At 39.7% G+C, this 60,948-nt stretch overlaps 1 protein-coding gene across 1 annotated transcript; it reads right to left on the bottom strand.

Moving 5' to 3' along the window:
- Nucleotides 1–1,896: 1,896 nt before the first annotated feature.
- On the bottom strand, nt 1,897–32,695 carry LOC126267962 (40S ribosomal protein S25). The gene is made up of 4 exons (XM_049973296.1): nt 32,593–32,695; nt 32,072–32,167; nt 31,218–31,401; nt 1,897–2,031 (listed from the first exon to the last, which is right to left on the bottom strand). The coding sequence occupies exons 1-4, from the start codon at nt 32,593–32,595 to the stop codon at nt 1,952–1,954; spliced, it is 363 nt and encodes a 120-aa protein (XP_049829253.1). The 5' UTR covers nt 32,596–32,695; the 3' UTR covers nt 1,897–1,951.
- Nucleotides 32,696–60,948: the final 28,253 nt, after the last annotated feature.

Raw genomic sequence — 60,948 nt, 5'->3', positions numbered from 1 at the left:
AACAAAATGTCAGCTTGGTTTCCAGAAGGGTTTATAATGGAAAATGCTATATATACTTCCACTAATGAAATATTGAATGCTCTGCATAACCGGAAGTCACCCGTTGGGATTTTTTGTGATTTATCACAGGCTTTTGATTGTGTAAATCATGGAATACTTTTAGATAAGCTCAAGTACTGTTGTATGAATGGGACAGTGCTCAAATGGTTTAAATCATACCTAACTGGAAGAGTGCAGAAAGTTGAAATAACCAGTTAACATAATATACAAAAAACTGGTGATTTCTCAAACTGGGGAACAATAAAGAATGGGGTACCACAAGGTTCAGTCTTGGGTCCTCTGCTGTTCTTAACACCATGCGGTTGAAGTAATATTACGTCCCGCCGCATTCCACACTGTTTTAGTGTTTCATACACATTGTTAGTGTTCCCGCTACAACCTGTAGGTCCTGTAATGCTTGCAGTTCATCATATTAGCGCTAGATCGCAGCACCTAGTGAGGTTGTGCGATATATCCGTATACATTTCCGAACGAATTCAGATGTGTTTTTCACGCATATGTTATGTGTTCTGTGGTGTCCTGTCATTTGTTTACTGTTTATTTTGGCGCTAGGATTTTGGTTTTAGCTTGTTTATCTTTTTTTACTCTCTACAGCGGGTGACGAGGACACAAAACTTCGAAAAATGGTTGAAGAAGCACTTGCTGAACCTACTGATAATTTTTCGGATTCGGTAGTGACAGTGATTACAAAATGCCAGAAAATAATGATAGTCCAGGTAAGTCTAACATCTTACTAAATCGATGCAGAACAAGACAGTTCAGTCACAGATTTGTCGTCAGATGAAGGTGAGCCATCACCTGTGGTCATTGCAAATTTTGGCGATATACATTCCAGTAAATTAGCTTACCATGCCTATTATTCTCTGCTTTCGTGTGGCGGCATTTTCTGGGATAACTCATCATTGAGTCCAAGAGTGTTCATTGCACAGAAGCGTGTAATCAGAATAATTGCTGGAGCTCATCCAAGATCATCCTGCAGACACTTATTTAAAGAGCTAAAGATCTTCACTGTAGCCTCACAATATATATATTCACTTATGAAATTTGTTATTAACAATCCGAATGAATTCAAAAGTAATAGTGTACAAGGCTACAACACTAGGAGAAAAGATGATCTTCACTACTCGAAGTTAAATCTAACTTTGGCTCAGAAGGGGGTAAATTATGCTGCCACAATAGTCTGATCACTTAGCTAATAGCATCAAAAGTCTGACAGACAGCCATATAATATTTAAAAGGAAATTAAAAATTTCTTAATGGCAACTCCTCCTACCCATAAGATGAATTTTTGGATATAGTAAGAAGGTAATTTCCCCAACCCCCCAAAAAAATTATTTTTAAGAGTCATGTAATATTTTGTGTAATGTAATATCTTGTATACGCGCCTTTTATTAACCTGACACATTCCACATCATTACGAAGCGTCATACTCATGATCTATAGAACAAGTACTAATCTAATAGAAACTACAAAAACCCTACATACTTATCAATAGACAAATATTTGAGCTGTTCTATCCTGAATAAAGAGTTCAGTGTATCAGCTGATGCATCACCCGACAGTATTTCACAAATGGAATGCAATAGGGGTGCACACATTAAAAGTGTGTAATAGGCTTTTTTCAGATATAGCATCCAAGTACTCTATAATAATGACACTGAGAACACTTCTGAACTGTCAACCTGGATTAATCAACAATGAAACTTTTTGGTAACTTCAATCACAATAAGATTTCCAAGGTGATAATTAAATCACAACAAATGACAAAACTAGTAGGTCAAAAATAAAAGTTCCAACAAAAAATAAAAATTATGTAATTTTTGATGAAAACACCACTAAACAAATTATGAGTTTTTATTATCACTTGAATGTACACTTAAATGTATCAGGTTTATGCTGGAGGGTCATCTCCTTTGGTTGTCCTTGTGTAGATGACCTGGGCATGGTGCTTTATAACCTGCTTTATCAGACCTGGAAAAAAAAAATGACAAGATTGTTATCACAAAACAATTACAAAAGAGTGTATTTTTACTGCACACTGAAAGACAAATGAACATTTCCAGGTTAAGTTATTCATTGCCACTTGTGACATGAATATTAGAATCTACTAGCATCAAAACAATTTTCTATTTGTTTTTTTAAATATTATGACTGACTTTACTGATCACTGTCAGCTGCTATGAAAATTATTTGTATCAGTTTCAACTGTTAGAAATTAGAAATTTTCTTTCTAGATTTCTGCAAAAATTACTATGTACTACATGTGTCGTGTGATTCACATATTACTTGGTTATGTTCAGGAGAAGTTTTAATTTATAATCTATACTTTTAAAGTTTATGACTTTGCAACTAGACAAGTTATGCTAGTTTGTTTCTGTTGATATGCCTTAGACTAAAATCAATAGAGACAGATGAAGTCTCTGACTTTATAAACAAAACTGTTTAGGTGCTTTCAGTTGAGTTTCATGTATGCTACAGTTACATCTTAACAGCTGTAGTTCTAGACGTCTCACAGCATACTATTATTGGCACATTGGATCTTCCGTGCAATGTTTAAATTTTTGTGGGAAGGAAAATATATTCATATATATGTACCCGGCAAACTTCATGTAATTATAATAAGAATGAAGCTTCCCTGATCTACTAATTGTAGAAAATGATCTCGGGCAAAATAATGTCTGATGTGAAATACCCAACATTACAACATAACTGATACACATCTTTATGAGCGACAAACAATGCCGAGCTCGACTTCAGCCAGTCAAAATGAAAACATACAAGCATGAAGATACCAAACTCAATAATGAACAGTGAAGCATTACTGATAAGCTGAGGGGAAGAGTACTATGCAACATGTCCGATATGATAAACCAAGAGACCGGCACACAGACAAAGCCTATTGTTCCACTGGTCAGGTATCCATAACTTAACATAATGAATTAGTAACATATACATTGGTTGGTTTGAAGGGGGGGGGGGGGGGGGACTGTAAAGTCATCGGTTCCTTGTTCCTAAAAAAACTGCCACAAGTTTCAGAATAAAATGGACAAAACATAACAAAAAGGAAAGAAAGAAAACCACAAGAATGAAAGAAAGGCAACAAACACTAAAAGGAATAAAAGGACAAGAAAACACCAGAGACACCCCATAAACAGAAGAGAGTAAAACAAGAAAGGAGACTGCAGTGGATGGCCGACCACGAGAACAAAAACGAAAAGCCAGCCACTCTGCAACACATTAAAATTTCCACCCTAAAAGCACTAGGGTGGAGGACACACAGGACAAAGGACATTTGCTAAAACCTACATGGAAGTATAAAACCCACTCTAACGGATAAAATGTAAAACTAAAGCTGCTGCTGAGGCATCATTGCCCAACAGCGAAGGTAGGGAGCTGGGAAAATTAAAAGTCCGCCAAAGAGAGGCTAAAAGTGAACAGTCCAGCAAGAGGGATGACACAGAGGTGGGTCCTAACGACATTGTAGGTAATCATGTGTTAGCCATGTATGACCAATGCGCAGCCAGCAGTGGATAACAGATTCCCTGCGAGAGGACCGCATGGTAGACTTCCACACATTCGTCATTTCCTTACTAACACACAGCTTGTTGTGTGTACTGTTATGCCATTCTGTCTCCTAAAGTCTGAAAACTGTGGCGTAAGACAGAACACAAGTCAGCTCCAGAGATGTCAATCTCCAGAAGCGGTTTCCTTGTCACCTGTTCGGCCATCCTGTCACCAAGTTTGTTGACTGGGATTCAGATGTGTCCTGGGGTCCACAAAAACCACGGGAATCCTGGATGGATGCTACCAGAGCATGGCAAGGGTAGCACTGGTCAATAACTCAGTACACATCTGTGTAAACCACGTAAGAGCCCCAAACACATCAAGAATCGGGTGGAGGTGACTGGAGAGTGGGGCAAACACATCAAGAATCGGGTGGAGGTGACTGGAGAGTGGGGAAGTTAACGGAGCCCTTAGGGTCATGCAAAAGGTTCAGACGAAGCTGCAGCCGAGGCATACACCATGGACACATTTGTGAACGGACCACAAGTACATGTGGTAAAGGGAAGACTCCAGTTGGGAGAGAAGGGACCACACGCAAACCGCAATAATTAGCCTCGAACTGGGCCGCCGATGCGAGAGATGGACAGCCGCAGATGGGAAAAGAAGGCGGTAATTCAGATGCTCTGGAGAACTATGAATGTGTGCAACGTAACTGGCGAGCAGTTGTGCATGGCTGATCTACAATCGAGGGACCCAAGTCTTCACCAATACGCTGGTCACCAGACTCGTCTTAAAAGCTCCTGTCACTAGTCGAACCATGCAGTGGCGCACAGGGTCAAATGCAACACTGAGGGCTCTGTTGAACCATGAACCACACTCCGATAGTCAAATCAGAATTGGACAAGAGCTCTGTACAGCTGCAGCAGTGTAAAGTGATCTGCACCCCAATTAGTGTTGCTCAGGCGACAGAGGGCATTGAGGTGCTGCCAGCACTTGCTTAAGCTGACGAAGATGAGGGAGTCAAGTCAATCAATCATCAAAAACCAGTCCTAGGACTACAGTGAGTGGATCGTCATTAAGGTAAAGTTCTGGATCCGGATGATTGGTAAGACACCTACAGAAGTACATGACACATGACTTTGCAGCTGAAAACTGGAAGCTGTGGGCTAGTGCCCTTTACCACATCTTGTGGATACCTCCCTGTAGATGCCACTCAGCAACACCAGTACTGGAGTAGCAGTATGTAATGCAGAAGTCATCTGCTTACAGGGAAGGTGAGACCGAGGGCCTAACAGCTGCTGCTAGACAGTTAGCGACCACTAAAAATACACACACTCAATACAGATCCCTGCGGGACTCCTCCTCCTGGACATGGACGGAACTATGGGAGTCACCAACTTGGACACTGAAAGTACAGAGTGACAGTAAGTTTTGGATAAAAATCGAAAGCGGGCCCCAGAGACCCCACTCATACAATGTGGCAAGGATATGATGTCAGGTTGTGTCATATGCTTTACACAAGTCAAAAATGACAGCAACCAGATGTTGGCATCTGGAAAAGGCTTTTCAGATGGCAGACTCTAGGGACACAATATTATCAGTGATAGAGCGACCCTGGCAGAAGCCGCCCTGACATGGAGCCAGTAGGCCAAGTGACTCCAGGACCCAAACTCAACCACCGACATAGCCTCACCAACGATCTTGTAGCTGCTGGAACGTATGGGTGACAGGGCGATAGCTACCCACATCAAGCAGGCTTTTACTGGGTTTGGGCACTGGAATGGTGGTGCTCTTCCACCATTGCGATGGAAAGACGCCATCGCACCATATCCAGTTGAAGATGACAAGGATACGTCGCGTTTAGTCAGATGAGAGATGTTTAACCATCTGACCATGGATCCAATCTGACGCAGGAGCTGTGTCGGGGCAATGTGCAAGGGCAGTAAGGAGCTCCCACTCTGTATACGGGACGTTATATGATTCACTGTGGCATGTAGTGAATGAGAAGACTTTCCCTTCCTGACACCTTTTGATAGTGCAAAAGGCTGAGGGTAAATTCTCCGACACAGAGGCTTGAACATAGTACTCAGCAACTATGTTTCCGTCGGTAGATAGCACGCCATATATGGTAACACCGAGAATGTGGGTTCGGGTCTGGTACCTGAAAAGACGTTTGATGTTTGCCCAGACTTGGGAAGGTGATGTAGGACACCCAATGGTCGAGACATATCTCTCCCAACACTCCTGCTTCCATCGTTTGATAAGTTGGCGAACGCATGCACAGAGCCGTTTACAGGCTATGAGGAACTCCAGGGAGGGGGTGCCAGTTATGACACTGCAGAGCTTGCCGATGCTCCTTAATTGCTTCCGCGACTACCAGTGACCACCTTACGCTGGGGGCACCCTAAAGAGCGAGGGATCGCATTTTCTGCTGCAGAAACAATTGTGGTAGTCACCTGCTCAACCATGACATCTGACAAGGAGTTGGGGAAATGGTCACTACCACACAGGTCATCATGTGCTCTCCAGTGGGTAGATGGGAGATGTCCTGTGCTCCAAATTGATAAATCAATGGCTGAGTAACTACCATAAGCCACAATGAAATGTGTGGCAGCCCCACTATTTAAGAGGCAGGGGTAGAATTGCGACAGTAAAGTTTCGACGTCTCTACCTCTGCCAGTAAGCACAGTGCCACCCCACAAGGGGTTATGGGCATTAAAATATCCCAAAAGTAGGAAAGGTTTAGGGAGTTGATCAATCAGTGCAGCTACAGGGTGTCTACGTGGACAAGAAAAAAATTCCCAGATTTTTCCCAGATTTCCTGGTTGAAAAAACAATTTCTCCCGGATGAATTTACGTATAAAGCGGGTGAAAATACATCCGTGTTAAGTAACAGTATGCTTTCCCTCAGAGCTGTAAGACCTATCAGTCCTTTGAATCAAAAGGTCTTATACCAGAAGAGGACGTCCCAGCACTTTAGGAAATGAAATCCAGAAAAAACAATGCGTTTGGAAAGTTGTTTGATGCGAGACAATATGCAGAGTTTATTTTAGTATTGCGAAAGTATATACACAAACTCCAAAAATTACAGCACAGTAGCTTCCGAAACTCTAAAATTGAGATTGCGTTGAGCGATGCACTTTTGTCAGCCAGTCATAGCTCATGTCACGTGATCTCGCTAGCGAATGACGGCAGTTATTCAGAGCACGAGGCCTACGAGAAAGACGTTACGAAGGTAGGCCAAGCACGCTCAAATCAGAAAAGTGCATTTCTACAACGGTTAACTCTAAAGTAGATGTGTACGTACGAACGAGAATTGCATCGTCTATTGGCATCCACTGTTAGTCCTACAATGATAGGAAGTCTGTAGGACTACTAACAGGCTCTAATTTGGCAATTAAAATCGTGCCAAAATGATTATCAGTAGCGTAGAAAAATCAAGGTGTTCTGGCATGAAAAGACTTGACATTACTCAGTAACACATTATGCACACTTTTTTGAACGTCAATTACACTTTTTGCCATCAATCGCGTAGTTTTTTATCTATGTAAGAACAACATTAAATATGAAAACTAACTTGAAGCTCTGTCTTCTTTTAGCGTGTGTTACACGTAAAGTCATATCAAATACAAATGTGCCGGTAAAACTTTAAATAGTGGCATAAATGACTTATCTTCTGGGCCCGACATTTTTCAAATGCCTGATCCTCAAAGTGTTACGATTTGAATGAGAGTTATGACGCCCTGTGATTTAAGAAATTCACTGCACATTTTCACACGTGACAAATCATCTTGCATGGAAATTTCCTTTGAAAGAAACGCATCTGAAGCCACTATTTGTAATATTTTCCGATGATCTGTTAGAAATGTAAACAATTGTGACGTCACACACATCAAATGCACGTTAATTGTTAGGGACGTACTGCATAATCTTCGACCTAAAGCCTTTGACACTTTTCGGTGTCTGAAAACTGGTCTGTGCATTGTGTAAATTACCCATTTTCTATGCAACTAAACTTTTATTTTGGTGCTATTCTCTGATTTATGTTTCATTGGTGCAGTATTATTCAGTAGTAGTGGACTAAGTTCTTTGTCAGAGTATCAGATCTTACACGTCAAATCTACAAAAGATCTTACACGTCAAACCTACAAAACTAACGGAAATCTAAAACAATGAAAAATCCCGGAATACTAAGAAATTACCAGGTTTTTCCAGTATCTCCCAGGTTGTCCCGGGCCGTATACACCCTGATCTAATACATTCAGGGGCACTGCACAATCTGGATGAAGATAGAGTTATTTCCTGTGTCATCCTTATTCTGACAGCCACAGCTTCAAGAGGGTTTGAAGGGGCAGTGTCACTACAGACTGAGTTTAGGACTCTGCCTGACACTATTATAGTTGCTATGGTTCCTGTAATATCCCTTATACCCGTGGAGGGTAGGGGTCCGCATTGCCCTGAACCAGGTTTCCTGGAAGGCAATGTAAATAGCAGGTGTAAAGCCTTTAACAGTTGCCATAGCTCAGCCAGGCAGTGGAAAAAACCACCGCAATTACACTGGAGGATAACATCGTGAGACGGAGTGCATGGAACATACAATGAGACAGTTTATGCCTCAGTCACCTGCTGCCACAGACTTTTTGCTTGAGAAGTCTACATCCATTGTGTCAGATTCTGGCAAGATCTAGGTCCTCAGCAGACACCAGAATCTCCACCCCATCCTCAGACGCAGAGCTTGTAGGCAGCGATGGTGTGGGTTCCATTGCAATTTCCTTGATCTTAGGGGTCTTTTTGGATTTCTCTTGCTGCACCTTGGGTTTCCTGGCCGGGAGGACTTCACTGGCTCACACTCCGGGACTGAGGGTGAGAGTGAAGCCCTACGACCAGCTGCTTTTGAGGTTTTCAGACACTCGTGAGGATCATCTTTCCCACTAGTGTCATCTCTCCCACAAAGAGAAACGTGGGAATGGAGTGACCCAAGGGACCCCTTCCTAGCAAGAGACGAGGAAGACTTACGCATCTCTGGCTTAGAAGTGGGGACGGACCTCCCCGATAGTTGGAGGGGGGGAGGGGTGTTGCTCCTGAAGTGGGTGCGGGAGCAACAAGCAACAGGGAGGGAAATGACCCCCTCCCCACCCAACCACCAACAGGGCAGATGTAGTCTTCCAGCTCTGAGAGGCAACTGGGGTTGGCGGAGCGGACGGTGCCAAAATTTGTAGCGGCGGTGTAAGACAATGTCAAACAAACAGGATGCACATGTTCCAATTTCTCTTACCCTCAGTGTAGGTCAATTGTTTTTCAGGCTCTTGTACTCCCTAATTTTCTTTTCTTTCTGGAGAATCCTGCAGTCTGGCAAGCAAGGCGAATGGAGCCATCTGCAGTTGACAAAGATGGGAGGTGGGGCACATGGAATATTGGCATGTGATGGGCATTCACAATCTCAGAATGTGATACTGGAAGTGCTGTGGAAAGACATATTGCCAAACTTCCAGCACTTAAGGCACTGCATCGAGGGAGGGGTATAGGGCTTTACATCACACCGGTAGACAATCACCTTGACCTTCTCAAGCAATGTATCACCCTTTAAGGACACAATAAAAGCACGGGTGGCAACCTTATTATACCTCTGTAAAACACAACACAAATTGTACACCTTGCAACTCAAAATTGGCACGCAGCTCATTGTCTGACTGCAAAAGAAGTCCCCTGTGAAATATGATACCCTCTACTGCATTTAAGCCTCTTACGAGGTTTGGTGGTTACAGGAACATCCCCAGCTTGTCATAAGTGAGTAACATCTGTGACTGGGCCCCCAGCTTGTCGCAAGTAAAATGTGATTGGGCAGAGGATACTGCTTTGATCAACACTGACCAAGATCTTATTTTGGACAATCCCTCCACCTCCCCAAACTTGTCCTCTAAATGTTCAACAAAAAACTGAGGCTTCATCGTCATGAAAGATTCCCATCAGCTCTTGAACATACAAGGTACCGCAGTGAATACGATCCGCTGCCATCCTTAGCCTGACGTTCCTCCCATGGTGGGGCCAGGGAGGGGAATGATTTAGGGTTGTACTTCTATGCACTGAATTGAGCTCGTGATCACTTAGAGACTGCTTAGAGACTACTGATGCAGTAAACTTCATCGCGTGTTATCTGCCCTGATGCCAACCGCTCCAACCAGGGGCCCTCCCCACAGGCACCACCCAGCCACAGCAAAGGCCACATGGCAGGATGACCATTGCCGGGAGTCCACGATGCCCAAGGGAGATGGGCATCTACCCCTTGGCATACATGGAGAGTTAACGGCACAGGCATTAGCAGAGCAATCACAACAGGCTGGCTACCGTGCTGGATATCAGATGCAAATAAGTCCGTGGTCACTGCCAATGGAGAAAGATGTCAAACCCTAGAGGGGACCATCACATACAGGCCGAAATGTGAGAGACTCATTTTAGCTGCCTCTTACGACAGGCAGGAAAACCTCAGGCTTATTCATAACCCCAGACCTGCTTTGGGGGGGGGGGGGGGGGGGGAGAGATATGTTAGAACAGTATTGGAATAGCATTATTGGTTGAAACATTAAGACATGTAACGTTATAGCAGCAACAACGTTAATTCTCATACATAAAGAATGCAGTGTGTTAACACAAAAGGAATAACATTATTGGCCTCAATGTTACTATGCTGTGGAAAAGGGAGAATGGTAATGTAACCATAACTAATAACCACAGGCTCATAACTTAATGAAGCTTACTAACAACATTACTTGGGACCGGCAGCAAATTAATATTTTTTTATGGAATGTGATTTTTACTCTGCAGCAGACTGTGCGCTGATATGAAACTTCCTGGCAGATTAAAACTGTGTGCCCGACCAAGACTCGAACTCGGGACCTTTGCCTTTCGCGGGCAAGTGCTCTACCATCTGAGCTGCCAAAGCACGACTCACGCCCCGGTATTTTTTTTATGTTCCACCTGGGTTGAACACTGTCGAAAACCTGAACAATTTAAGGAAATTCCTCATCTTCTCTTAGTTACATTATAATGGGAGTGATTAGTAGCAAAATCTTTCTACTGTGTTCATATTTAGATAACTAGTATTGTAATGAACTTAAAATTGTTTTCATTTGATGTTAAGAACAATTTGTTGTAAATTTGGAGGATGTTGTGAAAAACTGAGCCTTTTCTACGAAATTGACTTAGAATATTGCTTTGAAAATATCAAATTTTGGAAACAGTAAATGTTTGAAAATTTTTATGTAAATAAAATATGCTATTTTATTAAACTGAATTACAAAAAAAAAAACTTCCACACAAGTCAATCAATATGGTACGAACACTGAAGAAGTTTTAAATTTTTAATTTCCTCAAGAACATTGCAATACAAACTGGATCATATCAACCATTATTGTAATCTCTTGCTACTAAAAAGAGAAAGGTTGTTCTGGTTTTGTCAACTTTACACAACCGAAACAAACTGGATGATGAAACTGGTAAGCAGATTCAAATTTATGGATTACAATGCCACAAAATGGGGTGTGGACACAGACGACCTTGTGGATTCATTGAAGCATTTCATCTTCTAGAAGATCTAAAAGATGGCCAATGACAATTTTCTTCAGATATCTGGATATTGTTGAAATAAACACCATGAGAATTTACCAGATGAACAAGCCCTTGGAATCCTAAGTGAGGCAGAAAAATCTTTCAGACCTGCCATGGAACTACTGTGAAGAAGAAAGATGATGAAATCAGCCTGAGTTGACCATTTTGCTATATTTGTAGTTCAAGAAAAACAACAGTGCAACTCTTTTAACAACAGTGTTTACCATAAACACTGAGTTACTACTTGTAGTAATTACCGTAATAATGTGACTGACACAGACGAAGTCCGATAATTTTGTTGAAAGTTTTATTTTTTCCTTTCATTGCTTGTAATTTTTAAATTGTGTTCCTTATCTACCTATTTTGTTCTAATCTACCAAATTCTTAGACTTTATTGTGGTGGGATATTTTATAGTATTTACAAATTTGATGTGAAAATCACTTTTTATGCATTTTGCTAAAGTTACAGTAAATTTTGTTCTGTTGTTCAAGGTTTTTTAAGGCCAATTATTCTGTATGTGAATATCTTTAAAATGAGAATATTACCAGTTCAGGTAATTTTAAATCAATAATTGAGTAAAACAGATGAAAAAACAGCAATGTGGAAAATAACCATCACATGCCCATCCATACCAAGGTAGGGGGTCACCCTGATAAAAGTTAAGGAACAATAGCAGCAGACCAACCAGATGTTAAATAAACAGCTGCTGACACTAGAAAACTGAACAACAGTTTACTGAGGTTTCAGCTAATTTTAATTTGTAGCTTACTTCCCAAGTAGTACATTTAGTTCTAATGAACTGATACACCCCTTTAACGGAATTTTCATTTTGACAATGATAACTGCACTTTATCTCTTAAATTATTTGAAACTGCATATTTATAAAGCAGATTCTTTCTTTGAAAGTTATAATTTGGCAATTAAAAACATTATATTACACCCACATGAAATACTCAATTTGAATTCAAACGATTCTGCAAAGGAGGGCAGCTGATTGCATCTGATATGCACCCTACATAATTGGAGTGTAAAATTAAAGGCTTCTCGCTATGCTCACTCAAACCAGCAGTTGGCCATTCACTCAAGTTATCTTCAAATAACATTTCCAAAATTGACACCGAAGTGAACATTTGACTCTTGTAAAGAAGCAGCCATTTCCTTCAGAGTATAGGAATGACAGGCCAACTACATTCATGAGTTTTTTTAACGAATGTTATGATGAAAGATTTATTTGTAGCAAACCTAAAGGTGTAAACTAGTCTGGAAGGTGATAGTTTGATTGAGAGATGGTATAGGCAACATACAGGGCGATCAATCCTCAATGCAACAGCTTTTGTGGCATGTGGCTGCTGTGCCTGCAGCATTAGTGACACGAGGTCCAGAACAAACATTTAAAAAGAAAAGTAAATTACTCAAGTATCTTTCTTCAAGCATTTCCGACATGCTTCGGAAATTGTTCATAACATTCTGCAGTTCCCTCAGAGTAATGGCAGCAATTTCTTGTCAATTTTAAGTGTGTGGATTTGATTTGTACACTTTCTCTTTTAATGCCACAAGAGGTAAAAATAGCTAAAGGAATGGAATAGAATGGAGGAGGCCATGGGTTGTGCATGGTAACCATTCTAAAACACACCATGAATTTCCAGTAATGGTCAGTTGGCTTCACATGCTGACACAGTTCTGCTGAAGTCACAAAAGCTTTTTCTCTCCCAGAAAAAATAAAGAGAGGCCACAAAATGTCCACATATGTCTAAACTGTTAACTGTTTCCTAGAGGGAAAAATAATTATTCCCTCGCCACTAATAGCACACCACTTTTTTTAGCATGTGAAAGTGATTCATTCTTATGTTAGGTTTCTCGTAACTACAATGACAGTTATTTTGTGAATTAACGTCTTCACTTACGTGGAACCATGATTTATCAAAAAAAAAATTAGGCTAGGGCCATTTCTGTCACACATACTATTCAAAATCCATTCGTTGAATTGCATCATTTTACAGAGTCGCCCAGTTTAAGTTACTGCACTGCTGTTATTATACATGTCTAACTTTAGTGACTTTGTAGCCATTTCAACAGAGCCACAGGAAATTTCCAGATGAGAAAGAAATCTAACATTTTCTAGGAAACCTTTCCAGAGCACGTCCAATGTTATCCAGAGTTTCTTCTCTGAGTACTGCATTTCCTGAGGACACTTCGTGGTTCACAAAATTTATTTAACAATCTATGTATTGTACCCCAATTAGGAACTTTAACATCATGAAATTCTATTGAAATACTCTCCTTACTGCATGCGCAGATTTTGTATGTACATATAAATCTTACATGAATACTCTTTGGTGAATAGAATATTTGTATTTCAGCATTCTACTTTTAAACACTTTCACTCAATACACAGTATTGTGTCACCTGACAAGTGCTAAACGTGCATACAAAGGTCTCAATGGAGGGGGAACACTCACTCCGCTGGGATTGATGACTTTCTATAATGGCATGAATTTTTTAGAAAACCTACTTTATAATCACTTATTTACACCCCAATGGAAAATCCAGTATGGAATGTAATATTTACATCCCCACTGAAAATACAGATTTTCCCACAATAGTCTGATATTTACAAGTTTTTAACCAGTTTGAACATGTTTGTAAGTGTATGTCACATACCACAAACATTACAGTTTCCTGATTAGTAGCATGGTTGACAGAATACTGATAAAAGCTTACTGGCTTCATCATATAGTTAAATACTCACAAAATCAATTCAATATTGATTTTGGTATCACACAGGCACTTAGGTCACAATTTCAGCCATAAATTTACAACTTATAGAGCTATACTATAACCATACAGTATCAGGCATGGAGGACCTTGAGTATCACCATCAGTTCACCCTTTCTTGTCCAGTTGCAAATTGCACACTGGAAGAATGACTGTTGGTATGTCCCTTGTGAGCTCTAAACAATAAGCTTACTTTCATTCACTTCTCATGAGATACAAGTGGAGGAAGCAATGTATTGGTTGACTGACTATTCTTAAAAAGTACACTGGACAAAAATTATTAAACCATGAACATAAACAATAAATGTATAATCAAAATATCCACAGGTGTACTGCCGGTCTATAGTGTCCAACGGGCACAATATTTCGGCGATCAAACATGTCGCCATCATCAGGTGAACTGACGGACTGAGCTCCTGTGAACGTGCCGGCACAGATCAGTACGCTATGGCTGCTCAGGGGGAACTGGGTTCGGTCGCGGCGCCGGCCGATTTAAATACCCTCCGCTGTCCGCGCTCCCGTAGCGCAGTGGAACAGATTGTGACGGCGTCTGAGATGAAGTCGGTGTGATGACTGTCCGCCGTGGTCGTGCACGTTTGACACTATAGACCGGCAGTACACAGAAACTGAAGAATCACAATAAATGTATAAATTACATTCCAAATTCCACCGTGTGTGTGTGTGTGTGTGTGTGTGTGTGTGTGTGTGTGTGTGTGTGTGTGTGTGTACTATTGTTGACAATAGCCTTAACCCTTTCAGGGCCAAATATGACCTGATCGTGATGCCCTACTCATTCATTTTTTTCCGCGCTTGAAGGCAAAGTTGTTAGTATTTCCCAACCAAGATGCAGAAGGAAGGTCAAAGGCACAGCATGTCGATCTTTTCAATTGTCTGTGCGATATTTTGAGTAAAATTAACTTCTCTGGTGGTGTTTATTTACAAAGTACTTTGCGGCAGCATGGCGTCGTCAAGGAAGAAGTTGCGGTTTGATGCAAGTGATTTAGACAATAATATGATAAGTAGTGGAAGTGAAGATGAATTTGCAGAAAGTGAATCTGATTATGAGATGTCCGGTGGAGAAGAGGACTTTTTTTCTTCTTCAAGTGACAATTGTGCGTCAGCAAACGACGACGACGTCCAAACACAACTGAATTGCAGTGCAAATACTTTTGCTGAAATAATGGATGAGGCATCAGATAATCTGCCCCCCTCCAAGCTTTGTGTATGCAGAAGTACCAGGCCCTAAACATACACCAGCAAACGCCACACCAATTGATTTTTTCAATTTTTTATTCTCGCAGCAGCTTCTTATGATTATGGTGACAGACTAACAGATACGCTTGCCAGGTGATTCAGTCAATGCCTTTATCGTCAAATTCGAGAATTAAACAGTGGTAACCAACAACTGTAGCAGAAATGAGGGCTTTTATAGCAGTGATTTTGAATATGGGACTGATAAAACCGAAGATTTTTAGTTATTGGTCAACTGATGCAAACCTGTTGACAGCGTGATTTTCGCAAATGTGTTCACGCAACAGGTTTCAATTGTTGCTGCGGTTCTTACATTTTGTAGACAATTCAAAACTTCACCCTCCTGGTCACCCATTATATGATCCAACAGCCAAATTTCAAGTGTTTGTGGATATTGACAACAATGTTTTCGGTCACTACAACACTCCACACCAGCAACTGAGTGTAGATGAAAGTCTTGTTGGGAAAAAGGCACACTCACAGCTAATCCAGTACCTTCCCAATAGACATCACAGATGGACAGTCAAATTTTGGATGCTGTGTGATTCAGCAGTACATTACTGCCTAGGGTTTTATGCATACCGCGGTGCAAAAAGTGATGATAAAATCGAAATAAAAGAATGGCCTGGGACATGTAGTCATGAAACTACATGCAAAAAGGTTACCATGTGTTTTGCGATAACGTTTTTTACATCTATTCCTCTGGCAGAAAAGCTGTATTCAGTCGGCACTTATCTAATGCGAACAATTAGAAGAAACAGAAAATTCCTGCAACGTGGTCTTCTGTCGAATTATGCTGTAGGTCAGCTAAATATTTTAAAGAACTCTTTTATACTTCTCTGTGGCTTCAGACAGAAGAAATCACAGAAATCCAGTCCTCCTCGTGAGTACATCAACCTTTGCTACATCATCAGAAAACAGAATTCGCAATAGACAGTCTGTTTTGGATATAATAAGTATATGGGTGGCATTGACTCATCTGGCATGATGGCATACTGCTATTTAGATGAGAGGAAGACTGACAAGATGTGGAGAAAGGTAGTGTTTAGCATACATGCCAGGATGTTGCTGAATGCATATGTTTTGTATAGGGAAAGCCTAAACCCCAGCGACAAACCAGACACGGCTGAAGTTTAACAGCATAGTCATATGCAAACTTTATCAAGAGTTGTTTCAGGCAAGGACTGCAACCACAAGTGCAATAGATATAAATGTACCTGCTCCAACAGTATATGGTGTAGAGACTCTTCCGCTACTGTAGTGTTTGTTCTACGAAGGATAAAAAGCGGCACTCACGAACAGTATATGTTTGTTGCAAAAAAGGACTGCATCCTTCATGTGTTGGTCAGCTCGTGTGCAAGTAGTTGTCATAACTCCAACCTCACATTTGTCAGTGATTTCTGACTGAAGAACTGAGAACATGTTCAGAGCAAAACAATTTTTTGTAATGTTATGTTGTTCTTGATTTTTTCCTTAGTGAAATAAAAAAAATTGTATTCCTTTATGATGTTTTTGTTAAGGACACTACAGAGATTCCATATATACCCGAAATTTTTGAGTATATAATCATTTGATGGGTCTCAGAGTAAACTGAAATCAAAGTTTTAATTTTTTCGATAAACCCCATCATGAAAATAATTTTTTTCTCTGAAAATGTGTTCTTTGACAATGTGTATTGCACATAGTACTGTAGCCAGCAGCATGCCCTAAAATTAAAAAATTACATTCCTTTATGCATTAGTTTAGATTTTATTGCAAGCATGGCAGAGGTCTGCACATTACTGTAAAATTGCACAGCACTTTTAACGTGATATTTTGAGAAAACGTCTGGCACTAAAAGGGTTAATGGCTGGAAGCTTTATTTGTGACAAGTCTTTGTTGTGTGTACCTACAACTCACCATGGTAAGTAACTTTCCTTTTCAATATTGTTGCATTCCATCCTGGATTTTCCATTGTTTGACATCACATCAATCAACACTCAACTGTGACTAAGCACATTCACAGTTTGCAAAATTATTTTATGTTAAACAGCTACTGCAGACAGTTTAGAAGATGTTTCAAACCCCCTGGGCATTGGAGAAGAACACTTAGGCCTAGGTGGCAGTGAGGCATCTTGCAGCTCCCCCATTTCAAGTTGCCATGGAACCACAAGCAGAAGACATCCTTTCAACTATGGATATTATATTCGTAGCAGAAAATTTGGCATTTATACACACCATACCTGTAATTAGTCCACATTAAAAAATAATAGTAACTATTTATGTGTGTGGCCATGCCAAACTAATATCAGCTGGCATCAGGTTCCAATAAATAAATTTGAATTACATGTAGACTACATGTTATTGCAATCTGGAACAAATTGCAAAAATAACGGCTTGCAACTGATTTTGGTTACTGTCAAAGTTGGCAACAAGAGGTACGCATGACAATTTGTTACAAGAGGTATGACATGCTGAGTTGTTAAGGGCTATGACAGGCAAACACGTCTGAAGTTCATTGGTGATATTTATTATACATTATCTCTCTCACAGAAGAACCTTCACACACTGCCTTTTTGTCATATTACTCTATTTCCTTATCAGTCTTATTTGGTAAGAGTTCCAGAGCAATAAGTAATCCACATACCCTACCGAAGTATGGCGGCTTGCATGTCTCTGATACGAATAACTGTACCACAGGTGGAACCACAGTGGAAGGCTATCTGTGGAGAGTCATGAGAAATCTGCAGTTCCTGATGATGGGCAACAGCCAGGATGACTAATTCCAGGGGCTAATCAAACTTATATTTCCCCGAGAATTCCACGTATGGGGAGCAAGATGGCAACAAGAAGTTCCTGACAAAGAGAAGGGAGGAGAGGGCAGGGGCAATCTCACAAATTTTCTTTCCTCTTGGTTGAGATAGTTTGACCACAGTTTTTAACAGTGGTAATTAATATGGAACAATATTCACATAATTAACATACTTCAAAATATTAAGTATTTTAAAATTTTGACATATAAAACTAAACATAGATAAATGCCAATGCTAGGTTAAAAAGAGAATTCCCAATATTCTCCTAATTTTTCCAATGTAAAATGTAATTCCCAGAAAATTCCAGATTTTTCAAAAGAATCATCAACCTGTATTTGTCATTTTAACATACAGCCAAAAAGGCCTTCCTACATTGGTACAGCACATGGCTGAAAGTAAAGAGAAGCTACAGCCACTATATTTCCCGAGAAAATGTAGCTTAATGATGATGGCCGCCTCACAGGTAAAATAATCCACAGGTAAAAATAGTTCCCCATTTATATCTCCAGACAGGGAAGATAACATTTGGAAAAACAAAAAGTGCTGGGTGCAAGGAATGTTAAATCCCTTTACCAGGTAGGTAGGTTGGAGAATTTAACAAGGAAAATGGACAGCCTGAAGTGAAATACAGAGAAATTAGCAGAGTCCAGTTACAAGAAGTGATCTACTTCTGATCAGGCCTACACGGTTTTAAACAATTTCAATCATGATAGAGTGCACACGACATAACTTGGTGGGTGACAGACTGCTGTGTAGACAGTAGTTAGTAATGTAGGGGAACCATCGGTTAGAATGTTGTCAGACTTCATTAGCTGCACTCCATTCGGTAGTCTGCTACTGACTGACAGTTATGTATGCGTACAGGAAAGTGGCAACAGCAATTTACACCTTTGTGAGGAACACTCAGCCATCGAACTGTGCACCTTAAAATACAGGGCTTTATGAAATATGTAACACGGAAAATTAATAACACAACATAAATGGAGGAAAAGTGACAACAATAATAGATCTGCGCTGTGTCATTTCCTCCATAAATGCAAGAGTAATTGACAGAAACTACGGTGCATTTATTTATCTTTCCCATTCAAACTCTGAAAATATGTTCATCTTGCAAAATAGAATTTAAAAAGAACACAAATACAGTGAAAAATATATATTTACTGACATCCTGCACCAGCAGTGCCTTTTGACCATCCTCAAATACAATAAATAAAGTATTGTGGCTATTATGCTGTGGTCAAATGGATTTCATATAAAAACTGTTTGAGGACATTTTCAAGGGGTGATCAGAGCTTTGTTGATTGTCTGATTCACACCCTGGCTCTAGTGCAACTGGCCATTGCCGATTGATGTTGTCCACTGTTGCTTCCATGATGGAAGACACTTGCACATCTTCATCACAGGGACCCAGATGTCATTCAATTTCATGCCCTCCTCCTTCCTATTAAAATTCCTAGGGTGGTTAACAAAATCTATGGCCTCTATGTATAGCATTTCACAGCTGCCAGTAGTTTAGTCTTATCAAAATGAATGTGTGTTCCCTCACATTTTTGTCTTGTTCCAAAGCAGTGTTATTCCAAAATTTTTGAGAAGTGCCTATGCAGCTCAGCTGAGGTGCAGTTGATTATCAATTGACAGAAGAGGTCTAATGAGAGCAGATTCAACTGACCTGCCATGGCATGGAAAGTGAGGATTGCAAATCAAAGTCTCTATATTACTATCAGTAAGAAATTCTGTAGTGGCAACTACAATAGAAGTGAGACTATTGCACAAGACTATTAGGAAGCATATGTTTACAGCGTCTAGCAGACATATGAAGAAATTAGATAATTTTCAGCCTAATCTGATTATCCATTTAGAAATTTCCCGCATAGTTATCAATTTATCCAGACATTTATCTGATGAGATATATGTGCTTGTTAGGGGTGGAAATTATGCTTCTTGTCGGCAAATTGTACTCAGAAGAAATAACAAGCAGTGCAGAAGCATGTATTCGTAGTGTGGACGCACAAATCCATATAAAAGCTTTAAGTGTATTGGTGGACACCAAACGTATAAAGAGAAATTTAAGTGTGGGTGAGAGGAATGCCTTATTCTCCTTACGTGACAGTCGTACTGAATGTGACCGACTATCATAGTAAGATTAATGACTTTCTAGACTCAGACCTGTAGAAAACTTAGTACAGACCACACTGACAAATTTCTTATGACTTCTATGAGGTTAGTAAAAAAGTCTTACAGAACATTGAGAAAAATCTGAACATTTTTATAGCTGTGTACCAATGTGACTCAAACATCAAAAATTTGGCACATTTTATCAGTAAATTAAACAGCACGGTGGTCCAGTCAGAGGACATATTAAGTTAGTTTGATGTATCACCATGTACTACAGTTGCACTCAATGAGGTGTTGCAACAGCTTAATCAGATTTTTCTTCCCGATATTGCGTAACTTTTTAAATATTGCCTCGCAACCATATATTTCAAGTGGAACAAGAGTTCTATGAACAGACTGGAAGCCCCTTAACCTCATTTATAGCTAATTTCTTCGTGGAAAAATTTCAGAAGCATGCACTGGAAACTGCAGTAATGTGGTACTAAGCAGTTCTGACACAGGCAAAAATAATAATCAATACTCTCACTGTCTAACTCACATGAATCAATCATGAAGATTAATTATGCGAGGTTCCATTACCGAGTCTTTACCTGTTTCCTTTTTAAAATCTTCTACCTGTAGTGTTTCTCTATGTCTATCGCAGATGGTTACTTTGTTCACTGCTTCATGTGTGGATCTTTCGGCACCAGCAATCCAGAAGGTGCTATTTCTTCATGTAATATGGCTTTAACTTGCACCCATACCAGCTCAATAGGATTGTAGTGGCAGCAATATGTTGGTATCCTGATTACTCGATGATGCTGTCCTAGATAATCATCTTGCAAGTGCAGTATTTTGGCTTGTATCCATTTACGAGCACAAGTAACTTGGCTCTTGTTTGTAATGCAGTGTGAAGAATTCCATACAACAACAGCCATGAAATAATTTCATCCTTTCTGGCATTTGAAGTAGGAGCCTTATTCATTTGCACGAAGTACAAGCTTTCACTGTTCATTACAATAATACAACTCTCCACTGGGTACGGAAGTAGCTGTAGTACAAACCACCACTTTGAGATAGCATTAAGTCACTTCAGAGTGGCAGTCATCTCAATGCTTTGACTTTGATGCTTTAAATATTAATTTACCTTTTGGTATTAAGCCTGTCTGCATGAACAGCATGTAGCACGGTAAGGCGTCTCCCTTTGCCCGCAGGAACCTTCAGGCCTCCAAGATCCTCATTTCTCTTCCAGCACATTCATCTACAACACTTTCAGTTCACAAGTTTCATTAGAGTAATAAATGTTATTTTCCAGCTTGTTTTATCTCTTGCATATTTGTCAAGAACACAGTTATTGTTTCTACAATGTCATTTCTCTTCAGTCACTGGTCCTTCTGTATTTGAATCCCATTTCTCTTAATGTTCTGAGCACAGCATATTTGCTGCCGTTGAAACTGTCGGCATCTTTGAAGTATGAACGTAATTTATCTGCGGTAGGATTTCATCTATTTTGCACCTTAATATATTCTCGCTGAAATCATTGAGCTCACTTGTAAATTTCTTTCTATTTCAGCACTTACATGGCAACTTAAAAATAGGTGACCCATTCTTCAGCGGAAGTGTTTGCTTCTCCTGCAATCTGACTAAACAGTTACCAACCTGATATTTGCAGCACTCAGCTGTTCATTCATGGCACTTGTCAAGACCGGGAGACAGTATGTTACCAGACTTGGAAGGCACTTCCAAATCTCGTCCAAAGAACTGACACATGAAAGACTATTTCCCCCTTTGTGTAATACAGGGTGAGATCAGCTTTTGCCACCCACTTATCAGACTGTTTCAAAATAACTTTCAAAATGACACCACATAGAGGGCTAAAGCCAAACACAAACTTCCTCCACACAGAACAAAGGAACTCTGTTGCATCAATGGCTGACTGGCTGCTATTGGGCAGCAGGTCACATGACATATCCAAACTTCTGCAAATCCAAATCTTACCCACCAAGTCAGGTAGCTAACACTAATGCAGGCATAGCTCCAATAAAGTAACAATGTGGGTGTAAGCTACTATAGGCAACAGTGAATATTTTAACTAAAGTGAAAATGAACCCAACACTCAACCACAGAACTATTTTATATGCAAACTATAACAGTAGGCAAAAAAGGTCCCTGGTAGATGCACTGGGCTTGGCATAATACTATTTTCTATACATCTCTGTTGTCACAGCTCTACTTATAACTACCCTTTTTGCTTGCTGGAGTCTGCTTCAAAGCTGAAAGCTTCAGGGATGAAGAAATTGAAACACTGCATTATGATTTAAAAAATTATTCATATGTTTAAGGGAAGCAAAAATTAATTGTGCTGAGAGACCATAAATCAATAGTGGGAAAAAGATGAGAAGGAAAAATAGCATGACATGAAATGGGGAAAAGGAAAGAGGAAGCTACTTGGTAGAATTTTGTACAGATTATAATTTAATCATTTGAAACAGTTTAAGAACCATGAAAGGATATTTTACACATAGATCAGACCTAGAGAAACCAAATGTTTCAGATGCATTATAAAATGGTACGAAGGATTTCAAAACAGATTTTACACTGCTAAACATTTCTAGAAGTCCTCAAATCAGATGGGAAGAGAATTTGGTTAGAAAGCAATACCAAAATTAGACAAGTTTTTCTATTTCAAGCAAAATAACCGAGAATGACAAATAAAGATGATATAACACACAGGCTTCAAATTGCAGCAAGAAAAATAGTCCTGAAAACACACACACATACACACACAGACACAGACACAGACACAGAGAGAGAGAGAGAGAGAGAGAGAGAGAGAGAGAGAGAGAGAGAGAGAGAGAGAACCATCACCTACTCCACCACTGAACCGATTTCAAGCAAACTTTGAATATATATCGCTTACTGTCAGGCAACAATTGCTCTGGGGGTAAGAAACACTTGTAATAGTTCAAGAGAGATGATGTAGTAAACAATGAGATGTGAAAAACTGCCTTATCGTGCATGATGTTTGAATGTAATACTTCTGTGCTACTAACTATGCTCATAAATTTCACAGGCTGTACCACCAAGTGCTGCTGAATGCTCCTACAAAACTGTTATCATGGTACCACATACTGTTCAGCATATATGAAAAATATTGATGTGTGAAAAACTGCTGCACTCTACACGACATTTAATGTATTACTTCTTTCCTACTAACTATTCACAATACAGGTTGCTTACAGTATCCAAGTATGCCACTGAACATACTTTCAAAATTATATCACTGCATGAAACATGCATCAGGAGATGTGACATCGAACACTCAGATCGTGAAAACCTGGCACATCATGCATGATGTTTAAATGTATTATTTCTTTGCTACTAACTCCATTTGCATCACATTTCACTGAAAGTCTCCACAGATGTCACTGAATGTACATACATAAATAGATCACTGTGTGACACACAGTTAAAGAGATGTAATATCCCCGATACCTGGCAGCATTTCACATTTCGACAGCTTTCAACTGCGGAGCACGAACTGTAGGCGAAAATGATAGTCAGCTATAGAGCTATGAAGGGATGTTGCCATAGAGATGTACAAAGTCATGTTGCAGACATCTAAGGCAGCTGCTTCCTGAGTGCAGAAACTCGTCTGGGATCAAATTTCTTAATTTGGATAATGAAAATCCAGAATGGAATGCAACAGTATTATGAAAAGGAAAATTGCTACTCACCATATAGCAGAGATGCTGAGTCACAGGACTGTCCCAAATAAAGCTTTCAGCCATTAAGGTCTTCGCCAACAACACACACAACTGCAGCCTCAGGCAACATGTGAGTCGCGTTGGTGTGTGTGTGTGTGTGTGTGTGTGTGTGTGTGTGTGTGTGTGTGTGTGTGTGTGTGTGTGTGTGCGCGCGCGCGCGCGCGCACGCGTGCATGCTCTATTGTTGAAGGCCTTAATGACAAAGCTTTATTTGTGACAGGTTTTATTCTCTCTACCTGCAACCCATCACATCCGTTATATGGTGAGTAGCAATTTTTTATTCCATGATTTCAAGGGTGTTCTCACAAACGCACATACATGAAATTTTTGATACTTCACTACAAAGTTTCTTTTGTTTTTGTTTAATAGAACTTCGGCAAAATGAATATGTGGACAATGCTAGGCTTGTCAGCTAACTGAATATAAAGTTTTACGAATACTTTCCTGAAAGTATTTGTCTGGAGTGTAGCCTTGTAGGGAGAAGTGAAACGTGAATGATGATAACTCAAAATGCAACATCACAGAAGAATGCTAAAAGATGAGTAAAATGAAAACTATTGAAAAGGATTGAAGTGAAAAGGAAAAAGGAAGAAGGAAGAAGGAAGAAGTGAAATTTAAGGCACAACCTAACCTATGTTTCAGTAGTTTTGCATATATCAAGAGGCTTGCACAGCACAATCTAGCATGGAGAGCTCCCTTTAACCAGTCTTAAGAATGAAAACCACAACTGGTCAAACAAGGGTTTCGTCTGCAATTTCCTCTGTGGGTGAACTATACTTTATGAGGACTGTTACAGAGTAACAGTCTCTAGCATCCACTTGAGCATTTGAGTCTATCGCAGTGTAATTGGCACAGTATTTCTCTACTAAATCTGGGACTGTAACAAGAATTTTACACGCACACACTGGGGCCAAAACTGAAAAGTTGACAGCTATACAGTTCGGCACTCAAGCAGTGAAAGTGATATTGTAAGGGACGATTCTCCCTAACACAAAGTGTGAATATAGTAACATAACCAAGAAACCAGCACTGACAAATGTTTATTAATGATCTTTCTTTCTACTGGCCAATAACCAATGAAAATTTTCTATCTTGTTAAATCAATCTTTTACTAGTTGGTGAATGACAAACCAGCTCCTTTGTTTCAGTGTCATAAGTTTCAGGCTAACATGGCGATCTTCATATTGCTAATATTTTCAATTACAAGGTGTTTTGAGCAACAGCTTATCATATGTCTCAATATTCAATTAATCTTTTTAAAATATTTTATTTGTAGCCACAAACATACTCTATGGTTTTTTTATTACTGTACTGCTCACCAAATTCTGCTACTAGTGCTTTGTGATAGAATTCAGGCCACACTGGAATACTTATTCCATTTTAAAAAACATTAAGTGAAAAATTAATTTTGCACATCTTACAGTCTGATATCTTCTATCCATAAACAACAGTTTATTTTCCTTATTCGTCATAGGTACTGCACCACACCAAATTAAATAAAACAATGTACCATATTCTAAAAAGTTTACAGAGGTAAAAACGCACAACAACTGCGCATATGGCTGATTTTAGCTCATTACCCTGCCGTATATGAAATGCATGTAGGAATCAAACTTTTGTTTTAATTTTTTTGTTGAAAATATCTCGTTTCAGTGTTCTGTTATTGGTTGTTATATACGACTAAAGGTCACTTGGGACACACTTATTTCCGCCTCTGTGCATTGCAAATCATGTCCTAACAAGTCGAACTTCATACATGGTTCAAGGTATCAGAATGAGGTTTTTTGTAAATGATAGCATGCAAAGAGGCACAAACATTGTATGACAAAACATCCACATTTTTTATTACCAGATATGAAAGTAACTTGCCTGCAGCTGTGAGAGGTTGGTGTAATAGGACACAAAGACATCAACAGTGCTTCAGTAAAAAAGGCAGTACATTAAAAAAGTCTTTAGCACCTGGGAAGCAGTAGAGGACGAGAACTCTTCCACCGCAGTTAAAGGGTTAAAAAGACCACTGCCCATGAAATTTTAGAAAAAGAAAAATTCACTACACATTCTGTAAAATGGCTCTTTTTTAAAGACAATACAGAAAAATCACACTAGTTCTGCCAAAAAAGCTTAAGCCTAAAACAGATGGCACTGGTCAAATTTACGAAAAGAAAAATCGGAACCAAGGTAAAAGCTTAGAAATACACTAACAAATTAAACAGCACGAATATTGCCAATACTGTACATAACCTGTAAATGTCTCAAACAAAACCAAAAACACTTTGCTTTTTTTTTAACCACCTCTTACTGAATCAGAACTGCCATCTGGCAGAGCATGAGCACAAGGACATCTTAAACAGAAAGAATGCCTACAGCAAGAAGCTGGTAGGAGACCCACCCAAACAAGTGAAGTGAAGCAGATTCTCATTCAGCAACTGATGGAAATATGCAATTAACTGCAAGTTTAAATACCATTAGAGTGGAGAGCAGTTACGAAGGTGGGTGAGAGTCAGATGCGCAGAAATGCGGAAGTGTACCATGTGACTCACAGCCTGTTTATTTCAGTCACTGTGCTCTGTGCTGACTGCATTCATAGTGTTCGCTATGAGTGACGGTATGCAACCATGCCAAGTGCTACACGAACAGGCAATAGGGATAGTGTTCCGTGTGTGAAAATACTTTAAAAGACAAACTTCCGTTGAATCCACACCAGCACAAGGTGCGGGTCGCACCGTTGTCAGATGCCAGGAGCAGAAAGCCTGTGGTGCTGCTTTGAAGATCGTTCAGAGAATATCCAGCGAAGCTAAGAAGTCAATGCAATTTTCAAAATACCAGGGAAGCAACACAACAGCAAAAAAAGTGAATGAACTAGGCAATTTTGCAAAAAACTTTTTTCAGCGGATAGCGTTCAGCAGGTATGCTGAAGGCGAGTATCCAACAGCACAGAAACTAGTTTCGTGTATGAAAGAAGCTGAAAATTCTAATGGAAGCAAATGGACCATGTTGAGGATACTTTTAAACATGGGGTTCGGCTATCAGAAAACAAACAAGAGTAGGAAATTATTAATGGAATGAAGTGATATTGTAGCTGCAAGGACTGTTTTTGAGAACAATGCAGAAGACCAGAGAATATGGCGCATCTCAAATTTATTACTTAGATGAAATTTTCGTTAATTAGAACCACACAAGAGCTGTGTGCTGGAAAATGAGTGATGGGTACAGTGGATTAGAAGTTCCTGTTGTAAAGGTAAGAATTATAGTACTTTATGTCTGATCAAGAAATACTGGCTTTATTCCCCAGAGTAAGCAGATTCTTAAGGCGTCTACAGCTAAGAATTCTGAAGATTACCACTCTGAAATGTACAGTGCCTTCAAAAGGTGGTTTACACAACTATTATTGCAAAATATTCCGGAGTCTTCAGTTATTGTCATGGACAATGCGAGCATCCACTCAGCACAAGTGAACAAAGCTCCAAATACGAACTCCAAAAAGGCACATATTATTGCATGGATGTCATCTAACAGAATACCTCATAACTCGTCGCATACCAGAGCAGAACTGCTGGTTGTTGTCAATCAACACAAGTCTGCATACAGAGTTTTTGAGACAGACGAAATTGTAAAGCAGTATAGACACCGTATCGTTAGATTATCCCGATACCATTGCCATTACAACCCTATCGAGCTGGTAGGGACTCAGGTGAACGCATATATTGTAGAAATTCAAAGCGGCAGATGTTGAGAGACTTACATATGAGTCAACTGACAGCATCTCAACATCTGTATGAGCAGCTTGCATAAGACATGCAGAAAAACTGCAAGATGAAGATTGCAACAGGGAAATTGGCAGGGACATTGTTATGGAACCATTCATCATAAATCCTGCCGAATCTGATTTATCTACTTCAGACAGCAAAGACAACGGCACGAATTTCTTGCTGTGAAGTATTTAATTATCAATTATTGTTACTTATGGCTGTGTGACTGCCTGCAGCAGCATAAAAAATTATTATTAGCTCAAGTTTCATCTTTGATCTCTTAACAATGCTGTTTTCTTCATAACACATTTCGTTCAATTAAGTACACATACTATAATGCCACAGCAGGTTGCAAATTAAAGAAAATTAGCTTTTAGTAACACACTACACTGTTTCTGATATCTTTATGCTCACAAATTATTAAAACATGAAGATGCTTTAAATGTCTTCGATCACTGTAGGTGCCTAATATAAGCAATGCAAAAATTGGTTTGTTTAACAAAACAAATTGCTGTCATTCAAAAGATGGAACACTAAACATTGACAGTATTTAAAGAAAGAATGAAGCTACATCACGATTACTGAGAAAGTAGTGTTTTGAGATTGAAGCTCTTCTGTCTTTGCTTTACAAACAAACTGTACTTTTGGAAGGGATCCGCCTTGACCAAACCACAATTGCGCTATCACCCAGAGACATTTCGTTGAGGTTTCAGCATCCCTGGGTTTCCATTTGCTTTATGTTATACAACAGGAAAAATATATATAGTTCTTAAAGTTTTTACAAATCTGCACATATACCCTGTTACCACATTAAGTGGTTTTCCTTTTTTTGTTTTTCTTTACAGCTGTTTTACTTCAGAGTGCCGTCTTGCATCACATAGAACTTAACGTACAGAAATTATTTATCTCAATATTTTATACGACTGGGAATGTTGCAGTTGAGTTAAACATTAATTCTATGTGGAAGGTTGCGTGTGCACGAGTGTAAGGATTCTCATTACTAAGAATTCAGTTCTTGAAGTTCACTGTGGAATGATGTTTACGTTAGTGCACCGTCAGTTGCCTCATTGGGTGAGCTGACGGAAGGGAATTGGCAGCGCTGCAACATATCTTCCCCCTTTCTCTGTGCAGAACAAGCGACACACCCGCCTTTGTAGCTGCTCTCCATTCTAGTTGGCTTTGGCCAATAATGTCATCAATGACTGACTGAATGCGTTTGTTCATGCAGTAATTATTCTAATCTTATCCTCAAAATTCCTGTATGAGTGATACTGACTCACTGATCGTTTTACATACCTAGAGTAATCATTTAGAGCTGGTTCCAGAATCTTTGTTAATAGGCTTTCTAAAGATAATTTACATCTACCTACAAGAGTCTGCCATTTCAGTCCCATCAGTATGTATGTGACACTCTCATGGATTAGACAAACCACTGACCATTGTGCTGCCCTTCTCTGGAAATGTTCGATATCTCCTGCTAGTGCTATCCAGTACAGGTGCCACACTGAGCAATTTTGTAGGATGGGTTGCACAAGTGATTCCTAAGCAATTTCTCTTGTTGAATGACTGCACTTCCCCAGTATTCTACCAAAAAGTTAAAGTCTACCATCTGTTTCACCCACAACTGAAATCTGTGTAATCATTCCATTTCATACCCCCCTACACAGTGTTACACCCAGGAAGTTGTGCGAGATGGAAGATTCCAATAGTGACTCACTGATATTACGGTCATAGGATACGTTTCTCATTTTGTGAAGTGCAATAGCAACATTGTTCTTCCTGAAATGGTGTTACATTTTGGTTTATGCCAATTCTATCTGATTTAGATCCCAGTTGTAGGGCAGTGACACACTACTTTGAGGCTGCTCTCAGCAATTTTATCCACAACATACACTTTCACAGCTGGTTCCTTTTCCTTTATTGTAGATAACCAATCAGCCTTCCCCTTTGAGCCATTGCAGTTTATTTCCCCATCTTGCAACCACTCTAACATTATAATCCTGAAATCATGTTTATGAAGTATTCTGTCAAACTTCCTACTGTGGTATGGCACATTATCCCTACAATCATAGAACTGGGTGGAATATTATGAACGACCATATCTGCAATCCCCCCTTCCCCCTAGTTTCGTTAAATTCAAGAAGTTCCCAAGTTAGTAAAAACAATTTCTTACATAAAACTTCCTAGCGAATTAAAACTGTGCGCCACATCAGGTTTCCAGGTTCGAGTCGCAGCCCAACAATTCTAATGTGCAAGGAAATTTGTTCTCCAATTGTAGTTATGTGAATAGTGTCACTTGGTAACAATGGGGACTCGCCTGGTTTATAAGATAAATTGCACTTCTGTAACAAATACTTGCAGCGAGTTCCTAGCACTTGCTCCACTGACTTCACAAAGCAAGCTTGAATAAGTTTTTGTTCTTATGTTAACACCTCAGGAAATGCTTACGGAAGTTACTTGCTATTAGATGCAAGCCTTTTGTAATACATCACATCTAGGGGCAGCTTAACAATGGCAGCACTCCGAGAATATCTTTCAAGTAGTGTCGATTTTCTCTGCTTCTATCAGCACTGGCGAAATAGTCAAGTTATTGTTGCCAAACAGTAGGTGCCTGTGTAACAACTGAGTCTATCAATATTATTAAATCATAGGAGAGGTAGGCAGGTAAGTGTCAGTATATTAGAAGTGCTACTATTATTAATGAACACTGATCCACATACCTTCTCCAATAATTTAATTAAAAACATAGATCCACCTATGTCCATCTAAAAATTTTCTCATGGGTTCTCTGGTCTTGTCCTGTTTGACTGCTTACTCATGGTCAGTTCCCGTCACTAACCGCACATACAATTACCAACTGCAACACGCAATAGAAAAGCCACAGACACCATAACCAAACTTTTAGCCTAGGACTGAGCTATATAGGTGAAAAAAGTGTGATACCACCTGTGCGTGCGTGTGTGTGTGATTTCACTGGGTTTAGTCAGCACTGGTTATTGTGAAATTTGAGGATGCTATAACCAATGTTGTAGACGCCATGTTAAATATGCTCAAGATAGGTGTTTTCACGTGACATGGGTCGAAGCAGTTAAGATGATCTGTCTCCAGTAACCCTAAAACCATCTTGCCACAACACTAAAAAAATACAACTGACCACCCCTCCCCCTGAAGCAGCAGCTCCCCGAACCCCCCAGAACTGTGTCCCACCCCCAAATACACAATTCAATATTTATAACTACCCTGCATGCCCCTACAGTCCTACTTAATGAACTTCACTGCAAAGAAAGGATCAATCAACAATAGTTCACTCAACCACGGGGGGGGGGGGGGGGGGGGGGGGGGAGGTAAGATATGTAACAACACAATAGATTAACAGAATGGCTGGAACAGTATCGCTTTCTCAAGCATGTCATTTTAAATAAACCACCAGATGTTCTCAGAAGCACCTCCACAGGCATCCACAAGATCAACTGCATATCATCACATATACATAATCCACACTATCCAGCAATCTCACAAAGTTTTGCAGTAAATTTGTGATCACTGCCATATTTACCATCCTCTCCCACAACATGCTGATACTTGTCTCTACTCTAATCCACAACTGTCTCAAACTCACCTTTTTGAAGCAGTTCATCCAAAGCGCGCCTAGCCAAAGATCCTCGTACTTTTAACCTTTCACTAACAACAGAAGGTGTGATGAGTTTGTAAGCAGGTACTTCTTTCAACAGTTTCTCATATGTTGCCTTGTCAAAGAGCACCTGGTTGTTCAGCTTATCACGAACTTTTCCTTTTGACCACTTCTGCAATAAACATGGGAATATGTTAGAGCTACTAATTATCTGTAAACATCTGAACAAAAGAAATTACTCACTCAGACTCATTAAATCAGCTTTTGCCATCACGGTATTCTGGAGTTTGTGAAGTCATCATATATGTAGACATGAATGAAAATTCTGCTATCACATAAAAAGTATGACCTTCGGGCACTTGAAACACTAAATTTAAATGTTATATATGTTAACTTGTGCGAATGTGCGCGCCACTAGTAGTATCACACTATCAGTTTACTTGTATCCACAGACAAACTATAACTTCGAGGATTAAATTGTAACATTAATACACACTTAAAACAGGGAATGAATACCATGAAAGACATTACATTTACTTTCTTCCAAATGCAGTGCCAGTTAAAAGCAGAACATCAAACTTTTGTCAGTAGAACACATTACGGCACGTTTTTATTAGAAATGATCCCCCATTCCGAAGTTAATACAACAAAAATTGTCTTTGTTTTGAAAATGAGAATGAAAGCTGCATAAGTAATAAAATGGAGATCACAAAAGTTTCGATTTATAATTGATATCTGCATTAGAGGGGGTGCTACATGAAAATCAACCAAAACCAACACCTCAAAGTTATTTGTAGTACATTGCTTAACATTACGAGACGGCAGCTAACCTATTTACAAACCTTCTTCTTAGCTTTGCCTCCAGATCCTCCTTCCTTTTTTTTCTGGGTTTTCTGAGGTTGCTTTGAAGAACCCCCTTTCGAATCCTTTTTGGGCGGCTATAACATAAAAATTAGTATTACACCACACATATTCGTCACTAACACACAGTAAGTTAAAATAATTGCACCCCTTCGAAAGGTTAAGATGAACGCTAATTTTATCCGATTTACAACAAACTACACATCTGGTTGCTTCAATTAATTTAATTCAGTTCCATAAAATTCGGGTAGATTACAATCTAATTAAAAACCATAACGCATAATTAAAACACTCCACACGAGAGCCTAGATCCAGCAGTTCGGTCCATGTGGCCACATTAACATCAAATTTAACCTCGTCACAAACGCATTTGGAAAAAAATTATAACTAAAGACGTATCGCGGCATCTGCAACGGCACATTAACTGAATAAATAAACATAAATAACAAATACGTTTCAATCTAAATTTTTAACACAAAATCTCAAACCATCTAACACTCACCATGGCTGCAACACGAACAGGAACAGGAAACACTAGCAACGAAGCTGGGTTTACATCAGTGGGACAAAGTCGTAGAACATCTTATCCAGGAAAGTGGAGTATGTTTCTAACTGCATTGGAAAAAAGCTATGAAATCAGAACGCTCTCAACCCGTATATTCCATCAGAAAATAAGGATTCGTAAACGTATTAACTCATCGAATTCATATGACAAGCGATAATTTGAGTACGTAAGGACAGCGTACTTTGCCTTTTTTCAATCTGTTTTAAGGTATGGGTTAATACTCTGAGGAAACAGCCAAAAATAAATGAAATTATGGGGATCCAGAAGAAAGCAATCAGAGTAATGGCTAAGGTAGATAATAGGACACATTGTAAACCATTGTTCATTAAATAAATAATTTTAAGAGTTATTAATTTATATATTCTTGACAGCGTTACCTACATATTTGCTGAACTACCTAAAATAAGTATAACAAATCAAAGGCATAACTACAAGAACCTGTACGTCTCTGCCGTTGGCACAAAATAGATTAGCTAAAACTGCCAACAGTCATAAATATAAGACAATTGAAATATATAACAAATCGTCTAAGAATGCGTCAATCAAGCTAGACAAATTATTTAAAGAAAATGTACATAACTTCTTGTTAACTAATCCATTCTAGTCATTAGAAGAATTTTTAGAAATGCCCAATTTCAACTTAAATATGTAGAAATTTATTTTGTAAAATTAATAGGTTAAGTGAACTGACGAGATCTATTGCGTGTAATAATGCTTAATGACCAATAAAGAATCTGAATCTTCTACAATAGCACAGTGTATAATCTCAGAAATATAGCAAAGAGCAAATGAAGTAAGCATAAGAAACACCAGTACGAGGAATGTCGAGTAATGATCGATTGATGTATGACGAAAACCAAATGAAAGTGCGACGTCATTGTTTCAGGGAAGAACTTTTAAGCGTAGGCGGGAGACCTAATTCGACTTCTGCTATAAAGACCGATTCACACTAAAAGTCAACGGACTGGTACGTCATGTCACCGTCACGTTACGGTGTATACACAATATATGTCACATCACGTCGATACACTTACGCACACTTAAGAACGGGTAAAGTGAAGTTATGACATGACATTGGTGATACAGAAAGTAAGAGTATAGAATTGGCAATGAGGAACTAACTATGATAATGTTTATTAATGGCCAAAGCACATTTCATAACGAAAGATCTTCATCTATTTTATGTGGTAAGTTGCTAAAATATAAATCAACATTTCAAAATATCGATATTTATTTGCTAACTAAAATTTACATATAGAAACTCTTCACACAGTGGTTATAAAGGAATGTATAGAGCCTTTTTAGTTGATGCATCATCTTTTTTTCCTTACGTAATTAAAAACGTAATATACTGCCATATTGTTCTAGTTCGTTAGAACTGACTTTTATACTTAACGAGTTTATTTAATGAAACTTGTTTTATCAACTTATGTTCTTATTTAGTCACAATGTAGGCTTCTGCTCTGTTCACTTATTGTATAACCTAAATGCTTTGAGGCTTTCAAATATCTGAACTCGCTTGTGGAAGAGCTCCCAACGGGAAAAAATGTGAAAGTCCTTGTGGACCATACACAATATTGTTTACCGTGGAAGCACTCAGCAGTGACAGCTGCTGTGGAAGAGCACAACAGCATGTGAACTCCCTAACTTTCGATACCTTACGGATTTATTGGTTATTTTTCTTTGAATGCTGTTAAACGTAACATAGCTGCTGTAATCTGAATGATACAGCACTTAAATCTACAGTGCTACTGCTCCTTTGTACTCTGTGAAATTTGGCAACAGGTTCGCGAACATACCTCCAGTTGTGCACATTTTGTGGAGCTTTTCGCATCAACTCGCGAGACGTAATTGCCTTGCGGGCCAAATACATAGGAATTTGATAAATATCGGTCCACGACGTGCAAAATTAGCCCTTGCCACTCAACCAGAAGTTTCTGTCAGTGCCACCAGGTGGTAGCACGCTATGGCACACTTCTGTCCCTGTTCGCTCGGCATAAACCTCGCTCGGTGGTAACACACTTCTCAGACATGCTAACTCACTCACTAATCAATATATACTGTAGTGAAATCAGATCATATGTCAGTACATGTTAAAGCTGTACTGACAGTAAACTTATTTTGTGAGTTTCTGAATGAGTTATAATATATCAAATTATGAACTTTATCATACAGTAATCCATCGGAGACACTGGGAATCAAAAGGGATTAAAGTACATCTCCATCGATTGTGAGACTTTAATATTTATTCGTTGTTGTTGTTGTTGTGGTCTTCAGTCCTGAGACTGGTTTGTTGCAGCTCCCCATGCTACTCTATCATGTGCAAGCTTCTTCATCTCCCAATACGTACTGCAGCCTACATCCTTCTGAATCTGCTTAGTGTATTCATCTCTTGGTCTCCCTCTACGATTTTTACACTCCACTATGCCCTCCAATACTAAATTGGTGATCCCTTGATGTCTCAGAACATGTCTAACCAACAGATCCCTTCTTCTAGTCAGGTTATGCCACAAACTCCTCTTCTCCCCAATTTTATTCAGTACCTCCTCGTGAATTATGTGATCTATCCATCTAATCTTTGGCATTCTTATGTAGCACCACATTTCGAAAGATTCTATTCTCTTCTTGTCCAAACTATTTATCGTCCATGTTTCACTTCCATACATGGCTACACTCCACACAAATACTTTCAGAAACGACAACCTGACACTTAAATCTATACTTGATGTTAACAAATTTCTCTTCTTCTGAAATGCTTTCCTTGCCATTGCCATTCTACATTTTATATCCGCTTTACTTCGACCATAATCGTTATTTCGCTCCCCAAATAGCAAAACTCCTTTACTACTTTAAGTGTCTCATTTCCTAATCTAATTCCCTCAGCATCACCCGACTTAATTCGACTACATTCCATTATCCTCGTTTTGCTTTTGTTGATGTTCATCTTATATCCTCCTTTCAAGACACTGTCCATTCCGTTCAGCTTCTCTTCCAAGTCCTTTGCTGTCTCTGACAGAATTACAATGTCATCGGCGAACCTTAAAGTTTTTATTTCTTCTCCATGGATTTTAATACCTACTCCGAATTTTTCTTTTGTTTCTTTTACTGCTTGCTCAATATACAGATTGAACAACATTGGGGAGAGGCTACAACCCTGTTTTATTTATATTATTTATATTTTATATTTATTTTATATTTTATATTTATTATATTATTTATATTTATTCATGCTTCTGAAATCTGTTGATCTTATGGCGAGTCAGGTTTGTCTGTGCTGTAGGCCCACACTGCATAAATGAAAATTCTTGAAAAGCTGTTTCACTGGTTTCTTTGACATTCACTTAAATGTAGGATTAAAAGCGGTGTTCTTTAGGCTCAGCGCCTCATTTATATTCTAATCAAGTGGTCATGTTGGTATGCATTATTACTTGAGTTTAATCATTTCCACAAGTGGCACTATGTGTCTCGAATTGGTTGTTTACTGCGCAGGAATCGGCTCTTGTGTGCAGTGTAAACATCAACTATGTTGAATCTGTTTTAAATTCTAACAGAAAAGTAAAGCTCTGAGGACTGGTCGTAAGTCGTACTTAGATAGCTCCATTGCTACAGCACTTGCCCGTGAATGACAAAGGTCCTGAATTCGAGTCTCAGTCCAGCAGACAGCTTTAATCTGTTAGGAAGTTTCATATCGGTGCACACTCCACTGCACATTGAAAATCTCATTCTGAAAACACAAACGTAAATTACCAGGAAAAGTTAACTGCAAAGGAACTATGGCCTCCAAGAACAGATCCTTTGACTGACAGAGGATGCAATCAAATAAGCGTGACTGCAGGTGAACATTTATCAAGTGTACAGTCAGCACAAGTTGTTATGTTCCTGATTTTCAGGCTGGAAGTAAACTCATGAACTAGTGCATCTCTTAGGGACTTTACACATTTGTCAAAAAAAATGAAAAAATATAAAAACTCCTACTTACACAAAAATGCAAAATGGAGAGTTGAAAATGTTTACACATTATTTCATTAGTTCATTAAACCATACTTAATTATGCACAAAACGACAAAATTCCACCAAAACAATTCCTTCGTTTGTCAGATACGTCATGTATATTATTATTATTGCTACTATTATTACTTATTTATTTATTATTTATTCATGGGGGCCATCTAGGACCACTTTAAGTATTGTTGCACTTAGCACTGAGACTGGCTTTTTTCTGAGCCCACATTTCCCTCATTCATTGTGAGCAGGCCTAACTGCACTCTTCTGTCCAAAGGACACAACGTCTATTTTTTTTTTTTGCTCGCTCAGGTTATTCTATTTGTCACTATCTTATATTTTTCGGAAAAGAACTATCTCAAAAGCATGTTTGGGTTTGATATGTACCTTCTGGAGGTGTTCTTTGATGATTTTAAGCTGTGGCATCATAGTTTTTGGTTTTGAATCATAAAAGAGAAATATACTTTTCATTAAACTATTTCTGTCGATTCGTTTGTGGCGACCATAAAATCGTGCCCATCTTTCACGGATTATGTCTGTAATTTTTTCTGTTTACTGTAGACTTCCTTGTTGGATTTGTTTTGATGGATGCCTTTCTTGTACTTGCATCCTAGGATTTTTCTAATGATTTTGCACTCTTTTCTCTCCAGTTCTTCAGGGCGGTCTTTTATCAGCATTTAGGGATAACGTTTCAGCCAGATACAAAACTACTGTCCTCAGAACTGTTTCGTAATGACGTATCTTGGTGTTCTGGGAAAAGTATTTCTTGTTGTAGACTGTGCGGGATGTTTGGTAACCTGTTTCTAGTCTTCATATCCGTTCCCTAAGTTCTTCCTTGTCCAGTACATTTTCCATGATGATCTCACCCAGGAATTTGTCTACCTGGGTGATGACCCCATATTTCGTACAGAGTTTTGGTGGGGCATCTTTAGTGTTAGTTATGACTTCCGTTTCCTCAAATGATATTTGCAGGCCAGTTTGTTCAGCGACTTCTTTCAACATTTCGATTTGAACTCTAGTGGTGTCTATGTCGTTTGACAGAATATCAATGTCATCGGCAAAAGCCAAGCAATCTACCACGATCACCTTCTATTTGGTTCCAATTCATAACGGGCTATAATTGGTTTTCATTAATCTTTAACTCCAGGTTCTGATGATCTTTGGAAGCATTGCAGACAGGCCATCGCCTTGCCTGGTCCATGTGTTGACATCAAAGGAGTCCGAGAGACATCCGAGGAACTTTACGTTGGACTTTGTGCCTGTTAGGGTAACTCTAATGCCTGCAGTTTAAGGTCCACTCCAAACTCATTTAGAATGTTCAGCAGGACCTCCCAGTCTATGGAGTCGTATGCCTTCTGATGTCCATGAAGACTGACACTTAGTGTTTGGACCTTAGAGAATAATATCTGATTATTGTTGTGAGGTTGTGGATCGGGTTAGGTGTTGAGCGACTTTATATGAAGCCTCCTAGATATTGACCTACTTTATGTGCGACTTGGGCTTCTAAACGCTCCAGAATGGCGAGTGAGAGAATTTTATAGGTTACGAGTAGCATGTATATTCCTCAGTAGTCGTTAATGTCTACATGCTGCCTTTCTTATGCAAGAGATATATCAGGGCCGTTTTTCAATCTTCGGGCAGTGTTTCCTCATTCCAAATTTTTTCTCTTTGTTTTTGTAAGATTTCGAGTGATTTCCTTCGGGCATATTTGCACAGTTCTGCTACGACTTCGTCTTCTCTGGGTGCTTTGTTGTTTTGAGATGGGCGATGCGCTTTATTTCGTCTTTGTCAGGTGGTCTGGACTCTGGGCACTGGAGCAGTGGTTCTTTGGTCTCAGTGAGGTTTGGGGGTTTATCACGGTTCAGTAGGTCTCGAAAGTAGACTACTAGACTCTGACAGTTTCCTTCATTTGAAGTCGCCAGTGTACTGTCGTTATGCTGAAAGCATAGTGACGACGGTTTGTAACCAGTCAGTTTGTGTTTGAAAGCTCAGTACTACTCCCTGGTTTGATTCTTCCTAAAATTTTGTTCTATCTTTTCAGTGAGTTATTTTTCGTGCGTTTCTCAGTTCTGATTGCCCTGGCTGTTTGGGCACACTGGATATTGTAGGTTTCCCAGTCAGTTTCCAATTTAGTTCGGTAGTATTGTTTCCATGCACTGAGCCTTTCCTTGAGGATTATTATATATAATTATTAATGTGTTATTGGCAGTGGCTGCAGTTGCATAAATCTGTTGATAAGTATAAATGTTATACAGCAGATGCCATAAATTTCGCGCTCACAAATTCATATGGATCTAAAAATTTGTGAACATCCAAGATGTATACTCATGAGCCACCACTGGCAACCAGCAAAAAAATGACACTGAAAATGTAGGACATTGTACCAGCACTGTGAACGTGAACCAATATCTGCTGATTAACAACCCCCTAATCACACAGCTGTCGGTGTCTGAGGTGAACAGACTGGAAAAACTATTTTGCACCAAAGAGTCGGGCATTTGCATGCCATCACAGCTGTTGTGCTGATTATGTATATTGGCAATCAACGCACTAAGCGACGACATTCTGCAAAACCTTTGGCTATCACACCTACCGCCTGACGCACAAAAGATTTTAATTGTGTGGCCTGGCGATCTAGATGCACTAGCGCAAACCGCCGGTAGAATATCTGAAATGTATCCATTTGTGTGTGTTGCAGCAGTTAGCCCACACCTGCAGACAGACAGCAACTTTGCTGCACTACAAGGTCAGATCATCAAACTCTCACCTTCAGCTACAAAAGTGCACTATGTGATCAAATGTATCTAGAGACCCCCAAAAACATACGTCTTTCATATTAGGTGCATTGTGCTCCCACCTATTCGCAAGCACTCCATATCAGCTACCTCAGTAGTCATTAGACATCGTCAGAGGGCAGAATGGGGAGCTCTGCAGAACTCACGGACTTCGAATGTGGTCAGGTGATTGGATGTCACTTGTGTCATACGTCTGTACGCGAGATTTCCACACTGCTAAACGTCCCTAGGTCTACTGTCTCCGATGTGGTAGTAAAGTAGAAACGTGAAGGACATGTACAGCACAAAACTACACAGGCTGAACTCGTCTGTTGACTGACAGAGACTGCCGACAGTTGAAGAGGGTCTTAATGTGTAATGGGCAGACAGCTATCCAGACCATCACCCAGGAATTCCAAACTGCATCAGTATCCACTACATGTACCACGACAGTTATGCAGAATGTGAGAAAATGGACTTCATGGTTGAGCAGCTACTCATGACGCACACATCATGCCAGTAAACGCCAAACCGCGCATCTCTCGATGTAAGAAGCGACGACACTGGGCGACTGAACAGCGGAAAAGCATTGTGTAGAGTGATGAATCACGGCAGGGTGTGGGTATGGCGAATGCCTGGTGAACGGCATCTGCAGTGTGTGTAGAGCCAACAGTAATATTCAGAGGCGCGAAACACCATATTTTTAATTCAAAGCATGAGATTTACTAAAATATTTCTCATTTATACTTAATGAGTGGGCCTAGTAGTCTAGTAGCAAAGTGCATGTCTGGATTAATTTTTGTGAACTTGAGAAGTAATATAACAGATATAACTCAATCAAAAACTAAGAAACTCTTCTTGTAGCTGTTGGTCACAGTCATGTAAAATTTTATGAATGACATCGTGGTCATCTTTTGACTATGAAGTTATTTATTTGGGATTAGCGCACTGTAAGAATGTGAATCTTTCATGCTATTTGGCATGTTCTTCACGATAAACAGCTATGTTTGAAATTATATTTTGTGCTTGATTATATGAGTCCACTGGACTTACTCTTGCAGTGAAGATGATCACTCTGTAATTCAAATCAGTATGCAGTAATAAAAAAAATGGTTTCAAATTTATACTACCAAGACTGGACCTGCCCTTGTTTTCAGTACTTGATGTGTGGTGGTGGTGCACAATCTTCCTAATGGAATACAATCTCAAAAAACGTAAGTAGTGCAAAAAATATTGTAGCCACTTAGTGAAATTAAGCTAATGGGATAACCACTGGAATTTGGGTTTCTAGGTGGGGAGTACTATGATAAGACATTCAAAAAATAATGCACACAAAATCCTCCAAAATAAGCTGAACAAAACAATATGAGAAACACACAACTACAATAGAATATTTCACTAGAGCTATGTAGCTCAATCAAAGACAGCGATGCCAGACAGACTGAACAAAACCATAATAATTAGTATCACAAATTTCGCTTGTCCTACACAGATAGCTCAAACAAGGATACCGACATGAGACACACCTCCACAAAACCGTAATTATCATATGGCAAATTTTACTTGACCCATATAGCTTAAAAAAGTCAGCAATACTGAATGTCACTCTCTGCCCCAATCAAAACTGCCTTAATACAAATTTGAAAACCCTCATTTCAAAGAAATTTCCTTTCTGTTAACAAACAACAATCTCATACTGAATTAACAAGATTAGAAAAACATACTTACCAATCATAGACAACTCAAAATTACTTAAGGGCGACCAAAAAACATACTACAAACCACACACACACACACACACACACACACACACACACACACACACACACACACACACACACACACACACACACACACACACACACACACACACACAGACAGACAGACACACACACACACACACACACACACACACACACACACACACACACACACACACACACACACACACATGTAGCATAAACAATGAGATGGATGTTGAAATAAAATAAGATTATAAATTAACAAGAAAAACAACAAACACTCATCATTCAGGCTAAGAGGCAACAAACTGCAACCAAAAACCAATAGCTCAAAGTCTACCATGAATATGTTACTCACATTCAGCTTTATTTTGACATGCATCCATAGTATTGAGTGGAGTGAGGGACTACATATTTGTTTTATAAAAAAAGAAGCCAATTTCATTTCATAGTGTTCTGTAGTCTTATGTATATTTATTCTTGATTATCCTTGAGTGAATGGCTCAGTTTAAATGTGGATTAAGTACATTTTTCATATTCTACTTTATTTTAGTTTGTCTCAGTTTTCCATACTTTCTTGCATTTAATGAAGAATTCTATGTCAGCAGCTTTTGACAGAATTGATATTCACCTTTATCACATTTTGTCAGAGAATGCATACGTATTTCAGCTGTGACTGACATTGCTTCTTATCACTGAGTATGCTTTGCAGTCTTGGTGACTAGTGCATTCTTCCTTGTGTATGCTAAAAAAGGAACAGTTGTTAGACCAACGGCTTCTCACATTGTTAACAGGTACTACAAACCATACGTTTTAACAGAAATCAAGGTTCTACAGTCATCCTACAACTACAATGAAAGTTTAAAAGCAATAGATACACACTCTCATACTAGAGTGTTCTGTATACCCAGAGTTTACTAAATGTTGTAACATTCATTATGGCAGAATAACATGGAGTTCTCCATCAAATGCAATAAAAAAGATGCAAACTAAAATAAATAAGAATATGCTGTCGAGCACCTGTAAACCATATGCATATGATGAAAAACGTACTTACAACACATTTAAATCAAGCGGTTCACTTATGAATTCATAAGCAGGCAAAATGTACAAGAATCCACAGAGCACTATGAGATGGAAACAGCTTCTTTTTACCATAATACGAAAACAAATATGGAAGACTTTATATCACCCAATAAGAAACCAAGAAGATTCATTGATAAACTTGCACTGTGCCCAGCAGGCTGGCAGCAAACCAAGGTTCTGTTACTGAAAGTCACTAAATGAGTTTCATCTCCCTGGTTTATTCTTTATAATCTGGCCTATGTAAACATGTTTATTTTGGTATTGAATATTGAGGTTAAAAAGGCCCTTTAATTTCATTCAGTGATCCGCCAGTGTTATTTTGTATACCCATTTTTATGGGTCACACTGGTGGCTCATGACAAGCATATGGATTTTCGTGTGAAATCACAACACAAAGACAACGCCTATTTGCATTCCACTGAACCTTCATATGAAAACAAAACAGACAACTCAATTTCTTTCCTCATGTGGCAACTGGCTGGCCAGGTCACACGAAAAGAATTCCATTTTTTACTGTGATGCACTTGATAAATGGATTTCTGTATGCTGACACCCTTCTGTCATATAACGTTGGGCCACATGGACACAATTTTTGTGATGATGCTACTCTATATTATTGGTCACCGACACTGCTTCAGTTTCAATCAGACCATCGACAGACTCAGTTTGCTATTGCGGAGACTATTCTGGCTGCCCATGATGTCGTCCACGGTGCCTCAAAGTTTTCTGCATTGTGAGGAAATGTTGGTGACGATGTATTTCTCATCAGTGACACTATCGAATCACCTACAGTCACATGGATGTTTGACACAACAAATGTGGCCTAACTACAATGTTCACCTAAACTGCTGGAGCAACAAATAAAAGAGGTGAGTTATTCAGCAATGCTTGTTGGCAGAACATCTTCCCAGTTCTACAGGCATATATATGAATTAGTAGACACTAATATCTGATGATGCATTATGAGCTACATACTCAAATAAATTAGTTCCTCCAATATAAGTTTCCTTGATTTTGTATGAGTGTGGTACACAAGAGGACAAACTGCAACTCACGGACCGGATTTTTGTGCTTCCACGACGACGACATTCCTGCAAGGTTAAAAAGGTTCAAATGGCTCCGAGCATTATTGGACTCAACATCTGAGGTCATCAGTCCCCTAGACTTAGAACTACTTAAACCTAAGTAACATAAGGACATCACACACATCCATGCCCGAGGCAGGATTCAAACCTGCAACCGTAGCAGCAGTGCAGTTCTGGACTGAAGTGCCTAGAACCGCTCGTCCACAGCGGCCGGCATTTCTGCAGGGGTACCAAGAGCGATTTGCATTGGTGTCAGCCATTAAACCCCACGGTGATAGGAAGGTGATGTGAGCCCAATATATACAGAGTGGCATGGCAGTATGTAAACATCAGCCATCTCACAGGAATCCTAGCTAACAGCTATTGTCAGAGAACTATCCCTCGACATGCAAGAGACCACACTTATAATAACAGCCGACAGAGGGCACGTTGTGGTTACATTCTCGTTTCAGAGCCAGTCCTTGAAAACGCTTTACACCTTGCCCACATTCAAATGCCAGTCGTGGCTACCACTTGGCGTAACAGGTCAGTGTAGAATTCGAGAATGCCCATGTATGAAGTGGGTGAGCCATAACATTTTTGCATGGTTTCGGAGGACAGTTGCAAATTATATGAGTAGGGAGACAGAGTGATCATGGGTGCATTTTCTTAGTACGGGTTGCTTACATTGGGGGCAAGAATACATTCAGGGGCTCACCTATTGTTGTCTTTTCATTGACAGGTTATGGCACTGGTGATAATCCTTTCTTTTGATTGACAAGTCGTTAACCTACTGCTCCCTCATCTTTCCCCCTCCTCTTGAAAACCCATCTGGAAACATCCAACCCCCCCCCCCCCCCACTTACTGATACAGGTACACTTGCAGGCCTGAGTTATTCGAATACTGCCCTGTCACTCTATCAATTTGATTGACTATTTAATTAAATTCATCAACTACTTAACCTGTCCCCATCTGGTAAATCTCCAACCTTCCCCTCTGCTCTCCTCCTCCCCTACTTGGAAATTAGTAACTCTGTGCTGGAGAGGAAGTATCTCATCACAGGAAATTCAGCTACATAACAGAGGTTATATTAATTATTTATAAAAAAAATTCAGTTCGCAGGGGCTGGATTTCTCTTGCTCATCGTTCTGTGGTGTTTAGGAGGATGTAGGCCTTGTAAAGAAGTAATTAAATCGATCGCTTTTTTTTATTCCGATCTCACAATGAATACCACCATGAAACATGCATTACACGTTATTACATTGTTAAAAATCGTTTGATAGTGAAGCAGGCACCGCCCACTGTCCCCTGTCTGTTGGCCAACACCCAACAGCGGTTTGCCCCACTGCACACACAGCTCACCCAGGGTCCTGCAAAGCAACGTCGCTCCACGAGCCGGTATCCGCCCAGCTCCATGGCTGACAGACCGGATGTTAGGCTGATCCTCGAACAAAAGCACCTGAGAGTTTCCTGCCGAAACACGTGTTATTTCTCTGTGTCTCTTCGTGTCCTGCTGGGCCTGTACTTCCTGCTGGGCCTGCACTTGCCGTCAATCGTGGACAGACCGAACCGCAGACAAAAGAGCGTTTACCTGTTAAACTCCAGCGGGATACCGACGTACGCGAGCAATCCGTGCTTCCAAGGCAAATGACTGATTGGGGATCGTCCTGAAAATACTGCTGAAGTTAATAAATAATTAATTTCTTGTCAAGTGATTGAGATGCAGTGGATATAAGCCGAGCGCGATATCTAAATGTTCACAGTCGCAGTCATTCACTGGAAAATGACGATCCATGAAGCATCGCCAGCAGTCGAAATCCTCATCTACCTCTCCATCGCAGAAAAAGCGTAAAAGTAAGCACTCATTACATTACGTTGCTGCATGTAGCAGTCCCCTTACTTTGTTCAACTCTGTGTCATTCTCTGTGGATTTTTATTGTTTCTTCTTCTTTTTCTTCCACTTTTTCTTCTTTTTCTCCTACTTCTTCTTTATTCATCAATCTCTGGGGTGTCTACACCAGCAGCAGCCATCATCATCTCGTCATAACTTTCAGTGAACCCTGGCCTGTCAGCATCAGCAGCTGTAACAGCACTGTGGGATCCTGTAGAGCACATATGTAGTAGGGAAAAATTCTTACGAGCCCATTTTGTTAGTGCGGGTTGCCTACATCAGGGGCAGGTATAGACTCACAGGCAAACCTATTGTTCTCCTTTGATTGACAGGTACGTAACTTATTTTTCTCCTTTGATTGGCAGGTCCTTAACCTATTGTTCTGCTAAAAGGATCCTTCCTTCTGATTAACAGGAATTTTACCTATTTCCCCCACCTCCTCCCACTTCCCTCCCTCCTGAGGAAACCTCACCCCTCACTGCTACAGGTACACTTTCAGGTCTCAGTTATTGGAATGACCCGTCTCACTCTTATCTATTTGATTGACTACTTAGTGAAATTGGTCAATTAATTAAGATCTCCCAATTGGTGAAAACCCCTTTCCTCCCAATGTATAGAATATTGATTAGTTATTTATGGCAGTGTGTGGAATATAGATTGTTTATTATTTAGTTAAAGAATTTGTAAGCAAATCGATTGCAGTGTATGGAATATTATTTAAACAATTTAGGCAATGTGTGGAATATTGTTTATTTAAACAATTTATGGGGTTCAAGGCAGTGTGGTGTATAGGGAAATTGGTGGCTCTGTAGTGGAGAGGAAGGATCTCATAACAGGAAATTCATGGATATATTGTTTATTTATACAAGATTCAGTTTGTGAGGGCTTGGATTTCTCTAGCTCATCATTCTCAGCTGTTTGGAAAAATGCAGGTCTTGTAAGAAGCAATTTCATGTGGCAAACCTGTTGTATAACCTAATGTTCGGCCTTGTACTCTGGGTGACTTAACCTAATGTTTGGCTTTTTGTCAGCACTTAGCCATTGTTCTATTAAGTGGTTTTCCTTGTCACCCCCATTTCCTTGAACTATTGTACCGCCTTTGATACCAAATTAAATAGTTATGTTCTTCCACGATTTTCTGGTGCAATTTTCGAATTTCACATGCCTTTGAACGCCATTTCTAGCGCATTCTTCTTTGTTTTACTTAAAATTATGCAAATTAACCTAGTGATCTGCGCTTAACCTGCTGTTCTGCTCCTTGTCAACCACTCACACATACCCTCCCCTTAATTATTGTACCACAAACACCACATTGATATATAAATTTGTGCAAATTAATTAAATCGATATCTTTCACATGCATGGACTTGTTTTTTTTTCTCTATTGGTCTGTGTTATCTATGGAATTTAGCTTAAGCAAAAGATTATAAGTAAAAAACACATCCCACCATCCGACACCCAGCACTGACGCTGCAAACTCTGCATGTGCCCCCAGGAGTCGGGGTGCACCAGCGGCCCCACGAAGTCACGATGCAGTGGTCAGCTGCCGAGCCACACACAGGTGTCTGTTTGGATCCCGCAAGCACCAGGCAGCGGTATCCCTTTCATACTTGACACCTGAGAAATTCCTGTTGAAATACGAGTTCACCTGGGCACTGTTGCTGGGGCGATGATGCTGATCTGCGGGTCCAGCATTATAGAAATCTGTTCCAATGCCTCCCAGAATAGCACAGCTTGCTATCTCCCTAGTGTTTCTAACGGAACATGTGAGATGCATCTAGCCATGCAGGTGTGCTTCCTGCCCAGCGTGGCTGATGCATTGCCACAAAATGCTCGCATGGCGACTCACCATCTAAGAGGTTCTCAATGTTATATTAATGTCATATGTCCATGTAAAATAAGAGCCAAGTCGACCTCTCTGAAATTGTATAGTGTCGCCAGAAATAGTTAACGGTCGCTTTTGTGAGAGCTTTCGTGATGTCTTAGCTTGCCTGCATCGAAATTCTTGCCGTAACAAAACCTGTTTACGAAAAAATAGCACAGAATAACACCGAATGCATTCTTGCTCACGGTCCTAAAGTGGCACCCATCCATCACATGTTACCCTTACTACTTTCAACATATGCAGGCGTTCTCACCACTATGTAGAGACTCCTATGTCCTGGCACAAAGAATGTCTTGTGAATGAATGGAGCATTATGATTGGCTCCTATTGAATTTACCTGCCGAATTACTGATGCCGCCGGTGTGGAAGCACCATCCGCTTTTTTTTTCTTTCTGCAGACGAGACTTTCAGCGGCAAAAAAAACTATTTTGTACGGATCACCACACTGCACTGACAAAGTGGCCTACAGAAAGACTCTTACTGAATTACACCGCTCTGCCACTGAGGGCTCGAACTTGAATATTAGAGCGTGAAACCAATCTCCAACCAGGCAATATATCATCGTATACCATGGCTACGTAGTAAACATACAATATGTATACTTACAATTAAATGTTACAATTGCTGTCTCAGTTGAATGATATTCAGTAGTGAGCAAAGTATCGGAAATACAGTGTGGTGACGCCTGTGGCTCTGGAAACAGAAATATCTGCACCATTCTTATGACTTGACATGCTCTTCCCTTTGCTGTCACAGTATTCCACGTCAAATCCATACCTTCCCTATGACTGGACAAATCCATACCTTCCCTACGACTGGACATAGTCATTTCCTTTGCATGTGTCGGAACACAAACACATACTTTATAAGCCTGATGCTCGAGGTGAACCTATCACACACACCCTACTACTAAGTTTAATGCTTCGTTAATAACTGATTGCAGGTGATACGAAATAATACTGGCCGAGAATCAATGCTGGGTAGTCATGTCTCATAAGTTTTCTTGCGAGTTGTACCACTGTGTTTTAGAAAGAGAGGTGTAATCGTCTTACAAACAACCAGACGTTAAAAAACACAAACATATTATCATCACAAGCGGTCTCGGTTTTACAAGTGCATACAAGTACCCATGTTAAAATCTAAACTATTTTTATAAATCTACATATGGATTTATCTCTGAATGAAGTGATTTTTTCGAGACAAATACCGTGACAGTGATCGCCGGAGCGTATAGTATCAGACCAACAGCGCAGTTACACATCGCCGACGGTCAACCTTGTAATAAAATTACCGAATTTTGAAAGGGATTCGGCTAAGGAGCAAGATATGAAACCGGTATTTGTAACTCCCTCATGCCACCACTAGATATTTCTCCAGCATTTGTAACACATTCTGTCTAGATGCCATGTCAGAGATTAGGTGATATATCGACTCGGTTATAAGTGATGATTGACTGAGAAGGATCACAAACAGTAGTAGATGGTGTACTGATTGAGATCGTAAGAAATGTACGCTACCTTTTCAGATCTCTAGTGGTACGCTTTCAGTAGAAATGATGTCTGGGATTTGGAATCAAGTCTTTCCATTCAACACATACCTGCATTGGATACTATGGAGGAGTCCTTAAATCATTGCAGCCACTAGTGATTGATATTTCTGGCACTCTCATATCTCGAAACGAATCACATTTCTCGAACATATCGGCTACAGTAAAATTCCAGCGTGGTTTTAGGTAGTCCCTATGCATCTTGCAATTGCCCCTCAGACTCTGCACTACCATCCCCGCAGCTTTGTGCATGTGATACTTCCAATGTAAGTCGGAACTGAGTAGAAGTCGGAGAAAGCTATATCTACTACCTTCTGCAACCAATGTAGAAACAGGCGAAACTGAGTTACTGCAACAGGACTGTGTTTTGACCATTCGATGGAAACGGGAACTGGGAGAAGGACGACAATTTTGCTACTGTACTGTGATGAGTTCCCCAAACTACATACAAGTAATACAGATCTGCATCCCTCAGGGCCCATTCATGTCTATCACCCCAACATGCTATCTCTGTTATTCTGTAACATCCAACAGAGTAAAATTACAAACTCTAAAAGTTCCACTAACTTCATCTAATAGAGAAGATTTTTACTGCATCTCTCTCCTCCCATTATCGAAAATAAGTACCTCATGTGTGCCGACATCGAGCACATGTGACGATCCTATTAAGTATACAGGTATTGATCAACTGTACAGACCAGTTTAAAGTTTCATCACATGTACTGTAGGAGGATGATCGTATCCCACAGACTACACTGTAAGTCGCAAAAGGCACCCCCTGTGACCCTGTGTCGTTGTTTGAAACGTTGTTTTTTGCTGCTGTAACACGCTTTACACACTGCTATACATTATGTTTTTCCACCACGATTTCGAGGTCTGTGTCAGGTTCTAAAGTGAAATCAACACGTTCTGATGCATTGCCTCTCGCAGAAAACTAGACGACGAAAGGTGAAAATCATGTTGTTAGTGCTGCTACCATAACACACCACACGCACTGGATGATTTTAAATAAAATACAGTTACAACATAATGAAACTGGAAGAGTTTAGCGGCATTGTGAAGAACAGTCCGAAGATAAATGGCAATGAATGAATTTAAACTCATCTGTCACAGTGACAGAGTGTGTGATGTCTCTGCATTCTGTTTCAACTTATTCCTTATATTGCAGTCATGTACGCATTCACTGTTTCAGTTCTGGCTATCTCCAGAAGGTGTTGCCCCTCCAGCGAAACTCTTTCTCCAACTCAAACAAGTGATGGTAGTCAATCATTATGTGGTAACCAACAGCATCCCAGTGGACAGATGGGAGAGAAAAGACACCGTCGATGTGCTGTGATAACAAGCACCACAGTTGACAGCATGAACAATTTTAGCAATTTTGCAGTAATTTCAGCACCGACCATTGATGCGACAGCATGTTTCCCAATTTCAGTATCATAGCTACACCGCCCCTTCTCTACTTTGTGAGTATCATTGTAAATGTAGACAGATGACTGTGCAGGAAGTCCATTCATTGTTAATTCTAGAACATATACATCTGGTGAGCAAGATATACGAGACAGGCGAAATACCCTCAGACTTCAAGAAGAATGTAATAATTCCAATCCCAAAGAAAGCAGATGTTGACAGATGTGAAAATTAGCGAACTATCAGTTTAAGAAGTCACAGCTGCAAAATACTAACACGAATTATTTACAGACGAATGGAAAAAATGGTAGAAGCCGACCTTGGGGAAGATCAGTTTGGATTCCATAGAAATGTTGGAAGATGTGAGGCAATACTGACCTTACGACTTATCTTAGAAGAAAGACTAAGGAAAGGCAAACCTACGTTTCTAGCTTTTGTAGACTTAGAGAAAGCATTTGACAATGTTGACTGGAATACTCTCTTCAAATTCTAAAGGCGGCAAGGGTAAAATACAGGGAGCGAAAGACTATTTACAATTTATACAGAAACCAGATGGCAGTTATAAGAATCGAGGGGCATGAAAGGAAAGCAGTGGTTGGGAAGGGAGTGAGACAGGGTTGTAGCCTCTCCCCAATGTTATTCAATCTGTATATTGAGCAAGCAGTAAAGGAAACAAAAGAAAAATTTGGAGGAGGTATTAAAATCCACGGAGAAGAAATAAAAACTTTGAGGTTCGCTGATGACATTGTAATTCTGTCAGAGACGGCAAAGGACTTGGAAGAGCAGTTGAACGGAATGGACAGTGTCTTGAAAGGAGGGTATAAGATGAACATCAACAAAAGCAAAACAAGGATAATGGAATGTAGTCGAATTAAGTCGGGTGATGCTGAGGGAATTAGATTAGGAAATGAGACACTTAAAGTAGTAAAAGAGTTTTGCTATTTGTGGAGCAAAATAACTGATGATGGTCGAAGTAGAGAGGATATAAAATGTAGACTGGCAATGGCATGGAAAGCGTTTCTGAAGAAGAGAAATTTGTTAACATCGAGTACAGATTTAAGTGTCAGGTAGTCGTTTCTGAAAGTATTAGTATGGAGTGTAGCCATGTATGGAAGTGAAACATGGACAATAAATACTTTAGACAAGAAGAGAATAGAATCTTTCGAAATGTGGTGCTACAGAAGAATGTTTAAGATTAGGTGGGTAGATCACGTAACTAATTAGGAGGTATTGAATAGGATTGGGGAGAAGAGAAGTTTGTGGCACAACTTGACTAGAAGAGGGGATCGGTTGGTAGGACATGTCCTGAGGCATCAAGGGATCACAAATTACGCATTGGAGGGCAGCGTGGAGGGTAAAAATCGTAGAGGGAGACCAAGAGATGAATACACTGAGCAGATTCAGAAGGATGTAGGTTGCAGTAGGTACTGGGAGATGAAGGAGCTTGCACAGGATAGATTGGCATGGAGAGCTGCATCAAACCAGTCTCAGGACTGAAGACCATAACAACAACAACAACAACAATACATCGTCAAAGTATATCAGACAGTGGTCTACATATTTTTAACACTTAGAGGATAATGATTAATTTACGATCTATATCTATACGCATGGGAGTCACAGAGCATTCTCGCAGTCTTAGAATAAAATTAGAGGCTGGAAGACCCCCTCGCACTGTTCCTGATCAGCCTGCCCTGCAGCACCATTACCGATGTAATCTGTAGCTGACCAGAAGTAGACTTCCACATTCCACATCTCGTGAATGAATGCAGCTTGCCGAGTCCTCGCCCGTCCAAGTGCACAAAATTTCTCCAGACGCGTTCACGTCGAGGAGGTTAGCACCCCTTATCGGTGTATAGTAGCAGATTTGAAAGTGTTGTGATGTAATAGCAGATCGTTAAGAAGGACACGAAATGGGCGATTTTTATGCGTGATGGAGCTCCAGACAGGTATATTTTAGTGGCATTTTATGTTAATTAGGTTATCAATTTTAAAGTATTGCTCTTGTCTCTGGGATCAGTTCCAGGAGGGTATTGGTAAGAGAGAACATAAACACATGCAGTTCTAAAGCTGCACCTTAAAACGGGCTATAATGTGAGATCGCTTGAGTTTTCGACCTATCAGTCATGTGGAATGCAGTGCTATTAATATTTCAATGCAAGAAATATATCTCCACCGCATTACATAATCCTTCTTGCAGGTTTCTCTATGATAAAGTATGGTAATTTGCATAGCGCCCATTGTTCACATCCGATCACGGTTCGGAAATTATACTACGCTTGCATCAGTCCTATATAAAACGATCGTTAGTAACTGAGAATACCTCCTACAAGGAAACAGAAAAACGCATAACAGTGGCGTCTGACATGTGAAATTACTCGTCATGCCGCCACTAACTCTGTAAACAGGACTTCTGTAAAGCAAATGTATACACAGGGACTGCAGTGTCTCACAAACACCTATCGCTAACTTAGAATCATCTTAGTTATGAAACTGAAGCCTCGATTTTATATCCAAGATGCGACAAGGGAATGGAGTACATCGCATAAATCTTTGTTCGTTTAGAAGAATGTGTTGAAACAGGATGGTCACGTTTCATCACACATGAGATGGGAGTCCTCTGATGATGGAGAGGTTTGCTGTTCATGATCGCAAGTAGACAGTGCTCTAAGTCAAATACAGAACACGTGATTGTATATGAGTCAAACGCAGGCTATGTCACGAGACTGATGCATCCTGACAGAACAGCGGAAAAAAAGGTCAAATGACCTGAGCCAACATCTCCCCCATCCCTAGAATGTACCGTCAGTCTACCATTAAATCGTACCTCGTTACATCTCCATCTCAATCGATAACCCATTCCATTCGCTCTTATCCTTTAACGCAGATGCATTCACGTTTAGAGGCAGATGGCTCTCTGTTTTCCTTAAAAGCGTCAAATACAGTAGTCAACTCGCGTGTATTACTGTTACCTCGATAGACATACAGTAGAATGCTGCCTCGAAGGGAAAAAAGTAACTGTTTCCCTGGTTCCCTTTGCTTCCATATCGACATTTTCTCGGATTCCTCTTTCTGTCTCGTATTTGCCCGCATATACAAGAATTGTTCTGCGCCAACCAGAAGACACATAATTACTTCCTCAACTTCTCCGCATTACAGCGTATTTCCCCTCAATTCATATGTATTTTCCATTATTTTTCGGAATTATATCGATTTTTTATGTGACTTCTACCCACGTGATAATGCCAGAACTTGTCGTTCCGTGTTCCAAAACTGTTTGCAAATGTAGTACAGCTGCCAACACCTAGCACAAATTCACTATTTTTCTGATCGGGAGGCGTGTATAGCAGTGTACACGATTGCATCCAGTCGCCGCCACCCACATATTCCACATTTGCAGTGCATTTGCTCTGTTTTCTGTATCTCTGTGTATGTGCATGTGTTGCGGATGGCTCCCAGGAGCTGCAGTAGATCCAAGTTAGCTATCGAGTGTGGATCCACCACACATTTTATCCAGAGCAATGTTTGGATGCAAATCCACAATATGCCACTTCCGGGATAGGATTTGAGGGTGGATCCGCCATACACAATGTATGGAGGGATCTTGGGATACAGATCCACAATATACCACATCCGAGTTTGCATTCGAGTGTGGATCTGCCACACACTATATATCCAGACCAATGATCAAAGGTGGATGCACAACATATCACATCTGGGATAGGGCTCAAAGGTGGACCAACCACACATTACATTCGAAGATGTGTTCTATTTTCGATTTAGGTCCACCAGCGGGAGGACTGGGTCCTGGGAGTGAAAATGGTATGATATTCTGGAAAACCATGCGAAATTACATATGTTCTTGTAATCCCAGATTCAGATGTGTGTAGAAAACAGGCATGAAAGCAGATCTGGACCAGAAACAGTAATGCATTTGTGCCAAGACGAAACGAGCCCATCTTTGCACAACAGTTCTGAGAGTGACTTCGGTCCACTGAGGGCACTCTGAAAATGTGTAAGCGAGTGAATGACCGCCCAAACTTAGTGCAGCGAGGAGTATATCTACAGTGCATAAGCTTATGCTGTCGGTCTTTGCAGTACATGTATGAGTGTCTGGCGGCCAATAACTATACAAATGATGTAAAAGGGGAGATTTTTGTTCAGCACAGGGTATGTATTGTATGTTTACTACATCGCCATGACACGCAGTGATATATTTCCGGGTTGAAGATTGGTTTCACGCTCTAATATTCAACCTTCAGCCCTCAGTGGCAGAGCAGTGTAACTCAGTAAGGGTCTTTCCATATTTGACGATCTGAAGGCCACTTCGTCGGTGCAATACGGTGTTCTGTACAAAATAGTTTTTTTTTTTCGCTGCAAGTCTCGTCTGCAGAAAGAAAAAAGAGGCAGATGGTGCTTCCACACAGGCGGCATCAATAATTCGGCGGGTAAATTCAATAGGAGCCAATCATAATGCTCCATTCATTTGCAAGACATTCTTTGTGCCAGGACATAGGAGTCTCTACATAGTTGTGAGAACGCTTGCATAGGTTGAAAGCAGTAAGGGTAATATGTGATGGATGGGTGCCACTTTAGACTGTGAGCAAGAATGCATTCGGTGTTATTCTGCGCTATTTTCTAGTAAACAGGTTCTGTTACAGCAAGAATTTCAATGCAGGCAAGCTAAGACATCACGAAAGCTCTCACAAAAGCGACCGTTAAATATTTCTGGCGACACTATACAATTTCCAAGAGGTCGACTTGGCTCATATTTTACATTTTGTGGCAATGCATCAGCCACACTCGGCAGGTAAGCACACATGCACAGCTACATGCAGCTCGCATGTTTCATTACAAATGCTAGGAAGAAAGCAGGGTGTGTTATTCTGGGAAGCATTGGAACAAATTTCTATAATGCTGGACCCGCAGATCTGCATCATCGCTCCAGCAACTCGTATTTCAACAGGAATTTCTCAAGTGTCAAGTATGAAAGGGATGCCACCGCCTCATGCTTGCGGACCCGAACAGACACCTGTGCGTGAACCGCGTCGTCACTTCGTGGGGCCACAGGTGCATGCCTACTCCTGGGGATGTGTGCAGAATCAGCGGCGTTGGGTGGGGAATGTGTTTTTTATTAGTGATCTTTTGTTTAAACTATATTCCAATGATTTCATCGACCATTATGATGCTACAAATAAAAAAAACTACCACATATATTTGTAGAATACCAGTTTAATTAATTTGCACAAATTTTATATCAATGTGGTGTTATTGGTACAAGGGGAGAGTATGTGTGAATGGGTGACATGGAGCGTAACAGCAGGTTCAGTGCAGTAAACTAAGTTAATCTGCATAATTTTAAGAGAAAAGCAGTACAGTAGTTTAAGAGGGTGGGTGACACAGAAGAATGCGCCAGAAATGGCGTACAAAAGCATGTGACATTCAAAATATGTACCACAAAATGGTGGGAGGATATAACTATTAACTTAATTTGGTATCAAAGGCGGTACAATAGTTTAAGGAAATGGGGGTGACAAGGAAAACCACTTAATAGAACAATGGCTAAGTGCTGACAAAAAGCCAAACATTAGGTTAAGTCACCCAGAGTACAAGGCCGAACATTAGGTTATGCAACAGGTTTGCCACATGAAATTGCTTCTTACAAGACCTGCATTTTTCCAAACAGCAGAGAATGATGAGCTCGAGAAATCCAAGCCCTCACAAACTAAATCTTGTATAAATAAACAATATATCTGTGAATTTCCTGTTATGAGATCCTTCCTCTCCACCACAGAGCCACCAATTTCCCTATACTCCATACACTGCCTTGAACCCCATGAATTGTTTAAATAAACAATATTCCACACATTGCCTAAACTGTTTAAATAATATTCCATACACTGCAATCGATTTGCTTACAAATTCTTTAACTAAATAATAAACAAACTATATTCCACACACTGCCATAAATAATTAATCAATATTATATACATTGTCTTAAGTGTGTAAACAATATTCCATACACTACATTAATTCCCTCCAAATGACCGATCAACTTAGTCTTTTTACTGCCAATTTCTGAGAGGGGGTGGGAGGAGAGGGGTTTTCACCAATTGGGAGATCTTAATTAATTGACCAATTTCACTAAATAGTCAATCAAATAGATAAGAGTGAGAGGGGCCATTCCAATAACTGAGACCTGAAAGTGTACCTGTACCAGTGAGGGGTGAGCTTTCCTCAGGAGGGAGGGGAGTGGGAGGAGGTGGGGGAAGAATAGGTTAAGTACCTGTTAATCAGAAGGAAGGATCCTTTTAGCAGAACAATAGGTTAGGGACATGCCAATCAAAGGAGAAAAATAAGTTACATACCTGTCAATCAAAGGAGAACAATAGGTTTGCCCCAGAGTGCATACCAACACCTGATGTAGGCAACCTGCACTAACTAAATGGGCTCACACTAAGTTTGTCCTGCTACTCACAAAGTGCACTTGTCAGAGGAGTACAACGAGATGCTATTGTCTATCCCAGTCGTTGATTTAGACACACAGCAAGTCTGTGCGTGGGACCCTACATGACACCGTGTGTGCCAGTACTGAACTCTGACACATGCACCATCCCAGATCAATCTGGTGTTACTACAAGCACAGAGTGCTGATGTGGATGCATAGATGCTGTTTCTCCTGTGCTCTACTGCTTTTCACTTCTGCTTATAATTTAACAGCTAGTGGTTCAAAGCGCTTAAATACCAGTATAGAAGCGTCAGTGGACATTGATTGGCGTGTTGCATTAGAGATTGAAAATGCATCAAGAAGTGTGTGGGTCTAATGCTTTCTGTAACATCACTGCATGATGGCATGACACTCATGGTGATATCTGAAGATCGATCCATTTATTTGGTCTACAGATGGTGCTATCCCTTGAGTAGGAAAGTCTGAACCATGGGCTGCCTTGTGTTCAAACTGTGTATAAGGACATTCTGAACTATCTCCATATGTATTGGGGCTGGGTTCTTTGGGAGAAGAGACCAGACAGTTAGGTCCTTGGTCTCATCGGATTAGGGAAGGACAGGGAAGGAAGTTGACCGTGCCCTTTCAACGGAACCATCCTGGCATTTGCATGTAGCAATTTAGGGAAATCACAGAAAACCTAAATCAGGACACAGGATTGAACTGTCATCCTCCTGAATGTGAGTTCAGTGTGCTAGCCACTGTGCTACCTTGCTCAGTCCATATGTATAGTGCGCGTGCAGAAGATGTAGAACAATATATCAATAAAGTGAAAAAAGGAGAAGCTAAAGATACTCCCATCAGTTTGAGAGAAATACATGCTGAACTTACTGCAAATAAGAAACAGTTATTCAGGAAATACTGTACAAAATGATCCAGTTCTTTTTGTTGTTGTTGATATAATGCAGTCTATGTATCATTGCTGAAATATAAATAAAATAGATATAATCGCAAATCATTGTGGTTCCTCCTATTCAACTACCCTGTCATTATATAATGTAAGATGTGGCCATTGTAGCTCACTTGGTAAGATGGTAGTGGCTACATATATTATTATTATTACATATATTATTATTATTATTATTATTATTCTTTCTCAGACGTTATGTCTGGTTAAAAATGGAAAGTGATGCAGAACTTGATCAAGCGTGACTTTCTTTTAACTGTACGGCATATGTTACATTGCATTTAGGAACTTTCAGGTAATTGAACATGTATCAATAATTACAGATTTCTGTAGTTGTATAAATACATTTGGATGTAGCTGTATTGCGTTGATGTACTGGTGGATATTGTGTGGTATGACTCCTGTAGTTGATAGTATCATTGGTATACTGTCAACTTTATCCTGATGCCACATGCCACTGACTTCCTCAGCCAGTTGGATGTATTTTTCAATTGTTTCTCCTGTTATCTTCTGTGTATTAGTTGTATTGGGTATGATTATTTCGATTAGTTGCGTTAATTTCTTCTTTTTATTGGTGAGTGTGTCGTCAGGTTTGTTATGTGGCGTTATTTCATCTGTTATAATGGTTCAGTTCCAGTATAATTTGTATTCGTCTTTCTCCAATACGTTTTGTTGTGCATACTTGTATGTGGGAACGTGTTTTTTTATTAGTTTCTATTGTATGGCAAGTTATTGATGTATTATTTTTGCTGCCTTGTCATGTCTTCTGGTGTATTCTCTATTTGTCAGTATTGTACATATGCTTGTTATGTGAACTACTGTTTCTATTTGTTGTTTGCAAAGTCTGCATTTATCTGTTGTGGTATTGGCATCTTTAATAATATGCTTTCTTTAATATCTGGTATTTATTGTTTGATCCTGTATTGCAATCATGAATTCTTCCATCTCAATGTATATATTGTCATTTCTTAGCCAAGTGTTGGATGCATCTTGATCAATGTGTGGCTGTGTTAGATATTACGGGTGCTTGCCATGTAGTGTTTTCTTTTTCCAATTTACTTTCTTCGTATCTGTTGATGTTATATGATCTAAAGGGTTGTAGAAGTAGTTATGAAATTGCAGTGGTGTAGCTGAAGTATTTATATGAGTGATTGCTTTGAGTATTTTGCTAGTTTCTGCTCGTTCTATAAAGATTTTTTTTAAATTGTCTACCTGTCCATAATGTAGGCTTTTTATGTCGATAAATCCCCTTCCTCCTTCCTATCTGCTTAATGTGAATCTTTCTGTTGCTGAATGTATGTGATGTATTCTATATTTGTGGCATTGTGATCGTGTAAGTGTATTGAGTGCTTCTAGGTCTGTGTTACTCCATTTCTCTACTCCAAATGAGTAGGTCAATATTGGTATAGCGTAAGTATTTATAGCTTTTGTCTTGTTTCTTGCTGTCAATTCTGTTTGCAGTATTTTTGTTATTATTATTATTATTATTATCATTATTATTATTATTATAAGTGTGTCATTTTTTCAATAAAAGTCCGTTGCACACCAAAACCTGACATAGTCGGTATCATGGCTGGGTGGGTAAAGCATCAGGACTTTGTTATCAGTGACTGGCCCTGTGAAGATGCAGAAGAAGACCTGAAGAAGAAGAATCGAATACTCCTTCCTGATAATATATTAGCAATTACTGTAGATCTATCCAATTGTGGCAAGACTAATGTCCTCATGACGCTGCTAACACACGTAGAAGTAGTCCAATTTGAAGATGTTTGTGTATTTTCAGAACACTTTTTCAGCCCAAGTGTCAGCATTTGCTGGATGGTGTAGAAAGGCGTTACATACACTACATTCAGTAAGAACAGTGATATTCCCCAACCTGAAAAAGTAAAGCCAAACACTGCATTCATATTTGACGATGTTGCTGTAGAAAACCAAGATTAAATTAAAAAATATTTCTGTTTCGGGTATCATATGGATTCTGATGTATTTTATCTCAGCCAAACATATTCTAGAATCCCAAATCAGTTGGTTAGGGATAATACAAACCTAATTATAGCCTTTAAACAAGACAGTCTGAATTTAAAACACATTTACCAGGCACTTGTAGGATCTGATATGTCGTTCAGTGATTTTATAAAGATATGTGCCTATTGCTGAAACCATTCACAGTATGAATTTCTCGTTATTGATAAAGCAAGAAAACTGAATTATGGTAGGTGCAGGCGAAACTTCCAAGAGTTTCCGCATATATAGCCCTGTAAGAGAGGTAAGTGCATCAGTATATGCTGCACCATGTACAAACTCACGTACATATCTAGCTCTCAAACCAAGAGACTGGGTGTTCATAGACATGATATTCGCTTGTACATGAATACGAAAATTCTGGCTATCGTGCATGAAGTTATAGGTATTCAGAAGTAGCTAGAGACATATTACCGGAGTCTTCTGAGAATGATCAATGCATTAAATGAATTAGTTAATGAAATCAGTAAGCAGATAATGGACTTAACTGAAAAAGTGGAGGCTATTGAGGGGAATATAGATGTTGGGGGCCTTGTTGTTGAGAAAGTGGACTAGGCACATAATAAGAGGAGGAAGAGTGGAAAGCCTCACGATGCAGAGACGTCTGATAAATATATACTGAGATGCCAGAGAAGCAGAACGTCATTTAGGTCATTTAGAAAGCTGTTCAAGAGAAATTATGGTTGCAGAGGTTAGCACATATGGATTGACAGCAAACACTAAGAGAGACTTTCAGGCCCGTTATTGAATCTCTCAAGTAGCTCTCAGCAAAAACAAAACCACACGATAACGATGGCGTTGCCATTGACGAATTCAGTATCCATCACGCCCCTGGTCAGATAGATAGGACTTTTTGTGTCAGCAGTGCTGGGTATGCAGCCTATAAATGTAACTGATGACACAATACAGATTGGTAATAGGCTGTTCGAGAGAACATATGGCTTAATGAATCTTATTTTCCTAAGACCCACGAAAAAACAAGTATAACAATCAGTTAATGATGGGAAATGTACTATGAAGTACTGCATTTGATTAAATGTACATAAGATTGCAAAAAGCCTGAACAACAAGAAATATAAAACCATTATTAAAACCAATATTTGATGGTGAAAACAACAACAACAGCAGTAGCATCAGTGCTGATGGTGTTGACATTTAGCATAATGTAGTGAACAATCGAATCCTGCAGTATATATATTATGACGACCCCAGAAAGCTAATAGATCGACTACGTCTGCTCATGGCATCACCTGCTGCAGGTAATACATCTTATTTGAATGAGGTTGATTCAATAATCTCTGAGCCTAGAGAGAGACATATCATCGAATAAGCATGGAGATAGTTGTTTGAGATCTGCACAAACCAGCACTCAAAACATACTCTTAAAGGTTTGAATGACTTATGGCAGACTGATCTTGTAGATATGAGGGAATATTCACATGAGAATAAGGGATTCAAGTA

The sequence above is a fragment of the Schistocerca gregaria genome, chromosome 4 (assembly GCF_023897955.1).
Source record: "Schistocerca gregaria isolate iqSchGreg1 chromosome 4, iqSchGreg1.2, whole genome shotgun sequence".
NCBI classification, from domain to species: Eukaryota; Metazoa; Arthropoda; class Insecta; order Orthoptera; family Acrididae; genus Schistocerca; species Schistocerca gregaria.
This window is presented reverse-complemented; position numbering and strand designations above follow the sequence as displayed.

Bases quoted from the DNA above. Each gene is read 5' to 3' on its own strand.
- LOC126267962 (XM_049973296.1), bottom strand. The intron at 31,402-32,071 runs GTTTGTAAATAG...TGTTTATTGCAG, and splicing joins GAGGCAAAGCTAAGAAGAAG to AAGTGGTCAAAAGGAAAAGT. The intron at 2,032-31,217 runs GTGAGTTTGAGA...TTTTTTTTCCAG, and splicing joins GGATGAACTGCTTCAAAAAG to GTCTGATAAAGCAGGTTATA.